This window comes from Chlorocebus sabaeus, chromosome X, assembly GCF_047675955.1.
Source record: "Chlorocebus sabaeus isolate Y175 chromosome X, mChlSab1.0.hap1, whole genome shotgun sequence".
Lineage (NCBI taxonomy): Eukaryota > Metazoa > Chordata > Mammalia > Primates > Cercopithecidae > Chlorocebus > Chlorocebus sabaeus.
Window position 1 is genome coordinate 7,934,143 of NC_132933.1, and position 60,948 is coordinate 7,995,090.

The 60,948-nt window shown below is 38.5% G+C and overlaps 1 protein-coding gene across 1 annotated transcript; it reads right to left on the bottom strand.

The window, feature by feature from the left end:
- Positions 1–579: 579 nt before the first annotated feature.
- Positions 580–43,563, bottom strand: FMR1NB (FMR1 neighbor). The gene is made up of 7 exons (XM_037988876.1): positions 43,307–43,563; positions 37,470–37,482; positions 26,130–26,136; positions 21,169–21,285; positions 17,637–17,777; positions 15,750–15,846; positions 580–785 (listed from the first exon to the last, which is right to left on the bottom strand). Exons 1-7 carry the CDS (start codon positions 43,561–43,563, stop codon positions 650–652), a joined length of 768 nt encoding a protein of 255 aa, XP_037844804.1. The 3' UTR covers positions 580–649.
- Between the last annotated feature and the right edge of the window lie 17,385 nt (positions 43,564–60,948).

The following is a 60,948-nucleotide window of genomic DNA, read 5'->3' on the forward strand; positions in this document are numbered from 1 at the left end:
TCCCTGAGATACAGCTTTGTTTCTCACCAACCATTTTATTCTTACTTGGTCCTTCACAGTTATTTTGGGAGGAGGAGATCCAAGTCAAGGCTAGGGGTCTATAAGCCTGTACAAGTGTAACTTGTACAAAGTAGTCCCTAGTATATGATTCTGGGATCCCTCTCTCAACCTCTTCTAACACTACATCATGCAGGTTTGAAGAACAGGTAGCTGAGACTAACAGGTAAGATCCAGGATTCAATCTCAGCTCTGTTAGACTCCTAAGGCCATGCTCCTTCCACTGGATATGTGATGTGGTCACATATGAGGACTGTGGCCTTCATTATTTACCAAGGGTGTCTATCAGGGAGCCATAGAGTCAGAGTGGGCAGGTTCAACTTCTTTTCTCCCTCTGAAAAGCTGACCTGTGTATACCATATAATGTGGCACTCAAAACAATTTGGCACATTTCTTATCCATTTTCCTACCATCTCAATATCTCTAGTGATAAATATTTGTTCAGAAGCTGCCCCTCCTGTGATCCAAACATTTGTGTGGTTAAAAAAATGTTTCAGTCAAACCAAGATGATGGTAGAAATATAAGGCTAACAAGAATCAGAGATGAGCACTTCAACTTTAAATCCTATTGTCAATTACCTTTGGTCTCTTGCTACTCTTCACCATGTTCCCCATCTCCTCTTGCTGCTCTCTGTAACATTTTAGACTTCCTCTTTCGTTTCCTTCTTTGTTTCTTCAAACCCGTTACAACTCTGCTGACCTTCCTTCGTAAATAATTGGCCCATTTGCTGTAATATAAGAAGTTCAAGTGAAACCCTATTTCTCGTTAGTGACAGAATAATAATGGGAGGTTATAAGGAAAAAAATATTTGCCCAGATAACTATACTCTCCCACTTGATATTTTTAACTCACCAGATTTAATAAATCTGACAGAAATTATTCCACTTGGCTTGCTCCTATTGATCATCATAACCATCACTATTATTCTCTATACAGTCATTTTGATTATGTGACCTTTTGTAACAGAAATGCTCTCCCACTTCCCTGTGCTGACATCAATGTTACCCACTCTTTAACAGTAAGCATAGATATTATCTTGTCTAGGAAGCCTTCTCTTCCACTCCTAGTTTAGAGGGATTCCTTCCTCCTATGAACTTCAAATCTACGTAGTAATGGCTCACATTATATTAGCATTGACAATTTTCAAAGCACTTTCACTTACTCCTGTTGTCATTGGGTATACAATCTCGTACCTCCTTGTATTTGTGTGGACAGTTGGTAAAGGGGCACTTGAGAGGCTACCACATGCCAAGAACTTCACTAAGTGCTTTACATACTTTCTCATTAAGTCCTCCAACAGCCCTAGAATGTGGATAGTGTGTTTCCTATTTTGCAAATGATTAAACTGGGGCTTAAAGAGGTAAGATAATTCACCCAAGGTCACAGATAACTAGTAATGGAGATGCCAGAATTTAAAGGTAGGTCTGTTTGACTCTAAAGTACAAGCTTTTTCCATTAGACCACTTTGCAGTGTTCGTGAATAATGGCTAGTAGCAGGTATGATAAACTTCCTATGTGCCAAGGCCTGTATATAAGCATGTCATGTGCATGATCTCATTTAATCTTCATAACGACTTGATGAGGCAGGTATTATTTCTATCATTCCCATTTTTCATATGGGGAAACTGAGGCACCAAGAGGGAAAGTAACTTGTCGAGGTCACCAAACTACTCAGTAGTAGAAGCAGGATTCAAATCCAGATCTACCTAAATCTAAAGTACAATCTCTCTCCTACTACACTAACCTGTCTCATTCTCTCCTCAAAGTTTGTAAATTCCTTCAGACTGGAACCTTACCTTATCACTTTTTATATCCCACAGAGGAAATGGAAATGTTTGTTGATTTTTATCAAGAAATGTTTGTTGATTTTTATGCTTATAGGGCTTTTACTTTCTAAAGAACTAAACATAAGCCAAGAAGAAAAAAAATAGTAATGTTCATGGCAGAGTTAAGCAAAGAGAAAAATCCAAAGATAGAAAAAAAGAGAGAAAGATTTGCACACAATATGATGAAGAGGTAATGACAGATAAATAATCCTATCCTCAGCTCAAGCTAGGTAGCATACAGAAGAAGATACAAGGACATTGTAAGTGCTACTTAGCTGTACAGAAAAACAAGGTTCTGAGCATGTGGGTCCCAGAGATACATAAGTCTGTCTTTGAAATTATGACTTTGAAGATAATACTAACTTTTCTACCCTAAAACTGTATTACTGGGTTGACACTGAGCTCCACTAGGTTAGACAAATGTGGAGCAAAGAAATTCTTTCCCAATTTATCATAAAAATGTCTCCTGGCATAAACGAAATGGTGAGTGAAGGCAAAAAATATATTTATATGATTTATCTATGGCCTGTTTATGTTGCCATATTGTTACCTGCAGTCTAAAAAAATAATAACTGAAAGAACTACACAGTTCTCAGTCCCTTGGGGCCAGATGTGTTTGAGAATGCAGATTATTTTGGATTTTAGAAAGGTAATATGACATCATATATTGAATATTACATGGCATTCCCATGGGGTCTGGGGTAGTATCTCATAATCAAACACAGTAACATTTCTGCAACAAAATATATGAATATTCACTCTAAGAATTAAATAATGACTAGAAGGAATCTCAGTCCAGATTTGTCACAAAATGAATAAAACAAAATTTTTAGGTTTGCAGAAATGTTTGAATTTCAGGATTTTAGAGAAGAAACTGAGAACCTATGCTTTTTTCTAATGCTGTGATGTCAATATATCCTATTTTATATAATTAAAATGACTATGTTTTCTTTATCCACAGATTTATTTTAAATTTGGTCATGTACATTTCACCTTAATTATCAACATAAAAGCAACACGGCCTTATTATTTCAAAACCGGCCTAGGTTTCAGAGAACTTGGTTTTTGTTCAGCCTCATCACTAACTGGCTATATGACTAACATTTACTACTGAGATCCAAGGTTAGCTATTCTACCTAACACCCAGTGAAAATGCCCAAGGGAGAGAGTAGGAGTGAAATGATTTTTCAGTGTACTAGAGGTGATTTTCTTCTTTTCATATGAAGTGTTATATATCATGGCCAGCATACTCACACTGAAAAGGTCAATTTCTTGCACACTCATTCACTCACTGATATATTTGCTCATTTATTAAATAAACATTATTCTAAGTACTAGAGACATAAACATGAATAAGATATGGTACCTGTCCTTGAGGAGCTTAAAATTTAGAAGGGAAAGTAGATATACAAACAATATTACATTGAGATAAGTTCAAGTAGAGGTAATCAGAGAGTGGTAGAAGGCAGACAAGAAGAAGCCTGACCCAATGTGTGCAGGAGGTTTGGAGTAAGCTTCCTAGAAGAGGTGACATCTAAGATGAGACCTGCAGCCTGAGTAGAGAGAGCCAGATAAAGAAAAGTGGAGGTAGGGAGATGCATAAGAGATTTCAGTTAGCAGACACACTTTATGAGAATCAGAGTGGCAAGATGGCATGTTGTTTGTAAACATCAAGTAGAGTAGCATGGCTGGAAATGTTAAGTGAGCTCACTGGAAATTTCTAATGACACAGATCCACATAGTTGTGGGACATTTTTTTCTTCTAAAAATTCCCAGGAGCCTAGATCTAAGAGCAGAGAAGTGGTATGGATTCAGTTTCAATGAAACAAGGGGACCGGAAACAAGAATGGATTAAAGTAATAGACAACGGGATCCAGGCTGGATTTTTAAAAAAAGCAGATGATGTTAGGAAGATGGCAGACCAGGAGAAAAAGGAGAGTTAAAGAGGCTGGAGGCCTCAACGAGTTAAATAACAGGTCCAGCAAAAATAAAGCAGAGAAAAAGTTAGAGAACAAGGAACCTATGGTCAAAGAGTAGGATTTTGAACTTTAAGATTTCAGAGACTCAGAGGTTCAATTTTTAGTGAATAACAATGTTCAAGATGTGGGCATGAAACTGGGTGGCCAACGATGAGTAAAGGGGCAATTCCTCAGAATTGAGTACATCAGGGAACTCTGATGCTAGGGGCTCAAAGAAACAAAAACATACATCACTGAAGAAATTTGTTGGGTGTTTTGGAACCTCAAGAGTTTAACATAACTAATCAGAAAGAAAGAAATGGCCTGAGGACAGAGCAAGACGGCAGAATAGAAGACTCTAACAATTATCCCCATCCTACCCCACCATAGGAACACCAAATTTAACAACTATCTACACAGAAAAAAAAAAAAGCACCTTCATAAGAATCAAAAATCAGGGGAGCACTCAGAGTACTTGCTTTTACCTTCATATAGCTGAAAGAAGTACTAACGAAAGTACGAAAGACTGTCTTGAATTGCCATGCCACCTCTCCCCTACCCCCAGCAGTGGCTGCATGGCACAGAAAAAGAATCTGTGCACTTGGGAGAGAAAGAGTGCAGCAATTGTGAGACATTACATTGAACTCAGAGCTGCCCTGTCAAAGCAGAAAGCAAAACCAGGCTGAACTCAGCTGATGCCCACTCACAGGGGGACTATTTAAACCAGACCTAGCCAGAGAGGAACCACCCATCCCAGTGGTCAGGATTGAATCTGGCAAGCCTTGCCACTGTGGGCCAAAAGTTCACTGCAGCCCTCAATAATCTTGAAAGGCAGTCTAGGCCACAAGGACTGCAATTCTTAGGTGAGTCCTAGTGCTGAATTGGGCTAAGAATCAGTGGATTTAGGAGGCACACAACCTACTGATACACTAGCCAGGGTGCCTAAGGGAATGCTGGTGCCACCCCTCCCCTAACTCCAGGCTGCAAAACTCACAGCTCCAAAAGAGACTCCTTCCATCTGTTTCAGAAGAGGAAGGGGAAGAGTGAAGATGACTTTGTCTTACATCTTGGATATCAGCTCAGCCACAGTAGGAAAGGGCACCAGTCAGAGTCGAGAGGTCCCCTTTTCATGCCCTAGCTCACGGATGACAGTTTTAGATATACCCTGAACCAGGAGAGAATCTACTGCCTTAAAGGGAAGGATCCAGTCCTGGCAGGACCTGCTGACTGAAAAGCCCTTGGGCCCTGAATAACAAGCAGTGATACCTAGGTAATATGCTGTGAGCCTTGGGTAAGACTTTGAGACTTGCTGAATGCAGGTGTGACTCAGCACATCCTCAGCTGTTGTGGCTACAGGGAGAGACTCCTGCTTGAGAAAAGCAGTGGGAAAAGTAAAGGGAACTTTGTCTTGAACCTTAATTACCAGCTTAGTCACAGGGGAGTAGAGCACCAAGTGGGCTTTTAGGGTACCCAATCCTGGGCCTTGGCTGTTAGATGGCATTTCTGGACCTGCCCTGGGCCAGAGGGGAGCCCACTGTCCTGAAGGGTGGTGAGTTCCAGGCCAGGTAACATTCACCACAAGCAGACAGAAGAGCCCTTGGGCTTTAAGAGAACATTGGCAGTACTCTCAGTGGGCCTGCAGTGGTGGTTGCCACAAGGTAGGGCTTTTCCACCTGTAGAAAGGGGAAGAAACAGTGGGAAGAACTGCATCTTGTGGTGAGTGCCAGATCACCGGCAGTACAACAGAATACTAGGTATATTTCTAAGATTTTGACTCTAGTTCTTGGCTCCTGGAAAGTACCGCTGGACATGCCTGGGGCCTGCAAGAACTCACCACCCTGAAGGAAAGGATACAAGTCTGGCTGGCTTTGCCACCTGCTGTTTGTAGAGTCCCAGTGCCTTGAGCGAACATAGCCAGGTAGTGATTACAGTGAGCCTTGGACAAGACCTAGTGCTGTGCTGGCTTAAGGTCTGACCTAGTGCTGTCCCAGTGGTGGTGGCCTCAATGGTGTTTGGGTCACCTCACCCCAAAGCTCCAGGCAGCTCAGCCCAGAGAGAGAGATTCCATTTGATTGGGGAAAAGGAAAGGATGAGAACTAGAGCCTCTGATGGTAATCCAGGGAATTATTCTGTTTTTTATCCAAGACCATTAAGGCAATACCTCTACAAGTCTGCAAGAGCCACAGTGTCACTGGATTTGGTATGCCTCCTAATGCAAATACAGCTTAGATAACAACACTCAAGTCCCTTAGAACACCTGGAAATCTGTCCGAAGAAAGATAGGTACAAACAAGCCCAGATAGTGAACAGTACAATGAATACCTAACTCTTCAATGCCCAGACACAGACGAACATTCACAAGCATCAAGACCATCCAGGAAAATGTGAAATCACCAAATGAATTAAATAAGGCACCAGAGAATAATCCTGGAGAAACAGAGACATAGTACCTTTCAGACAAAGAATTCAAAATGGCTGTTTCGAGGAAACACAAAGAAATTCAACAGAACCCAGAAAAGGAATGCAGAATTATATCAGATAAATTGAACAAAGAGGTTGAAATAATTAAAAATAATCAGGCAGAAATTCTGGAGTTAAAAATGCAACTGACATACTGAAGAATGCATCAGTTTTTAAATAGCAGATTGATCAAGTAGAATAAACAATTAGTGACCTTGAAGATAGGCTATTTTAAAATACATTAAATAGCATTTAAAATGGTCAGAGGAGACAAAAGAAAAAAGAATAAAGAAAACAATGAAACATGCCTACAACATCTAGAAAATAGTCTCAAAAGGGCAAATCTAAGAGTTAGTGGCCTTATAAAGGAGGTAGAGAAGGTGATAGAGGTAAAAGTTTGTTCAAAGCAATAATAACAGAGGATGTCCCAAATCTAGACAAAGATATCAATATACAAGTACAAGAAGGTTATAGAATACCAGGCAGATTTAACCAAAAGAAGATGACCTCAAGGCATTTAATAATCAAACTCCCAAAGGTCAAGGATGAACAACGGATCCTAAAAGCACTAAGCGATAAGAAACAAATAACACACAACGGAGCCCCAGTCAGTCTGGCAGCAGAGTTACCAGCAGAAGCCTTATGGCCAGGAGAGAGTGGCATGATACATATAAGGTGCTGAAGGAAAAATAAGACATACTACTCCTTCACCCTAGAATAGTATGTCCAACGAAAATATCCTTCAAACATGAAGAAAAATAAAGACTTTCCCAGACAAACAAAAGCTGGGGGATTTCATCAATACTAGATATGTCCTACACAAAATGCTAAATTGAATACTTTGACGAGAAAGAAAAGGATGTTAATGACCAATAATAAATCATCTGAAGGCACAAAACTCACCGGTAACAATAAGTATATAGAAAACCACAAAATATTATAACAATGTAACTTTTTTGTATAAACCATTCTTAAGTGGAAAGACTGAAAGATGAACCAATCAAAAATATTAACTGCAACAACTCTTCAAAACATAGACTACTATAAGATATAAACAGAAACAACAAAAAGTTTAGAAGTTGGGGGATGAAGCTATGATGTAAAGTTTTTATTAGTTTCCTTTTTGCTTGTTTGTTTATGCAAACAATGTTATGTTGTTATCAGCTTAAAATAATAGGTTATTAGATAGTATTTGCAAGCCTCATGGTAACGTCTAATCAAAAAACATACAATGGATTCACAGAAAATAAAAAGCAAGAAACTAAATCATATCACCAGAGAAAATCACCTTCACTAGAGGAAGACAGGAAGGAAGGAAAGTAGAAGGAGAAGACCACAAGGCCACCAGAAAACAAATAACAAAATGGCAGAAGTAAGTCATTACTTACCAATAATAACACTGAATATAAATGGACTATACTCTCTGATCAAAAGACATAGAATGGCTGAATAGATATAAAGATGAGACCCAATCATCAGTTGCCTACAAGAAACACCCTTCACCTAAAAAGACACATATGGATTGAAAATAAAGGAATGAAAAAAATATATTCCATACCAATGGAAACCAAGACAGAGCAGGAGTAGCTATACTTACATCAGAAAAAAATATATTTCAAAACAAAACTATATGAAGAAACACAGTTCACCCATAAAGACACATATAGACTGAAAATAAAGGAATGAAAAAAGACATTCCATACCAATGAAATCATCAGTTGCCTACAAGAAACACATTTCACCTAGAAAGATACATATAGATTGAAAATAAAAGAATGAAAAAAAGACATTCCATACCAATGGGAACCAAGACAGAGCAGGAGTAGCTATACTTACATCAGAAAAAATACATTTCAAAACAAAACTGTATGAAGAAACAAAGACAGTCACCAAATAATGACAGAGGTCAACTCAGCAATGGAATATAGCAATTGTAAATATATGTGCACCCAACACTGGAGCACCCAGATACATAAAGCAAATAGTATTAGAGCTAAAGATAGAGATAGACCCCAGTACAATAATAGCTAGTGACTTCAATACCCTACTGTCAGCACTGGACAGATCTTCCAGACAGAAAATGAACAAAGTAACATCAGACTTAATCTGCACTGTACACCAAATAGACCTAATAGATATTTAGAGAAAACTTCATACAATGGCTACAGAATACACCTTCTTTCCCCAGCACATGAATTATCCTCAAGGATAGACTGTGTGTTAGGTCACAAAGCAAGCCTTAAAACATTGAAAAAAATTAAAACAATAACAAGCATCTTCTCTCACCACAATGGAATAAAACTAGAAATCAATAACAAGAGGAAATTTGGAAACTATACAAATATACAGAAATTAAACAATATGTTCCTGAATAGCCAATGAATCAATGAAATGATTAAGAAGGAAATTAAAACACTTCTTGAAACAACTGATAATGGACACATGATATACCAAAACCTGGGATACAACAGAAGCAGTACTCAGAGGGAAGATTATAGCTATAAGTACCTATATTAAAAAGAGGAAAAACTTTATATAAACAGCCTAATGATACATCTTAAATAACCAGAAAAGCAAAATCAAACCAAACCCACAATTAGGAGAACAAAATAATAAAGATGAGAGCAGAAATAAATAAATTTGAAATGAAGAAAATACAAAAGATTAATGAAACAAAAAGTTGTTTTTTAAGAAAGATGAATAAAACTCACAGACCTTTTGCCAGACTAAGCAAACAAGAGAGAATACCCAAATAAGTAAAATCAGAGATAAAAAAGAAGGCATTGTAACTGATACCATAGAAATTCAAAGGTCAATAGTGGCTACTCTGAACAACTATATGCCAATAAATTGGAAAATCTAGAAGAAATGGAAAAATGTCTAGACACATACAACCTAACAAAATTGAACCAGGAAGAAATCCAAAACCTGAGCAGACCAATAACAAGTAATGAGAGCAAAGCTATAATAAAACTCTCCCAGTAAAGAAAAGCCCAGGACCCATGGGCTGGGCACGTTGGCTTCTGTGTGTAATTCCAGCACTTTAGGAGGCCAAGGCAGGTGGATTCCTTGAGCTTAGGAGTTTGAGACCAGCCTGGGCAACATGGTGAAACTTTGTCTCTACCAAATATACAAAAATTAGTTGGGTGTGGTGGCACACGCCTGTGGTCCTGGGTACTGAGGAGACTGAGGTGGGAGGATTGCTGGAGCCCAGGAAGTCGAGACTGCAGTGAGCTATGATTGTGCCACTGCACTCCAGCCTGGGTTACAGAGCGAGAACTTGTCTTTAAAAAAAAAAAAAAAAAAAAAATCCCCAAGTTTACTTCCATAGAAGCCACTACATGCTAACTTTTTACCTGTACCTCTTTTATGGACAATGATTTTCTACCTTAGATACTTGTATATGTCCCTTATTAGATAAACTATGTGTTCCCTGGGAGCACAGAGCATAATCTGATTTGCTTCTTTGTCCTTCACAGCACCTAACACAAGGCCTGGAACACAGATATTACTGAAAGCATTAGAAGTTCTTGAATGATATAATGAAATGAAATAGAGATATTTCAGGAAGATGAGTCTGGCAAGACATTGCAGGATGGATTAGAGGGGGAGTAGCTTAGGAGTCCAGGTGTATGTCCAAACTGGTTTGGCAGGTATCCTTAATTCCTCTTCACCTAAGGCCAATGCCATACATTCCTATTTAAGTACCAAGAAACTTCTCTGGAACCCACCTCCTAGCCATCCTCCAAGCCCCACCTGCAGCCCCATCTCAGATAGTGTCTCTCTTCTAAGAATCTCTTGGATTAGATATATAATTATGACCTCTCAGCTCTGAAACTTGCCTTTGCTCTTTAGATGCCACCCTTAGTCCCCTTTTGCCCCTCTCCTGAAGCCACTTGCCTAGAACAGGAAAAAGCACTCAAGGCTGGGACTAAATTACAACAATAAAATGGGAGAAGGGACAAATTCCAGACTCATTCCAAAGAAGAACAAAACAACAACAACAAAAAAAATTACAAGAAGAGTAAGTGAAAAAATTATATATTGAGGATAAATGAGAAGAAATAGTCACCAATGACTCTAAGGTTCTAGCTTGGGAAACTAAAGAAATCACTGACAGGAATGGAGAAGTGTTAAGGGGAGATGCTTTAGGAGAAAAAGAAAATGAGTTCACTTTTTCACATGTTGCATTTGAGGTGCTGATAAAACATCTAATTCACGAGCATGACTGGAAATATGGAACAGACAGAGGTGAGGATTTTAGGATTTGGATTTAAGAGTAATTTACCCAGAGACTCTTGGAATACTATGATCAGAAAATACCATAGAAATTATCTAACTCAAGTCTCTACTATAATTTTGTTAGAAAATCAATACTCAAAGAATTTAAACACATCCATGAAACAAGGCAAAAGCAGAATTGGAACACAGATCTTTTAAAATGTCTTCCTCCTATATATTTCTAACATTCTCTGATAAATGAGAGTAAGGCTTTGGGAAACAACCACATTTGGGAGAACAAAGAAAAGCAGACTGAGATGGATCAAAATTTTAAGAGGAACAATGAAATCCAAGAGGGGAAAATTTCAAGAAGGAAGCAGTCAACAGTGTACTCTGTGACAAAAACATCTAATTGAATGGGAATTGAGAAAAGGTCACTTCATTTTGCAATGAAGTTATTAGTTACTTGGCAACAGATTGTTCTTTTTAATAGTACCTACTACGCCAGAGTTCTCTAAAATGCTGTCCTTGGAGTCCTTGCAATGGGAACACCTCAGACATATGATCCGCATATAATGAGGTTCTCTTATTATTTCAGTAATTAAATTACTCTGAACAGCGTCCAAGAAGAACCAGCTTTATACAAATTTCAAACTTATAGTGACTCATGTTAGAACAGAGTTCTAGTTTGCTCACATTCTCATCTGACATATTTTATCAAAGTTCTTAGAGGCTAGTCATACTTTTCAAAATTTATAGATGTTATTTCCTTCCTCTGAATCCAGATGTATATAATCCTAGGAACTTCAAACTTTCCAGTAGTTCACTAATTACTGCATAAAGTTTTTCAAAATAACATTACTAATTATATTGTACAGTATAATGAGACATGCAAACATGGGAAATTGAAAATGTAAATGCCTATTTTTTAAATTCAATGGGTGATGATTTTAAGGCAGTTTTTGACACATTTATTCCCAGTTCTTTACCTCTCATTGTAAGAAAATAAGTGGCACTAAGACTATTGGCATAATGAAAACCAAATTATAATACAGGGAATCATGCAGCAGGATTTGTCTAAATGTAGAAATTTCAGTAACAGCCATCTGGCAAGTAGCAACATTGAAAGTGTATGGGGGATGTGCTTTTTACATCATCTGTGTATCAGATGATCTGCAATCTTTAAAAAAAATAGACATTTTATTAGTTGAAAGAAAATACAGTTTTGTCATTTTCAGACTAAGTTCTGAATTCTGTCTTAATTCAAAGTTACAAATTCAATCTGATAGGAAGAAAAAGAACATGAAAATGCACTTCATCTGAATGTAACAGGTATGGTATTATAATGTTTAAATTTTCCACCTTACCAAAGCTACAGACACACTCAAGTATCATATCACTACATAATCCACAGATGTTTAAATGGCATATACACACAGATTTAAACTTCATCTAAAAGCAGATAAAGATTAGAAACCGAATTAGAAACTGCACTTGAGACTACTGTCACTGGCTACAGTAATAGCTGTTATAAGAACAATTCAGCCACCTCCCTTTTTCTCCTCCCCTTAGAATCCGTCTTCCCTGCTTCGTTTTGTCACTATCCACTTGATCTTTTCCTTCCTTCTCCTCTAAGCGAAGGCTTAAGCCTACTAGTGGCACTTATACCTAATGAAGCTTCTGATCCCTATTAATTAGGATAAAAATAGATCTTACATAACCTTGAGGATGCAATAAATTTCAAAACACATCTTATATGTTAGTTTAATATAGTTATTAGTAAATTCTTAGAAAGTTTTTCACTAAGGCTCTCTGCTTCCTTTTGTATGTGCACCCAGTTCAAGCCGGCTTGAGTCCTCTGTATACCGGGTTCATATCACACTAGAACTCAAGTCAACTAGAAGTAAACTAGAGATTCATTTATAGATTATTCCAGTGGAAAAATTAAGCCGTATCTGCTCAGAAGTGAAATCGGTTAAGGTGTCTATAGAGAGAAGACCACCATCTGAATGTAATTAATTCTGTGAAAAGGACCCCCTCCATCTACTCTAAATCTGTCCCCGTTCAAAATCGACCTCAAATGGCACCTCTACCATGAAGCCTGACCTGCCCTCTCCCACTTAACCTATTCTCCACTGCTTCAAAACTTTTGTAAGTTATTGCTACCATCCATTTTAGTCCTTAATTATTTTCATCTTATATTGTAATTTAAATGTGTCATACTTGGGATTTGTTTTAAGGTGGATTTAAGCTCCTTAAAATTAGGGCCTATGTCTTAAAAATTCTGTATCCTCCATTATACCTGGCACACGCAAACATTGAATGAATATGGTCAATAGTGGAAAAAATGACTTAGGTGCCAGAAACTGAAGTACATATGGCTCTGGTGCGTAATTACCCTTTTCACCTACACTGCTTTTACTTCTCCCACCAACTCAAATTGCTTCACATTTTTGTTTTTTTGTTTTTGTTTTTTTTTTTTTTTTGAGATGGAGTCTCACTCTGTCGCCCAGGCTGGAGTGCAGTGGCGTGATCTTGGCTCACTGTAACCTCCGCCTCCCGGGTTCAAGCGATTCTCCTGCCTCAGCCTCCTGAGTAGCTGGGATTACAGGTATGTGTCACCACGGCTGGCTAATTTTTATATTTTTAGTAGAGACGGGGTTTCACCATGTTGTTCAGGCTGGTCTCGAACTCCTGACCTCGTGATCTGCCTGCCTCGGTCTCCCAAAGTACTTCTCATTTTTTAAGCTCTCCAACTTTTGCCAGTTGTTGGCTCCTTAGGTGATCCTTAAAAAAAGGCACTGTCCAAATTGCAGAGGTTGGGGAATACCAAAACATTGTTTGTTTTGGCTTGCAACTGAAGGACAAGAGAAGAGCTCCGACAGTTCTTTCTTAAAGGAATGCTCAGTTATTTAATGTTTAGACAGGATTTAGCAGGAGGAGGAGCTTAAGGGTATCTTCCAATGATGAAAGAACAAAAAAAGGTCTTCCAAAAGAGGCCCAAATCACATTACTGCAGATAGTCATAATAGCTTTTGGTACCTCTGATTTAGACAAACAACTGTGTTTGGCTTCTTTCTTTTCCTTTTTAAGCCATCACATATTGATTTTACTGCTGTGTCTATTTCTCTTTTATGGGTTATTTTACCTACTCTAATATTTTATCTATCTCTTTATTCTTTGAAATGGAGAACAGAAAGTGAGTTAAGGAAATCATTCAAAGGAGATATCTTGCCCTGCAAAAGCAGACTTTGGCCTGCACTTGGCTCCTTGTTTGGTATCAGGGATGGGATTTCCCCATTCTTACACAATTATTCCCCTTGCCTCTAAAATCAGCCTACCATAATAGGCTCAAAGTGCCCATCCACTCTCAATCATTGTTCCTGGAAATTCAGCTAAGCAGCAAGATGAATCTGCTGCCTGCTCCAAGGGTCATGATAGTCAGCTCAAGATGACAGAAGGAGCATACTGCTCTTGCACAAAATAGTAAAATAAATAAACATAGTAAACCAAAACGTATAGTATCCAATATATACACTTACTCACATTGTTCAAGTTTCTCAAGCAGTCTGTATTATGCAGAAAGAAGGAAATATATTAGCATCCAGAGAATAATCCTTTGGATTTCACTTTAGAGAAAAAAAAAATCCAGAGAACCTGAACACCCCCATAAAATTCCTTTGCAGAGGCATAACACAGGGACCATAACGAAGTTATCATACCAAACTTATTATCCTAGAATCTCTCTAAATTTCATGGTATATTCCTAGCCACCAATTTCTAGCAAATGTTACTTTATTGTTTATTCATGGTTTTTTTTTTTTAATAAAAAATCAACCTTTGAAGAGAAGAAGGAAGGGTCAAAAATTCCACTCCTACTGCCAATCACCTTGATGATCTTTATCCAAAGTAAGGTAGTGTATACAGTCGAATTATTCTTGCAAAATCTAAACCATATTCTGGTAACTCAACTACTACTTCCCCATTAACTTCAATAAAATATCAAAGATGCTTAACCTTCAACAGGCACCTTCTCTTTATCAGAGAATTTAAGGAGGTACTTATTCTCAGGGTAGTGACAACACTGACCTTGCACCGCACAAACCTTAGCGTAAGGGCTTCCCTTAACTTTGTGCTCTAAGTGCCTCACTCACCTCACTCTAGTCCTGACTGTGCTCTATATCTGTATACCCACTCTGTCCCCATAGGTGGGGAGCTATATATATATATATATATATAAATATATATATTCTTAAAAAAAAACTGGGAAGCATCATGCTGGTAGTCCATTGGCATTTTGTATAAGATGCTACGAAGAAATCTGTTTACCAATTGGCTTGAAGACAGATGAAGGCTTTATGACCCAACGGTAGATGATCATTAAAGAGCAATGGCAGATGACTCAATGGAAGCTAACACTTCCAGGAACTGTTCTGATTTACAGTTAATAGCCACCCCCACTGCACACACACCAAGCTTGCTACTTTATTTTTCTTTCAAACTGTGGATTTGTTTGATGAGGGAATGTACAGATACTATGCAGGAAGAAAATCTATGGAAAAATAAAATAATGCACATTTTATTTTTGAGATGGATTTTCACTCTTGTTGCTGAGACTGGAGTGCAGTGGCGTGTTCTTGGCTCACTACAACCTCTGCCTCCCAGGTTCAAGCAATTATCCTGCCTAAGCCTCCCAAGTAGCTGGGATTACAGGTGTGCACCACCATGCTTGGCTAATTTTGTATTTTTTAAATAGAGATGGGGTTTCGCCATGTTGGCCAGGCTGGTCTCGAATTCCTGACCTCAACTGATCCACCCGCCTCGGCCTCCCAGGTTCAAGCAATTCTCCTGCCTAAGTCTCCCAAGTAGCTGGGATTACAGGCATGTGCCACTATGCCCGGCTAATTTTGTATTTTTTTAAATAGAGATGGGGTTTCGCCATGTTGGTTAGGCTGGTCTCAAACTCCTGACCTCAAGTGATCCACCCGCCTCAGCCTCCCAAAGTGCTGGGATTACAGGCATGAGCCACCACGCCTGGCTGATAACATGTATTTTAAAAACATATTATGGCAACTCTAGTTTTAGGTTTTTCCCAAGTTACCATATTTTCAACATAAAGAACCCAAACATAATCCCTATATTTCTGAAGTATATTAATAAATATGTCTATACACAAATACTCATGTATACTTAGCAACCAGCAAATAAAAGTTTACGTTTGCCTACCTCCTCCAGAAAAGAGAGCAGCAATAAATGGGCAGATATCCCAGGATGATCAGGCTGATTGCACCAAGCCCAAACATTCGCATCATCTGTTTAGGCTCTGTTGGTTTAATTATATCCTGTTACTTTCATGACTTAAGCAAGAGAAGTAAATCCAAGTTCTTTCATAAAGTCTTTATAAAGAAACTATCAGTTAATAAAGTGAAATGAGGAGGTATTCTTATGTGACAGGTAAATATCCTTGCTACTTTACAAAGAACAGGAGTTCATGAAATGTTCTTGAAACACACTGAAGGCTACACTTTCAATATGTATCCCTTAATGAAGCCTTAACAAAATGATCCTACTCTTTTTGTACAATCATTGATTATTATGATGCATATGATATATTTCTTCCTCTGGCCCTAAATAGGTTTTTTTCTCTTGACCATATGTTGTACATCCTAGAGCACTTGGGGAGCACATTAATCTATGAACCATCAACTTGGTAAATAAGTAGCTTCTTAATCTATGGTCACACCACCCTGAATATGCCCCATCTCATCTGATCTTGTGAGCTAAGCAGGGTCTAGCCTGGTTAGTACTTGGATGGGAGACTGTCTGGGAATAACCAGGTGCTGCAGGTTTACTTCCAAATTACAAAATATTAAATTAAACAAGGAATCAAGAATGCGCAGGTGAAATAAGCATATTTTAGTCTTATATTCATTGGAAAATGCATTCTAATGTGATTGGGGAATTGTAAGTCATGGTTAAATTTTTTCCTCTGCAAGAACCAAATGTTGCTTCATACATAATATAAAGACCGAACTGATAAATGAATTACAAATAACATGTGACAGTGTTAAAATTGTAGTAATATATTCATGATCAGCTTTTAGTTTCCAGTATTAACACTACGTGTTCAACAGAAAGCCATAAATTGAATAGGGACTATATTAACTTAAGATATTATTTTGCATGCATCCTTTTTGTAGTATTTGTTAGTATTTCATCATATCAAATCCATGCATCATGAGAGCAACTGGAAATACATCCCCACTATCCAAATGAAGGTAACAAAAACAGATGGTGTAGTTCTCAAAACTTTGTAAAGAAAAAAGTATTCAGAAGAACCTAATTCACAAACTATAGAACGAGACTAGGTGTGGTGGCTCACACCTATAAATTCCAGCACTTTGCGAGGTCGAGGCGGGAGAACTGCTGGAGCCCAAGAGTTTGAGACCAGCCTAGGAAGCCTAGGGAGATCCTGTCTCTACAAAAAAAATTAAAAATTAGTCGGGTATGCTGGCGCACGCCTGTAGTCCCAACGACTCAGGAAGCTGAGGCAGGTGGATCACTTGAGCCCTGGATGGTGAGGCTGCAGTCAGCTGTGACCACGTCACCACTGCACTCCAGCCTGGGTGACAGAGTGAGACGCTATCTCAAAAAATACCCAATAAAGAAAAACTAATAAGCAGGCCTTAAAAGAAACATCTAAGTCCACTGCTACATACTGAGATGTCGAAGACAAGACAAATGGGAAGAATTCTACCTAGAAGGAAAAGCTGGGCAAGGAAAAGCAAGCTAAGGCATGCCCAACCGGTATCTTCTCTCAGCCACTGAGGGTTCCATACAGCCTGGAAACTTTAGGACAACACACAGAGAGTGACAAAAGCAAAAGAAAATGTGAGACTAATTTTTGAATTACCAAAGTCACCATCTAAAGACTAAGCAAAAACTGCTCCTGACTAGAGTCGTGACCACCTCAGGACTTTCTAAGGAGCATTGCTCTAGAATTGGGAGTCCCATTTAAGTATTAAGCTGGGAAATCCAAATGTGAACTTATGCCATTGTGATCTGCTTATTTAATATTAAAAAATAGAAATAAATGAAAGAGGAAGAACTTACCATCTCTTAATGGAGCAAAACATTTGAAGCTCATGGTCTCCAATGATGAAAAACAACATTTGTAGCTCAAACATTCAGTCTCATTAAGATCTTCCAGCTCATTACAAGGCTTTACCACCTGATTTTCGCTCATAATGCAAGCTTTTAGAAACAGAAATTTAAGAAACAGAATTCAGCATGGTTAATTAGCACTTTCCCTAATTAAATAATTATTGCAAGACAAAGAAGAAAAGCAAGCATTGAATGGCATATAGAGCTAGTGATGGGTGCTAAAAGAAAATAAAACCAGCTAAAAGTTACCACTAAGTTATTTAATATCACATTTTCAAATCTAGGTGAACTGCAGAAAATTACAAGTTGTTAAAAAATCATTGGTAAGATAGTTTAAAAGGACAATAAATCATGAGTGCTGGTGATGCAAATATAACACAGAAGGAACTAAATAACAACAGGTCAAATGCTTTTAAAACTAACCCCTTGTTAAAATGATCCCACATATATCCTCTGACTTAACGTTACTAAGCTACAGAAACTCACTGAATGCATCAATGAGAATGAATGTAAGTAAAAATTACATAGTTCGCTGCTAGTGACTAAAGTGATACACTGGTATTGACCTACTTTGTGTGAACACTTACCATATTGGCACTACAATATATTTTAAGATTCTTTGTTTCACCCTTAAATTATGACTATAATTTTAAACAGGCAATGATTTATGGCATTAACACCAAGATTCACATGCAACTGCAATAAATTCGTACATATCTGAATCTAAAAGACTTGCAAGCTCAAATAGTTTATTTTCTATAATACCCTGCTTTATAAGAGAAACAAATACAAACTAAAAAGCACGATATCAGATTTTCATTCAAAAAGAAAAACCTCCACAGTATGTCTATGTGTTAAGGCCAGAATAGATTCGGTTCAATCTCTTATACTATCAACGATTACAAACTTAAAAGTAGTAACTGATATTTTATAATCACTAAAGCACTTCAACATCAACAAAGAACAATATAATTGTTTTATGCAAATTTAAATCTCAGTATACTTTACTACATTCCTCTTTTTTAAAGATTGGCAATTGCTGAAGCCAAGGTAAAAATAATAATATCTACCATTCTTTAGGCAACTGTTTGGGCCAGGAACCTTGCTTTACACACTTTATTACTAATCTTTGCAACAAACTCCCAAACTGAGTTTTACAACCTCTGTTTTAAAAATAATAAAGGATCAAAGTAACTTATGCAAGATAAAAAATGTAACGCACTACCAAGTGGCCTAGATACTCATTTTCCAAACATTTTAGACAGGAGAGTTTATCCTACTTGTTGTTCTATATTCTAAGTAATCTGCTCTTCAATTCTGCTAGGCCCAGAGTGGCTCCTCTCCCCTAGGTTGGATTGCATCAAGTGTTCAGTTCTGGGTGTCAAATACCCAGAAAACGGTGAAAATAGTCAGGACTACTCAACGATGGGATGGACTCCTTGCATGCTGAGTTTCTCACCATGGGTACTGTTCAAACACCACTTTCCAGAAATGCTAAAGAGAGGGTTACCGTTAGGGTTAAATCATAGAAGAGACTAGATTATATGATCTCTAAGATCAGCTGATAATTTATACGTTAAGTGCATCTGATGGATTTTATGCCAGATATTAAAATTAACACGGGCCAGGCCTGATGGCTCACGCCTATAATCCCAGTACTTTGGGAGCCCGAGGCGGGCGGATCACAAGGTCAAGAGATCAAGACCATCCTGGCCAACATGGTGAAAACCTGTCTCTAATAAAAATACAAAAATTAGCTAGGTGTGGTGGCGCTTGCCTGTAGTCCCAGCTACTCGGGAGGCTGAGGTAGGAGAATTGCTTGAACCTGGGAAGAAGAGGTTGCAGTGAGCTGGGATCATGCCGCTGCACTCCAGCCTGGCAACAGAGCCAGACTGCCTCAAAAAAAGAAAAACAAATTAACTTTCAGGCTCAAATTACTAAGAGGCATTGCTAATTTTAAAGAATCAAAAAGGTAGAACAATTTTTTGTCAGGTTTAAGTATATAATTTTGTCCAAAAGGAGAAAGATCAGGTGATCTCTCAAGCTTTCCTGCCAGTGTGTGTCAAGGTTATCATTTTAATCTGCAAGAGATATTTTATGAATAATAGCCTAATGACAAAACAATGAACATTTTTTTCATGCTTAAGTGGTAAGAACGTTTATTTTCAATTAAGTGGGGGAGGAAATAAATTGGTTAAAAATATTTCACGCTTTATGAAACTGTAGTTATTGTCTTCAAAGAAGACAGTATGTACATTTTATAAATATTTAATCATTGTTTGAATCAACCTAGGTCAGACGTTTCTATTAAAATGGAACAACTTTATTTTGTTGGATAAAATTGTTACTTCATATAATTGATTTTGACTCACTTTCCTGCACCAGGTTGGAGAAATATTTGGGAAATGCACATATCTTTTTCGGACCATTTTTACAGGTGGTTTCAGTGTCTGTACAATGTAGTTATTAAAAGTAAGTATACGACCGTTTGCATCTGTTGTTTTCATACGCTTTAAAGCTTAAATCATCATTAGTTGTTGTTTGCGACTAATTTTGGCACTCAAATCATTCTTTCGGCCTATACAACATAACACCTCAGATTTCTTTTTTATTTACTCAGTTTGACCATGGCAGTATTTTGAGTTTATTTAAGGAACTTCTTTATTTTGCTATTCTCATTGGTAGATGCCTATTTTAAACTTAATGAAACAAGTACAAAGAAACACAAAGAGATTTTTTCAAGTTCACTAAAGAATTCAGTAGTAAAGCCTGGAATTGAAAAACAGATATAATTTTGTGCTTATAGAGTATATCAAATTTTGTTAGAATAAATTCTGCATGATTTTTCATAAGAGCTTTATCTTTGTACTTCACATATTCCAATTTATACGAAACTTCTCCTTGAAAGGGCACCACATGCTATACAAAATGAAACATGTTTATTTGTGGTTAATAATTCTCAGGGGTCATAATGTGCTTGATAAACACATTATATACAGAATCACAAAAAGACGGTGGGACTTGAAGCCTGGGATTTCTATCATTAAAACAGATGGGGAAACATCTGGCATATTCCATAACATCAGTCACACAGTACCCTCACTAATGCCACAGAAGACATCAATTTCACAATACTGCGTCAGTGACTAAATTTCAGGCAATGTCATTCAGGTAAATTGTGAAAGATTTAGATATTTGCAAAGGAAAAGTATTTTATAAACAGTAATATACATTTATGAAATGCCTTACAAATATTATCTCAGTTCGTCCTCATAATTCTTAGTGGTAAATATCTTCATTTCAAAGATGAGGGCACTGAGGTTCAGAGAGATTGTCTTGTCTAAGCCAAAGAGCAGAGTCAGGATTCAAACTCAGCTCTGTCCCACTCCAGCGCCAATATACCACACTGCTTCCTAAACATTTAACTACTCTTTTCAAAACAAGAACATTAGAGGGGGAAAAAAATCAAACAAGAACTTACTTGTTGGAAAGAAAAAATTCAGCAGAGCTTCCGATGCGTAATCTTCCAGAGATTGGCCATTAGTGTTTTCACTGTTTTGCAGGATATACCCACTTGGAAGCACAAAATATGAGGGCCCTGAAGAAGAAGTAAAATTATTAATCCCAACATATAAAGCATATATCACTTTCAATGACCCTTTAATAGTAATTACCTTTGCTTAAATTAATTATAGAAAGTCAAATAGCTAACAGATATACTTTCATCTCCTAACAACTTATTATTAATAATCAGAATGCAATTTTGTTGTGAAACTGAAAAAGTGTTAAATTTACAAATGCTTAAGCTATAGGCTGACACATCCCATTGTTGTAAACTGATGTACAATAGTAAACTTGCCTCTGACAAACAGTATTAAGAGGCCTAATCAATTGATGAGCTGAAAACAGTATGTATTCCAACTAAATCAGATCCCATCACAGAAAACCTTAGAAAATATGTTGGCTTACATATATATTGATAAAAATCAAGGCCTTACATACAGTAAAACCTTCCTTATCCTTCTTTCTCATTATTTTAAAGAACTGGTTTTCAGTCTTATTTACACAATTCCCTCCTACATAAGAGAAGAGGATAACACAGATTTGTCCATAGCATTAAATATTTCCCAAAACTATCTTTAATAATGTCACAGAATTCTATTATATGGCTCTATTATAATTGAGTTAGCAATTTCTCCATAGGAAGACATTCAAGTTGTTTACAATTTATTGATGTTATAAAGAATACTGCAATGATTATCATTACATTATCATTAGCTTGCAATGATTATCGTTGAAGCTTTATATAGTTGCAAATATTCATGAAAAATTACTTAAGATAAATTCTTAAAGCATGGTGCTTGAATATGTTCAAATTACCCTCCAGCATAGTTACCCCAAAATACACTTCTACCAGTAGTACAGGCAAGTGCTAGTTTTCTCAAACCTCTCTGTTTTTTATTATTTGCCAATTTGATGGCCAAAATGAAACAAAATATCCTTTGTTTTAATCTGCAACTTTCATAATCAGTGAGCTTACATCTTTCGCATTGTGTTGCATAGTAGAGAACTTAACTCTTAATCTGCCTCATATTTAAAATATTTTTTTCAAGGTAATTGGTTATCCTTACATTTTTTATGGTGTTTGGGAAGCTCAGAAACTTAAAATTTTATATGTAATTAAATCTACCAATCTCTTCCTTTATTATTTTTACCTCTATAAAGGCATTCTATACTCTAATACTAACAACATTTTCATGGTTGTACTTTTTAAATTTAAATATTTAATACACCTGGAGTATATTTTTTGCAGTGTGTTACGGAATAGGGATACAATTTTTCCAGCAGTCCTAAGGCCCTTTATTAAATCCATCCTTTTCTATTATACTTATGATAACGTCATCATATTCTAAATCCTTACATAATCATAGATCTGCTTCTTGACTTTCTATTCTGTTCCACAAATCTATCTATTCATGTGCCAATACTAATGTTATTGTTTATTTTATCTTTTCTTATTTTTTTTTTTTTTTTGAAACAGAGTCTCGCTCTGTTGCCCAAGACGGAGTGCAATGGTGCAACCTCAGCTCACTGCAACCTCCGCCTCCCTAGTTCAAGTGATTCTTGTGCCTCGGTCTCCCAAGTAGCTGAGATTACAGGCATGCGCCATCATGCTCAACTAATTTTTGTATTTTTAGTAGAGACAGGATTTCACCATGTTTCCCAGGCTGGTATCAAACTCCTGATCCCAGGTGATCCACCTATCTTGGCCTCCATAAGCCACAGCACCCGGCCTATCTTATGTCATTATGTTTTAATAACTAATCTGGTAATCTTTTGATTGTCTCTATTATCAAATTTTATTTTCAGCTCTGAGAATTTTTTAGATGAACCTTAAAATCATTTTGTCAAGCCAAAAAAAATTTCTAAATTTTATGGTAATTATGTTCACTTATTTATCATTCATTCAAAAATCATTTATTGTGTGTCCCGTGTGCTAGGCATGAATTCAATTAAATGTGGACTCATTTGGAGAGAACTGATAATGTTACAAAATTTTTTCACAGAGTAGTTTTGTTTCTCCATTCAAGTCTCTTTTTATGTCCCTGAATAAGGTTTATCATTGTATTCAGATAGGCTCTGCACTTTTCTTAGTACATTTATTCCCAGGCATCATATATATTTTGTTGTTTTGTGAATATAATCCATTTCACCACATTTTCTAGTGGATTGATGGTATGTAAGAGAGCTATTGATTTTTATACATGTATTTTCTTACTACCTTAGTTAACTCTCATTAGTTCTCATTGTTCTTCAGTGTTATTGCAGATAGACAATCATATTATCACTAAATATAGATGACTTTGTCTCCTTTCTGTACAATATTAACAGCTGAATTATTTTTCTTCTTTCACTGCGTTGCCTAGAAATGTTTAAACAATGTTGATTAATAACCATAACAATGGACGTTCTTGAAACTTTCCTGACTTTAATGGGAATGTGCTCGTATTTCATAATTAAGTATAATGTTGGCTGCTGGTGTAAGATAGATACCCTTTATTAAATTAAGGATGTATTTCTCTAGTTGTAGTTTTCTACAAATTTTCTGTTATAATTTTGTTTCATTTTGAATCAGGGATAGAACTGGGGTTCTATCAAATCCTTTTAATATTTACTGCCATGATGATCTTTCCCCCTGCCTATTAATTATTGAATACTATTAATATATTTGCCAATATTAAAATATTCTTGCATTCCTGAGCAAAGTCCACAAGTGCTAATGTTTTATATAGGATTCAAGATTCAACATTCCTACATTCCTAAGTGAAGTGTGTCTGTAGTTTTCTTTTGTGTGCTACATTTGTAAATTTTAGCATGAGAGTTATACCTGCTTCTTAAAATAACCTAGGAAGTTTCCTGTTGTTTTTTCTAGACTAAAACAGATGAAACAATGTAGGAATGATTTGATCCATTAAAGGTTTGGGAAAACTCATCCAGAAAAAGTCTGAGTCTTTATTTTTTGGAGAGGGGTAGTTCTTTATCTTTTACTTCATGGTCACAGTTAATTTTGTTATTTTTATTTTGCTAGGAAATCATCTATTTACAAAGCAATTATTAGTATGGAATTTATCCATTTCTTCTAGATTTTCTAGTTTATTTGCATAGAGGTGTTTACAGTATTCTCTGATGGCAGTTTGTATTTCTCTGAGGTCGGTGGTAATACCTCCTTTATCATTTTTTATTACATCTATTTGATTCTTCTCTCTTTTCTTCTTTATTAGTCTTGCTAGCAGTCTATCAATTTTGTTGATCTTCTCAAAAAAACAGCTCCTGGATTCACTGATTTTTTGAAGGGTTTTTTGTGTTTCTATCTCCTTCAGTTCTGCTCTGATCTTAGTTATTTCTTGCCTTCTGCTAGCTTTTGAATGTGTTTGCTCTTGCTTCTCTAGTTCTTTGGATTGTGATGCTAGGGTGTCAATTTTAGATCTTTCCTGCTTTCTCTTGTGGGCATTTAGTGCTATAAATTTCCCTCTACACACTGCTTTAAATGTGTCCCAGAGATTCTGGTATGTTGTATCTTTGTTCTCATTGGTTTCAAATAACATCTTGATTTCTGCCTTCATTTCGTTATGTACCCAGTAGTCATTCAGGAGCAGGTTGTTCAGTTTCCATGTAGTTCAGCGATTTTGACTGAGTTTCTTAGTCCTGAGATCTAGTTTGATTGCACTGTGATCTGAGAGTTTGTTATAATTTCTGTTCTTTTACATTTGCTGAGGAGTGCTTTACTTCCAACTATGTAGTCAATTTTGGAATAATTGCGATGTGGTGCTGAGAAGAATGTATATTCTGCTGCTTTTGGGTGGAGAGTTCTGTAGATGTCTATTAGGTCTTCTTGGTGCAGAGTTGAGTTCAATTCCTAGATATCCTTGTTAACTTTCTGTCTCATTCATCTGTCTAATGTTGACAGCGGGGTGTTAAAGTCTCTCATTATTATTGTATGGGAGTCTAAGTCTCTTTGTAAGTCTCTAAGGACTTGCTCTATGAATCTGGGTGCTCCTGTATTGGGTGCATATATATTTAGGGTAGTTAGCTCTTCTTGTTGAATTGATCCCTTTACCATTATGTAATGGCCTTCTTTGTCTCTTTTGATCTCTGTTGGTTTAAAGTCTGTTTTATCAGAGACTAGGATTGCAACCCCTGCCTGTTTTTGTTTTCCATTTGCTTGGTAGATCTTCCTCCATCCTTTTATTTTGAGCCTTTGTGTCTCTCTGTATGTGAGATGGGTCTCCTGAATACAGCACACTGATGGGTCTTGACTCTTTATCCAATTTGCCAGTCTGTGTCTTTTAATTGGACCATTTAGTCCATTTACATTTAAGGTTAATATTGTTATGTATGAACTTGATCCTGTCATTGTGATATTAGCTGGCTATTTTGCTCGTTAGTTGATGCAGTTTCTTCCTAGCATCGATGGTCTTTACATTTTGGCATGTTTTTGCAATGGCTGGTACCGGTTTTTCCTTTCCATGTTTAGTGCTTCCTTCAGGATCTCTTGTAGGGCAGGCCTGGTGGTGACAAAATCTCTAAGCATTTGCTTGTCTGTAAAGGATTTTATTTCTCCTTCACTTACGAAACTTAGTTTGGCTGGATATGAAATTCTGGGTTGAATATTCTTATCTTTAAGAATGTTGAATATTGGGCCGGGCGCGGTGGCTCAAGCCTGTAATCCCAGCACTTTGGGAGGCCGAGACGGGCGGATCACAAGGTCGGGAGATCGAGACCATCCTGGCTAACACGGTGAAACCCCGTCTCTACTAAAAAATACAAAAAAAACTAGCCGGGAGTGGTGGCGGGCACCTGTAGTCCCAGCTACTCGGGAGGCTGAGGCAGGAGAATGGCGTAAACCCGGGAAGTGGAGCTTGCAGTGAGCCAAGATCCGACCACTGCACTCCAGCCTGGGTGACAGCGCGAGACTTCATCTCGGAAAAAAAAAAAAAAAAAGAATGTTGAATATTGGCCCCCATTCTCTTCTGGCTTGTAGAGTTTCTGCCGAGAGATCTACTGTTAGTCTGATGGGCTTCCTTTTGTGGGTAACCCGACCTTTCTCTCTGGCTGCCCTTAAGACTACTCACTTGTAATATTTAAAACTCCTTTATATCAATGATAATATCTTTTTTCTCATTTTAATGAGAGCAACTTCCATACACACACATTTGAATATGTACTCTCACAATGAACTCTATTATAACTGTTAAATCAAGCTAAATTATATTATACAAATGCTTTGTATTTTTATTTTTTCTGTCAAGGACTAAAAGATAAATATTAAAGTATCTCACCATGACTGTGGTTTTGATGATTTCTACTTAAATTTCTAAAACTATTTATTTCATATACTCCGACAATGCATATTCAATCATGACAATTTTATCTTCACTATGTATTATACCTTGGCAATATTAAAAATAATCCATTTTTTCCTGCTTGTTTTCTACTAATGCTTACTCATTACTGAACACCTACTATATTCTATGCTTTGAGGATATATCAGTAAACAAGTCAGACAAGATCCCTGCCTTCATGGAGCTTACTACAATGCAGTGGAGAAGACAGACAAAAAGTAAGTCAACTAACAAATTAAATAATTACAAATTGTAATCAGTGCTATGTAGAAAGTGGATACTGATACAGAATAAAGGAGAGGGCTACTTTAAATGGGAGCCAGTCTCTCTGAGTAGATGATAATTAAGTGGGGAAAAAAAAAAAAGGCTAGAAGTAGCTGGCTGAACAAAGGGCCTGGGAGAGTGCTTCCAGCACAAGGACAAGAAATGAGATTAATATTGTTAGGCACACTTTGCCAGATCAGAGAACCCTGTCCCACATGACATGAGAAGGGAGCTACAGATGGAAGAGACCTTGACAAGACCTTTGTTCCATATTTCTGTTTGTTTGCTCAGTGTCCCCCTTCGTCAATTTGCTGTCCTTGTTGCCACTTGATTCAGCACACCATCCGAAGTAAGTGTTGGCTGACAGTAGCACACCGAGGCCCGAGTCTCCATTCAAAGTTATATTCAGCAAGTTATGCGCTCTCTGGAGTTCCTCTAGAATATTGATCCCTCAGCTTAGAGTCCCCAACTCAGAGTGCCCTAGCCCCCAGTCCCTGCTAGACAGGCTTGCCGTTGGCTTCACATGAAACACAAGTTGCTGTGATTTCTCTCCATCATGTTTTTATCTTTCAGAGAACCCTCCAAGTTTCTGGCATATAGATGACAGATGGAACCTTTCTAGGTTCTCCAGGTTTTCACCCTTTATAGCTCTTTCGGTCATTACAATGGGCATTTGAAATGAAAGTGACAATTAAACATCTTAACTCAGATAAGCAACATCAGTGGCAGTCTCAACCATAAGTCCAGAATATATTATACCCTGCCTTCCACCTCTGATTTCTTCCATACTCTGAAAGACAATTATTTTTAAACTAACTTGAGCAGTATGTCTCAAAGCGTAGTCTATCACTAGTAGTACATAAGAATTTTAGGTAGAACATAGATGAATATTTATGAATATATTAATGTTTGCCATGAGTTTATTTGAAAGTGTAGAAGAAAAAAATATGAGTAAAATATCAAACCTACCACGACATCAAACACGACTGACATGACTTGTCATATGGCAAATCTTTATAAACTTTGTTTTTTTTAATACTTTGAGTTCTGGGATACATGTGCAGAATGTGCAGGTTTGTTACATAGATATACACGGGCCATGGTGGTTTGCTGCACCCATCAACCCATCATCTACATTAGGTAATTCTCCTAATGCTATCCCTCCTCTAGCCCCCGATCTCCTGACATCACACGCTCTCGTGTGTGATGTTCCTCTCTCTGTATCCATATGTTCTCATTGTTCGACTCCTACTTATGAGTGAGAACATGCAGTGTTTAGTTTTCTGTTCCTGTGTTAGTTTACTGAGAATGATGGTTTCCAGCCTCATCCATGTCCCTGAAAAGGACATGAACTCATTCTTTTTTATGGCTGCATAGTATTCCGTGGTGTATATATGCCACATTTTCTTTATCCAGTCTATCATTGATGGGCATTTGGGTTGGTTCCAAGTCTTTGCTATTGTAAATAGTGCTGCAATAAACATACATGTGCATGTGTCCTTATAGTAGAATGATTTATAATCCTTTGGGTATATACCCAGTAATGAGATTGCTGGGTCAAATGGTATTTCTGGTTCTAGATCCTTGAGGAATTGCCACACTGTCTTCCACAATGGTTGAACTAGTTTACAGTCCCACCAACAGTGTAAAAGCGTTCTTATTTCTCCACATCCTCTCCAGCATCTGTTGTTTCCATACATTTTAATGATTGCCATTCTAACTGGCGTGAGATGGTATCTCATTGTGGTTTTTATTTGCATTTCTCTAATGACCAGTGATGATGAGCTTTTATTCATATGTTTGTTGGCCACATACGTGTCTCCTTTTGAGAAGTGTCTGTTCATATCCTTTGCCCACTTTTTGATGGGTTTTTTTTTCTTGTAAATTTGTTTAAGTTCTTTGTAGATTCTGGATAGTAACCTTTTGTCAGATGGATAGATTGCAAAAATTTTCTCCCATTTTATAGGTTGCCTGTTCACTCTGATGAGAGTTTCTTTTGCTGAGCAGAAGCTCTTTAGTGTAATTAGATCCCATTTGTCAATTTTGGCTTTTGTTGTCATTGCTTTTGGTGTTTTAGTCATGAAGTCTCTGCTCATGCCTATGTCCTGAATGGAACTGTCTAGGTTTTCTTCTAGGGTTTGTATGGTTTTAGGTCTTACATTTAAGTCTTTAATCCATCTTGAGTTAATTTTTGTATAAGGTGTAAGGAAAGTGTCCAGTTTCTGTTTCCTGCATATGGCTAGCCAGTTTTTCCAACACTATTTATTAAATAGGGAATCCTTTCTCCATTGCTTGTTTTTGACAGGTTTGTCAAAGATCAGATGGTTGTAGATGTGTGGCATTATTTCTGAGGCCTCTGCTCTGTTCCATTGGTCTATATGTCTGTTTTGGTACCAGTACCATGCTGTTTTGGTTACTGGAGCCTTGTAGTATAGTTTGAAGTCAGGTAGTGTGATGCCTCCAGCTTTATTCTTTTTGCTTAGGCTTTATAAACTTTCATCCCTGTTCTTTCTTCCCTGGGACGATTGTCTCCTTTTCCTCTTTAACTCTCTCCAAAGTCTCCCATCAGCCAGCACACAAGCCTTTTTCTCAGGTCTTCCTCTCTACCCAAACAGCCTCCGGCCTTTTTCCCCTCCTCCATTTTTTTTTCATATGAAGAATAATTTCATCCTCTTGGCCTCTAATTTGCATCTTTACACTCATTAGCATGTTCAGCAAATAAAAGATTAGGAGTCAGCCTTTTAAATTGGTAGTAGAAAATAGTAAAGAACCAATTACGTTTCCTTGTCACAAAGAATTTTTATTTTTAAATTTCCCTGTTACAAATGAAAGACTAAAAATCTAACTACATTTCAACAGAAAAGAAACACCAGACTCAGTGCAGACAGAGAGTTTCATCTATATGTGACTTGTGCAGTCAAACAGGGCCCCACACTTGGGGAGCTCCATGCTTGGTTTAATGTTTTGCTATCACCATTTTGAAATCCATAAATTTTGAATGAGAGATCTTGTATTTTCATTTTACAAATTATGTTGCCCCCTCCTGCCCCACCCGCCCACTCTGGTGTGAGGTCTAATAGATGAGAAACTGAATGACAAGGGGGGGGAGACAGAAAGAGCAGTGGCTAACTGTATCAGTATCTAAAGGATTTTACTGGGGCTTCAAGTTCAGAGTCTACCTATGCCACTGTCTTTCTGGGTGTTGGCCTCAAACAGACCTGAGTTTGCATCCTGGCTCTGCCACATACTAGCTGGTGAACTTGAGCATGTCAGTAAACTTCTCGTTGCCTCAGTTTACTCATCTGCAAAATGGTGATATTTATTTTGAAGTGTTATAAGGATTAAATGATGTCACATGTGAAGTGCTTAATACAATGCAAAAAAAATAGTTTGTTACGTGACTTTCATTGTTTATTTTTATTGCTTACAATTTTAAATTTAATATCATTACTTTGTTTTAAGGATATTTATTTTTATTAATAATGTTATTAATAGCAAATATGGTCAACTTTCCATTTATAACTATGGTACAGTTCCCTTTTTAAATAAATATATTAATGTAAAAAAGTAAGGTAGCCTAAAGGGAATTATGAATGACTGGTATCATCAAGATAACCAAGCATTCTGACTGAACAGGAGAAATGCCCACTTAGTGAAATTTCTTCATTTTTTCGACAAGATAACTGAAGCCTAAAGAGGTAAAATGACTCATCAAAGGTCCACAGCAAGTTAGTGTGAACAATCAGGGCAACCTAGATCTCCTAATTCCTAGCTTAGGGCTCCTAGCTTGAAAGGAGTGAACAGAAGAAATGCTTACCTAGTGAAATTTCTTCATTTTTTCAACAAGATAGCTACAGCCTGAAGAAGTAAAATGACTCATCAAAGGTCACACAGCAAGTTAATGTGAACAATCAGGGCAACCTAGATCTCCTGATTCCTAGCTTAGGGCTCCTCCGACTACACCACATGTACACAGGGTTAAAGCAAAAGCTAGCCTTGTGCTCAGTTAGGTATATGGCAGGCAGCCAGACTTTCTATGTGTAATGCCTCATTCACTCCGCAAGGATATTAGATAAATAAGGTATTCTAATAAAATGATACAGAAACTAGTTACTGGGATTTGTCCATGGAGCTAAGGCAATTTGAAAATATTACCTACTGGTCCATCTTTATTTCTTGTTTTTTAAATTTCCCTAAAAAGGATGAGCAGTTAGGACTGACTGAATAGGTTACAGATAATTGGTGGGATCAAACTCCCAGTCCCCAATTTGCTTCTCTCCTCATCCTGTATGCCACTGGTCTGTATGTCTTTTGCATAAATATAACCGGAAAGGCAATGTGGCTTGGGAATGCAAATGACAATACAAACTGGAGGGATATCCTAGAGTTACCTCAGGTCACTCAACTTCGATTCCTCTCAGTAGCATTAAATGTAAGAGAACTCAGTGGGGTCTGTCTAGAAATGAAAAAGGGAATTTTAATGTCAGAACCATATGTTTTGCTTTCGCCATAATTCTACAGGACCATGGACAATTATTTTACCTTCTGATGTATATTAGTTTTCTAGGGCTGTTGTAACAACATACCATAAACTGGGTGACTTAAAACAGAAATTTATTGTTTCACACCTCTGGAGGCTAGAAGTCCAAAATCAAGGTGTTAGTAGGGCTGTTTACTTCTGAGGATTGTGAGGAAAGTCCTCTCCTTGGCTTGCAGATTGAAATAGTCTTTCCTGTATAGGTGTCTGTCTCTGTGTCCAAGTTTCCCCTTTTTTATAACGACACCATTCATAGTGAATTAAAATACACACCAGATGACCTCATTTTAACTTGATTATCTCTATGAAGACCTTATCTCCAAATAAGATCACAAATAAGGTATTGGGGTAAAAATTGCAACTGTTTTTGGTGAGGGGACACGATTCACCCCATAACACAGTGCATTTTGTTATGTTAATTAAGTGAAATAATTTTAAATGCAAATTAAATTTAATTCATACAGTCACATATTACCTCCTGAGAATCTGGGAAATCTAACAATATAAAGAATGAATCATGGATTATTTTAGGAGAAAACATGTTAGACCTATAATGGAAAAAGTACTCCTGGAAATAAAGAAATCACACTGAATTAGACAGTATTCTTTTTTGTTGTGGGAGTTCTACTCAAAATAGAAATAGAAAATGAAGAACTCACTGACTAAGAAAAAATATACAATTTATAGTTTTGTTTTTCAGCTTACTTTTTTAGAGGATAAGAAGACTTTTAGTATTGTACTATTACAAATTCAGTAATTCAGAATTACTTTGGTGTTTTAGATAAATAGAAATAAACCTGAATAATTTGTAGTAATACTATGATTTGTAAATGATCATTAAAAATATCTTAACATTTTTTCAAAGAACAGAAATCATATTTTCTAACTTATTTCAAATAATTGATAAAACACAGCATATATTTTATTTAACTTCAAATTTCATTCCTCACAAAAACCTATAAACCCATGTAGTTGTGACATAGTGTATAGAAGTTTCCATTCTTTTTAGCTGTGATGCCATTGCCCAATCTTTACCTCCCTCTTTGACTGTGGGTGGACCTTGGTTGAGAAGATGGAAAACCTCTAGGGAGAGCACGGAGAAAGAAGCCACTGAGATTAGATGTGGGGATGCTGAAGTCTTTGGGCTTGGGTCTGGAGCTCAAAGGCAGGAGACTGTGGGAAATCTAAGGCCTTTGTGCAGATGAGAACATGAAATACATTTGTGAGGGGGTTGGGAGAAAAGGCATGCTATTGTGGGTAATACAGAGAAAGCTGTTTTGAGAAAACCATCTGAGACTTAGGAAGGTTATGGAAGGAAAGAAGGGTGTAGGAAAAGGAAAAGCAGTTTAAGTTGGGAGAACTGGAGGAGGAGGGAAAGATTTTGAGAGAGGCACATGAGGCAGAAAGATCATTAAGTAGAAGGAAGAAAAGGAGGCTTTGGGGGAAGAATTGGAAAGTACCTTTGGATGGTAAAGGAAGGAAAACCTGAGTGAGGAGAAGAACTTTTGGAGAGCTGAAAGTAGGCTTCTGAGGGGGAGTGAGTAAAGGTCTGAAGGAGGGTAAATAAAGAGATAGGGGAAGGAATTTGAGGGAGAGAGGCAAGGCCTTAGTGAAGGTAGCTTAGAGAGGGAGAGGATGATATAAGGTAAAAGAAGGGAAGTAAGGGACTGAAGACTTTAAGAGAGAGGAGAAAAGGGCTCTGTGAGATAAGGAATGAAAAGCTTTTGAGAGAAGACCTGTGAAGTGAGCAAAGGAAAGTCATTGTGGGGAGGTGAGAAATGAAAGGACCTTGACTGAAGGACAAGAAAAACTTTTGGAATGGTGATGAAGGAGGTAAGGCATTTGTGAGGGTAAAAAAGGGAAGGCCTTTGTGATAAGTGAAGGAGGGAAGATTTTTGGGAAAGGAGATGAGGAAGTTAGGGTTTTGTGAGGGGACTTGAGGGAAGAAGGCCTTTGAGCAGGGAGGGAAGTCAACTGTGAGGGTAAAGAAAGCAGGAAAGGCAGCCATAAAAGAAGGTAAGGTCTTCGTGAGGAGAGGCGAAAGAGGTTAGAATTTTGTTAGGGGAGAACATGGAAAGAAGATTTTGGTAGAGGAGAAGGAGGGTATACCTTTGTGAGGAGAGATAAGGGAGGTTAGAACTATATAAGCAAAGGTGAGACAGGGAATGTATTGGTGAGAGAAGAAAGGACTATGAAGAAGAGATGAAGGGGGTTATAATTTCATGAGGGAGGTGAGAGAAGAAAAGCCCTTGTGAGAAGAGATGAGGGAGGAAGGTCTTTGTGAAGGAAGACAAGGAATTTTAGTGGAGAGTTGAGGAATTAAAGGCCTTCATGACTGAGGTGAGAAAAGGAAGCACTTTGTCAGAAGAAGTGTGATAAGAAGCCTTTAGAGGGAGATAAAGGAAGGCATTTGTGAGTGAACATGCGGGAGGGTAGGACTCTGTGATGGAAGGTGAGTAAAGGAAGGCTTTCGTGAGGGGAAATGAGCAAGGAAAGACTTTTGTGAAGGGAAGTGACTGAGGAAATTTGTGTAGTGAAGTACGGGAGGTTAGCAAGTGAGGTTAGGGGTAGAAAAGTTTTAAGAGAGGAGATGATGGAGGTTAGTACTTTGAGTGGTGCGGTGAAGAAGGTTAGTCCCATGTGATGGAGATACTGAAAAGAAGACCTTGGGAGAGATGAGGGAGGAAAGCCATCTATGAGAGAAAGTCATTTCTGAAAAAAGGGAACGAAAAGGTAGTACTTTGTGAAGGGAGGTTAAGGAGGGAAGACTTTTCAAAGAATACTTATAAAAAGTAAAGAGATTGAAACACCAAACGAAATCTCCCTTGCAATAGAGAAATTATAGTTAACAATAATTTGTTTTATATTTCAAAGTAGCTAGAAGAAAAGAATTGGAATGTTCCCAACACAAAGATAAATTTTTGAGGTAATGGATATCTCAATTACCTGGATTTGATAACTACACATTGTGTATACATATTAAAATATCACGTGTACTCCAAAAATACATACAACTATGATATATCAATATAAAAATACAAAAACAGGGGCATCTGCTGGCAAGATGGCTGAAAAGGAACAGCTCTGGTCTGCAGCTCCCAGCAAGACCAATGCAGAAGGTGGGTGATTTCTGCATTTCCAATTGAGGTACACTGTTCATCTCATTGGGACTGGTTAGGCAGTGGGTGAAGCCCATGGAGGGTGAGTAGAAGCAGGGTGGGGTGTTGCCTTACCTGGGAAGTGCAAGGAGCGGAGGCCTCCCTTTTCCAGCCAAGTGAAGCTATGACGGACTGTGCTATCTGGCCCAGATACTATGCTTTTCCTATGGTTTTTGCAGTCCGCAGACCAGGAGATTCCCTCATGTGCCTACACCACCAGGGTCCTGGGTTCCAAGCACAAAACTGGCAGCTGTTCAGACAGACATGGAGCTAGCTGCAGGAGTTTTGTTTTTTTTTTTTTCTTAGCCCAGTGGCACTTGGAACCCCAGTGAGACAGAACCTTTCACTCCCCTGGAAAGGGGACTAAAGCCAGGGAGCCAAGCCAGTGGGTCCAACTCCCACAGAACCCAGCAAGCTAAGAAAGACTGACTTGAAATTCTCCCTGCCAGCACAGCAGTCTGAAATCAACCTGGGAGGATTGAGCTTGGTGTGGGGAGGGGCATCCACCATTACTGAGGCTTGAGTAGGCAGCTTTCCCCTGACTGTGCTAAGGACTGGGTGGAACTCAAAATAGTGCAGCAAAGCAGCTGTGGCCAGACAGCCTCTCTAGATTGCTCTTCGCTGAGCAGGGCATCTCTGCAAGAAAGGCAGCAACCCCAGTCAGGGGCTTATAGATACAACTCCCATCTCACTGGGACAGAGCACCCGAGGAAAGGGGCAGCTGTTGGCGCAGCTTCAGCAGACTTAAACGTTCCTACCTGCCGCCTCTGAAGAGAGCAGTGGACCCTGACAAGGAGGATTCTACAAGCACAGCACTCGAGCTCTGCTAAGGGACAGACTGCATCCTCAAGTGGGTCCCTGATCCCTGTGGCTCCCGACTGGGAGAGACCTCCCAACAGGGGTTGAGAGGTGCCTCACATAGGAGAGAGCTCTGGCTGGCATCAGGCTGGTGCCCCTCTGAGACAAAGCTTCCAGAGGAAGGAGCAGAAAGCAATCTTTGCTGTTCTGCAGCCTCCACAGGTGATACCCAGGAAAACAGGGTCTGGGGTGAACCTTCAGCAAACTACAGCAGACCTGCAGCAGTGGAGCCTGACTGTTAGAAGAAAAACTAACAAACAGGAAGCAGTAACATCAACATCAGCAAAAAGAACACCCACACAGAAATCCCATCCAAAGGTCTTCAGTCTCAAAGATCAAAGGTAGATAAATCCACAAAGATGAGAAAAAAAACAGTGCAAAAATGCTGAAAATTCCAAAAATCAGAATGCCTCTTCACCTCCAAATGATCACAACTCCTCTCTGGCAAGGGCACAAAACTGGACAGAGAATGAGTTTGATGAATTGACAGAAGTAGGCTTCAGAAGGTGGGTAATAACAAACTCCTCTGAGCTAAAGGAGCATGTTCTAACCTAATGCAAGGAAGCTAAGAACCTTGACAAAAGGTTACAGGAACTGCTAACTAGAATAAACAGTTTAGAGAAGAACATAAATGAACTGATGGAGCTCAAAAACACAACACGAGAACTTCGTGAAGCATACACAAGTATCAATAGCCAAATCAATCAAGAAGAAGAAAGGATATCAGAGATTGAAGATCAACTTAATGAAATATGGCATGAAGACAAGATTAGAGAAAAAAGATTGAAAAGGAATGAACAAAGCCTCCAAGAAATATGGGACTATGTGAAAAAACGAAACCTACGTTTGATTGGGATCCTTGAAAGTGACAGGGAGAATGGAACAAAGTTGGAAAACACTTCAGGATATTATCCAGGAGAACTTTCCCCAACCTAGCAAGACAGGCCAACATTCAAATTCAGAAAATAGAGGGAACACCACAAAGATACTCCTCGAGAAGAGCAACCCCAAGACACATAATCATCAGATTCACCAAGGTTAAAATGAAGGAAAAAATGTAAAAAATGTTAAGGGCAGCAAGACAGAAAGGTCAGGTTACCTACAAAGGGAAGCCCATCAGACTAACAGCAGGTCTCTCTGCAGAAACCCTAGAAGCAGAATAGAGTGGGGGCCAATATTTAACATTCTTAAAGAGAAGAATTTTCAACCTAGAATTTCATATCCAGCCAAACTAAGCTTCATAAGCGAAGGAGAAATAAAATACTTACAGACATGCAAATGCTAAGGGATTTTTGTCACCACCAGGCCTGCCTTACAAGAGTACCTGAAGGAAGCACTAAATATGGAAAAGAAAAACCAGTACCAGCCACTGCAAAAACACGCCAAAATATAAAGACCAATTACACTATGAAGAAACTGCATCAACTAATGTGCAAAAGAAACAGCTAGCATCATGATGACAGGATCAAATTCACACATAACAATATTAACCTTAAATGTAAATGGGCTAAATGTCCCAATTAAAATACACAGACTGGCAAATTGGACGAAGCCAAGATCCACTGATGTCCTGTATTCGGGAGACCCATCTCACATGCAAAGACATACACAGTCTCAAAATAAAGGGATGGAGAAATTTTACCAAGCAAATGGAAAGCAAAAAAATAAATAAATAAATAAATAAATAAAAAAACAGGGGTTGGAATCCTAGTCTCTGATAAAACAAATATAAACAAAAAAGACAAAGAAGGGCATTACATAATGGTAAAGGGGATCAATCAACGCAAAAAGAAGAGCTAACTTTCCTAAATACATATGCACCCAATACAGGAGCACCCAGATTCATAAAACAAATTCTTAGAGACCTACAAAAAGACAGATTCTCACACAATAATAGTGGGAGACTTTAATAACTCACTGTCAATATTAGACAGAACAATGAGACAGAAAATTAACAAGGATATTCAAGACTTGAACTCAGCTCTGGACCAAGCAGACCTAACAGGCATCTATAGAAGACTCTACCCCAAATCAACAGAATATACATTCTTCTCAGCACCACAAAATAATAAGAGCTATTTATGACAAACCCATAGCCAACATCATACTGAATGGACAATAGCTGGAAGCATTCCCTTTGAAAACCGGCACAAGACAAGAATGCCATTTCTCGCCACTCCTATTCAACATAGTATTGGAAGTTCTGGCCAAAGCAATCATGCCAGAGAAAGAAATAAAGGGTATTCAAATAGGAAGAGAGGAAGTCAAATTGTCTCTGTTTGCAGACCACATGATTGTATATATTTAGAAAACCCCATCATCTCAGCCCCAAAACTCCTTAAGCTGATAAACAACTTCAGCAAAGTCTCAGGATACAAAATCAATGAGCAAAAATAACATGCATTCCTATACACCAATAATAAACAAGCAGAGAGCCAAATCATGAGTGAACTCTAATTCACAACTGCTGCAAAGAAAATAAAATACTTAGGAATACAACTAACAAGGAACATGAAGGACCTCTTCAAGGAGAACTACAAACCATTGCTCAAGGAAGTAAGAGATGACAGAAACAAATGGAAAAAGAAATTCCACGCTCATGGATAGGAAGAATCAGTATCGTGAAAATGGCCATACTGCCCAAAGTAGTTTATAGATTCAATGGTACTCCCATCAAGATACCATTGGCTTTCTTCACAGAACTAGAAAATACTACTTTAAATTTCATGTGGAACCAAAAAAGAGCCTGTGTAGCCAAGACAATCCTAAGCAAAAAGAACAAAGCTGGAGGCATCACACTACCTGACTTCAAACTATACTACAAGACTACAGTAACCAAAACAGCATAGTACTGGTACCAAAACAGATATATAGACCAATGGAACAGAGTAGAGGCCTCAGAAATAACACCCCACATCTACAACCATCTGATCATTGACAAACAAGCAATGGGGAAAGGATTCTCCATTTAATAAATGGTGTTGGGAAAACTGGCTAGCCATATGCAGGAAACAGAAACTGGACCCCTTCCTTACACCTTATACAAAAGTTAACTCAAGATGGATTAAAGACTTAAAACCATCAAAACCCTAGAAGAAAACCTAGGTAATACTATTCAGGACATAGGCATGGGCAAAGACTTCATGACGAAAACACCAAAAGCAATGGCAACAAAAGCCAAAGTTGAGAAATGGGATCTAATTAAAGTAAAGAGCTTCTGCTCAGCAAAAGAAACTATCATCAGAGTGAACAGGCAACCCACAGAATGGGATAAAATTTTTGCAATCTATCCATCTGACAAAGGTCTAATAACCAGAATCTACAAGGAGGTTAAACAAATTTATAAGAAATAAATAAACAACCCCACTAAATGTGGGTGAAGGACATGAACAGACACTTCTCAAAAGAAGACATTTATGAGGCCAACAAATATATGAAAAAAAAGCTCAACACCACTGGTCACTAGAGAATGCAAATAAAAACCACAATGAGATACCATCTCACGCCAGTTAGAATGGCAATCATTAAAAAGTATGGAAACAACAGATGCTGGTGAGGATGTGAAGAAATAGAAACACTTTTACACTGTTGGTGGGAGTATAAATTAGTCCAACCATTGTGGAAGACAGTGTGGCAATTCCTCAAGGATCTAGAACCAGAAATACCATTTGACCCAGCAATCTCATTACTGGGTATATACCCAAAGGATTAGAAGTCATTCTACTATGAAGACACATGCACATGTATGCTTATTGCAGCACTATTTACAATAGCAAAGACTTGGAACCAACCCAAATGCCCATCAATGATAGACTGGATAAAGAAAATGTGGCACATATACACCATGGAATACTATGCAACCATAAAAAAGAATGAGTTCATGTCCTTTTCAGGGACATGGATGAGGTTGGGAACTATCATCCTCAGCAAACTAACACAGGGACAGAAAACTAAACACCGCATGTCCTCACTCTTAAGTAGGAGTTGAACAATGAGAAGACATGGACACAGGGAGGGGAGCATCACACACCAGTGCCTGTCGGGGGGTGGGGGGAAAGGGGACGGAGAGCGTTCTGACAAATACCGCTTAAAACCTAGTTGACAGGTTGATAGTTGCAGCAAACCACCATGGCACATGTATGTCTATGTAACAAACCTGCACATTCTGCACATGTATCCCAGAACTTTTTTAAAGTAAAAAATAAAAAAATAAAACAATAAAAATAAAATGTTTCAACAAAAAAAGGTCTAGGAACAGATGGTTTCACTGGTAATTTCTACCAAATTTTTAAAGAAGAATTAACATCAATCTTTCTCAAAATCTTCAGCAACAATACTTCTTAACTCATTCTAGGAGTTCAGTAGTAACCTGATCCCAAGGGCAAAAAAAGACACCACAAGAAAACTGCAGACCAATATCGCTTATGAATATAGATACAAAATTATCCTGCAAAATACTAGCAAACCAAATGCAACAGCATATTACAAGGATTATACGCAATGACTGTAAAGTGGAGTTCATCCCACTAATCTAAAGATGGTTCAACGTAAGAAAATCAGTCAACATAACACACAAAGGGAAACAATTTCATATCTCAATTGATACAAAAAACGCATCTGACAAAATCTAAAACCCTGTCATAATAAAATCACTCAGCAATCGAGGAACAGAATGAATCTTACTTAACATGATGAAGAGCTGATGAACAGCTAACATTATAACCAATGTTGAAAAACCGAAAGCTTCCTCTAAAACATGGATGCCTGCTTTCATCACTGCTATTCAATATTGTGCTGGAAGTTTTAGCAAGAGCAATTAAGCAATTAGAAGAAATAAATGGCATGAAAATCGGAAAGTAAAAAGTAAAACTCTCTCTATTTACAGATAACATGATTCTATATCCAGAATATCCAAAAAGTCCACAAAAAACTTACTAGAGCTAATAAATGAATTTCATAACTTTACAGGTACGAGACAAACAGGTAAAAATCAGCCGTGTTTCTATACACCACCAATGTACAAGTTGAAAAGAAAAAGGAAACCATTCCATTTGCAATAGCATACAAAAGAATAAAATATCTAAAAATAAATTTAATCAAGGAAGTTAAAGACTTGTAAACTGAAAACTACAAAACATTACCGAAATAAATTAAAGAAGGCATTAATAAATGTAAAGACATTTTGTGGTCACAGATTGGAATACTTAATATTGCTAAGATGGCAGTACTTTCAAAGTGATCTACAGATTCAATGCCAACTCTATCAACATTCCAATGGCCTTTTCGCAGAAATGGAAAAGCTGACTCTCAAATTTATATAGAGTTGTTAGTGGCCATGAATACACAAAACAATATGGATAAAGAAGTACGAAAATGATGGACTCACACATTCCAATTTCTAAACTTGCTATAAAGCTACAGTAATCAAAAGAATGTGGTACCAGCATAGAGATAGATATATAGACCAGAATAAAATAGAGAGTCCAGAACTAAATCTATAAATCCATAATCAACTGATTTTTGAGAAAGCTGCCAAGAGCACTCAATTGAGGAAAAAATCATCTCTTCAACAAGTGGTGCTGGGACAAGTGGTTATCCACATGCAAAAGAATGAAGTTGGACCCTTAACATACACCATATGCAAAAATCAACTCAAAATGGATCAACAATCTGAATATAAGAGTTAAAATCATAAAAGTCTTAAAAGTAAACATGGGAGTAAACGTCATGACCTTGGATTTGGCAATGGATTATTAGATATGACTCCAAAACACAAGCAACCAAAGACAAAATAGATAAACTGAGCTTTCTCAAAATTAAAAACATTTTTACATCAAAGGACATTATCAAGAAAGTGAAAAGACTACCCACAGAATGGGAGGAAACATTTGCAAATCAGGTATCTGATAAGGATTCAGTATCCAGAATATATAAAGAATTATTAAAGCTCAACAGCAAAACCACAAACAATCCAATTAAAAATGGTCAAATAATTTGAAAAGACATTTCTCCAAAGATGTACAAAAGGCCAGCAGGCATATAAAAACATGTTCAAAGTCATTAGGCATTAGGAAAATATAAATCAAAACCATAATGAGATACTATTTCACTCCCACTATGATGGCTATAATTTATAACAAGCGGGACAGATAACATATATTGGTGAAATTGAAGCCTTCAAACATTGTTAATGGAGATGTAAAACGGTTCACCCACTTTGTAAAACAGTGTGGGACTTCCTCAAAAAGATCAACGGAGTTCCCATACGATCCAGCAATTCTACTCCTAGAGAACTCAAAACACGTCTACACAAGAACTTGTACACAAATGCTCATAGCAGTATTGCTCATAATAGGCCCAAAGTGGAAACAACCCAAATTCGGTAAATTTCAAAAACTAGATAAAAATATAGTATACCCCTACAATGGAATACTAATCAGCCATAAAAAGGAAGGAAGTAGCCTTATGGATTGGGGAATTGGAAGTAACTGGTTCATGGGTGTGGGTTTTAATTTGGGGTGGTTAAAATATTTTGGAACTACATGGGGTGATGGTTGCACAACATTTAAATGAACTCAATTCCTTTAATTTTCACTATAAAGTAGTTAATTTTATGTTATGTGAATTTCACCTCAATTTTATTATTATTACTATTTTTTTTGAGATGGAGTCTTGCTCTGTCACCCAGGCTGGAGTGCAGTGGTGTGATCTCGGCTCACTGCAAGCTCCGCCTCCCAGGTCCATGCCATTCTCCTGCCTCAGCCTCCGGAGTAGCTGGGACTACAGGCGCCTGCCACCACACCTGGCTAATTTTTTTGTATTTTTAGTACGGACGGGGTTTCACAGTGTTAACCAGGATGGTCTCAATCTCCTGACCTTGTGATCCGCCCCCCTCGGCCTCCCAACGTGCTGGGATTACAGGCATGAGCCATGGCACCTGGCCTTTTTCTTTTCTTTTTTTTTTTTTTTTTTTTTTTTTTTTTTTTTTTTTTTTGGAGACTGAGTATCTGTCACCAAGGCTGGAGTGCAGTGGTGCAATCTCAGCTCACTGCAACCTCGGCCTCCCAGGTTCAAGCAATTCTCCTGTCTCAGCCTCCCAAGCAGCTGCAACTACAGGTGCATGCCACCAAGACCAGGTAATTTTTTTTGCATTTTAGTAGAGACGGGGCTTCACCTTGTTGCCCAGGCTGGTCTTGAACTCCTGAGCTCAGGCAATCCGCCCGCCTCGGCCTCCCAAAATGTTGGGATTACAGGCGCGAGTCACTGTGCCCGGCCCTGTTTTTTTTTTTAGAGGGAGTCTAGCTCTCTCACCAGGCTGGAGTGCAGTGGCACCATGTCGGCTCATTGCAACCTCCGCCTCCCGAATTCAAGCGATTCTCCTGCCTCAGCCTCCCGAGTAGCTGGGATTACAGGCGTGTGCCACCATGCCCGGCTAATTTTTTTATTTTTAGTAGAGATGGCGGTTTCACCATGTTGGCCAGGCTGCTCTTGGACTCCTGACCTCAAGTGATGCGCCTGCCTCGGCCTCCTGAAGTGCTGGGATTACAGGTATGAGCCACCGCGCCTGGTCCTCAACTTTTAAAAAGCAGTGACAAAGAAGGTTACTATTTTGTGGTGGGAAGTGTGAGGAAGGAAAAGCTTTTGTTAGGGGAAGTCAGGGAGGGAAAGTCTTTTAGAAGTGAGTTTAGGCGGGAAAGACTTCCTGCGGCCAGGTGAGAGAGGGCAGGACTTTGTAAGGACTGCTGAAGATGGGGCCATAAAGGCCTTGGGGAGGAGAGAGGACAGGAAGGGGCAGGAAGGCCTACAGTTGGTGCCGGCGCGTCGCCACACCCTGCCCCCTCTTCCTACCCCTCCCCCAGCATTTCCCTGCCTGGCCTGAGCCAGCACTCACCAGAGCACAGGTAGTAGCACACCAACAGCAGGATCCAGATGGAGAGTATGAGCATCCCGCAGGGTTTGCTGACCCACATCTTTAGAGATTCCCGCCATCCTGGCTGAGGCCTGTCAGCCATGGTGGCCTCGTACCCGGGATGGCTGCTCTCGGGATTCGACCCAGTTGCCGCCACCTCATAAGTTGCCAGCTGTAAGTGAGCCACAGGCATGGCATGGCGACTTGACCTATTCCTCCCCTTCGCTTGCCTCCTATCTGAAGGCATGGCTCCGGGTGCCGCCTCGCTGAGACGCTGCCTCACTGCCCAGCTGTCCGTGACCCAGAAGCTTCCGGGGCAGTCCCTGACCCAGAAGCTTCCGGGGCAGTCCGTGACACAAAAGCTTCCGGGGCAGTCCGTGACTCAGAAGCCAATGGGGCAGTGACTCTCGCGTGGCATGTGCCAACTCTCGCGGGGCTGAAACTGATTCCTTCACGATGACGTCTTCTGCTTCATTCCACAGGCCCAGACCCTTACAACCACATGACCAGTGGTTGGTGCACCCTCACACTCCCACTCAAAGCCTGGCACATAGGTGCTTGCTAAATGCTTGTGGAACAAGTGAACGGGGCTTCAGGCCTGCACCAGTGGCATGACTGCTTGTCATAGATCAACAGAAAGGAATAACTCGGATTCTGACTCCATTCTTCCTCATTCCTAGAGTGCACATTGTAGTGTCCGGTCACTACAGTTCGTCATTACAGTGCTCACGACAGCAGCTGCTAGCCAAATGTGGCTATTTAAGTGCAAGTTTCAATTACTTAAAATTAAATGAAATTAAGAAAAGAGTTCCTCAATCACAGTAGTCACATTAACAAGTGCTCAATAGCCGCATGTGGCTCATGGCTGCCATCCTGGACACTGGCAATATGATTTTTTTTTTCTTTTTTTTTTTGAGACGTAGTCTTGCTGTTTCCTAGGCTGGAGTACAGTGGGGCGATCTCAGCTCACTGCAAGCTCCACCTTCCTGGTTCACGCCATTCTCCTCCCTCAGCTTCTCAAATAGCTGGGATTACAGGAGTGCGCCACCATGCCTGGTCAATTTTTGTATTTTTAGTAGAGATAAGGTTTCACCATGTTGGCCAGGCTGGTCTCGAACTCCTAACCTCTGGTCATCTGCCCACCTCAGCCTCCCAAAGTGCTGGGATTACAGGCATTAGTCACCGTGCCCAGCTGGAGGGTTTTCATCATGGCAAAAAGTTGTTTTGGGCAGTGCTGGATGTGAAGAGTGACTAGTGAATATCATAGATATTCAATAGATTATTACACTTTAGTAGAAGCTTTGAGTGTTAGACAAAATGCTATGTGCCTTATGAAACCTTAAAACTGAGTTACAAATAAATAAAACAATACAACAACATGAGAACAAATAATGTATGAGGAACACTGAAAAGTTACTAAAATCATTTACGCTTTATTGCCAAAATTACCACCCATGAACTGGGTGGCTCTAAGTAAATGCCTTCCTCCAACTAGGCCTTGGTGCCTCATGTGTAAAATGGAAGGGTTGGACATTGTTTCTAGACCCCCTTTTGGCTCTAAAATCTGACCCTTGGGCAAACTCCCATTACCTTCCTTGGTTTGGGCACACCTGCAAAAGGACTGTGTAGGTACTGCTTCCATAACTGTTAGCTTACCACATTCTAGTTTACAAAGGATATGAAAACCACCCCAACTGCATTTCCATCCTTATTCGTAATTATACGCACTTTCCGTTTCTACTAATTGTATTCTATTGTTATTTCCAGTGTTCCTAAGCATCCCACAGAGGAAGGGAGAAGCAAGGCTTCCTATTCCAATAATTCTTGAAACTTGGCACACTCCATCCATCCCTGCCCCATGCCCAAGAGCCATTCATAATGCCGTTTAGTTTATCAAAGAGTCTAACAGGAAAAGAACCCACTTTCCTTCTATATTTTTTTAAATCCTTTTTTTGGCTTCAGCTTTTCCAAAACTAATTTGATGAGAGGATTGTTATCACACAAAACATTTATTAATAGCTTCTGAAACTACTGCTTGCAACTGTGAGGAACCGTGAAGTATCTGAGATTTTACTCTTCTTTCAAGTAGCAAGGTAACTAGTTGCAGTTTTATAGATGCTGGCAGAAGATGCAAGACAACTGAGTCAGAGACAAAGGACAAAAGCTCTCCTGAGACATTCAGAAACTCAACAAATCCATGGAAAATTGCCTCCCAACAGCAGCCTTGCTCATATCATAGCACAGGTGGAAAATTATCATATGACCAGACACTGCATAGCCACCCTGAGGTCTCAGATCAAGCTAGAGCACGCAATTGAGAACTCAGCTCTTTGCCGTCTCACAGGTTGAGCTCTCTTTGCCTTAGTTTCCCCCTTTTACCAATTATGGGCTGTGGATAGCACGATTGTGAAGATACCATTCAGCTCTGGCATGCTATGACTCATACTTGACTGTAACATTTGAGGTTGCTGCAAACCCGTGAGGCATGGCAGTTCTACTACAACGCAATCCACGTTATACCATTAGAAACCCAAATTACTAACAGGAACTCAAAGGATAAAATCCCTAAGATTACATCTCAGCACTTCCTGGCTTACACAACACTAATTCGAGATTGAGGCCACACACACACACACGAACACATGCAAAGCCATGTGAAGTGTCCATTTTACAGATTATCAGATGTAAATTTAAAGTCCTGCACTGACTCTTTTGTCCTATACCCTCAAGGGAGCTAAATTGGATACTAAACAACCCAGACCTAATTAGAGATAAAAATGTGTTGCATGGGGCATGAATACAAGAATTGCTTCATGAGGTAGTGCATATCACTGGTCAGAATGTAACTACTGTTCTTGTGGAAAACAGAATTGACACTATTTTTTTTTCAAATATCACCACAGATAGACATGAAAAGATACCTGACCTCAGGTAATCATGGTTAAATAAGTTACAAATAGCTCATAAGTTACAAATAACTCATAAGTTAAATCAATAATGAGATATTTCACACTTACATTAGCAAAACTCAATAAATATCCACACGAATATATAGAAATAGGACTTTGATCATTGTAGGTGGGGTTACAAATGGGTACAACCACTTTGGTGATTTTTTTTGTTTTTTTTTGAGAGACAGAGTCTCGCTCTGTTGCCCAGGCTGGAGTGCAGTGCACGATCTCACCTCACTGCAACATCTGCCCCTGGGTACAAGCGATTCTCCTGCCTCAGCATCCCAAGTAGCTGGGACTACAGGCATGTGCCACTACGCCAGGCTAACTTTGTATTTTTTAGTAGAGAAGGAGTTTCACTATATGTTGGCCAGGCTGGTCTCAAACTCCTGACCTCAGGTAATCTGCCTGTCTCGGCCTCCCAAAGTGCTGGTATTACAGGCATGAGCCACTGTGCCTGGCCCACTTTGGTGAGTTTTTGACAACAAATTGTAAAGTTAAATATTCACATATTCTGTGACCTAGGAATTCCACTTTTAGGTATCTACCCTTTCACTCATGTGTACAAGCGGACATGTACAACGATGTTCATTGTTATAGTGGAAATAACATAAATGATGTCCCAGTAGGGTAATAAAAGCAAACTAGCTCATTCCTACAGTGTATAACATTTAACGATAATCAGGATAAATTGCCTTAGCCAAGGTCGTAATTTTTTTTTTCTTTTTTTTTTTTTTTTTTTTGCTGGTTTGCCTACCAGCATACGGTGGCAGTCCCAGCTTCTAATTGAGGGGAATCATTGTTGTGTTCCCTGAAAGAAATATTGAATAATAATCTTCTAATTCTAAAATAGCCGAAACCAAAGTTGTGAGAATAGAAAGCAAAACACAAAACTTTTTGTAAGTGGATCATGAGGTATCAATCTTGCCATCATCCCTTGGTTCTCAGCCCCATGTGTTCTGGTTATGGAGGAAACAACACCATATGTTGATCACTAGTCCTGGTTTAGAATGCACAGCACATTCCTGCAAGATGGTCCCCCAAACTCACAGGGTGTTTTTTGCTAGGCGGTGTCATAAGTAGATCTATAAGAGGTGATTTCATTGTTTTATTGGCTGATTTCTTCTAGGTGAGTTGGCATGAACAGGTTTCAGTTCATTGCTGTACTTAGATCAGGGTGATGTGAGTTCCTTTGATAGGAGCAATGTTTTGTGAGATAAAATAGTGCTCTGTAAGGTATTCAGTAAATCTACAGATGGTAGGGCTAGCCGAGGTATGGTAAACAGGAAAACAAATCCAATTTGGAGTTACAATCTATTTAAGGTAAGAAAAAAGTCACTGTCCAGTTTGTAATAAAAGGAGTCCAAAGCAATCAAACTATCTCAAGATGGCTGATTGGTACCCATAGGATATTATACCGTATCAGGGGCCCAGGGCTAATGGCTGCTACTGGTAAATTTGACATCCAAGCAGTAGTAATAGTAAGTTTTGGTGAGAAGAAATTCATATTATTGAGTCCATGCATATTTTCATCTTTGTCCCCAAGGCCACTTTGTATATGAGCTCATCAATCAAGTACTGGAGTGGTAGAGAGTCTGACTGATATCCAATGAATGGGCATTAAGCCCATCTGACTATTTAGCACCTCTCCTACGAAGAGAACCTTGTGATAAATATTCATATGCAAGACATACATTCTAGATCAATTCACATACTTCTTTCTCAAATTTCCTTGCTCTAAACTTGCTCCAAACTTGCAATCCTCCAAACTTGCTCCTTCCAAGACCATCCAGCCGGAACATTAGTCTCTGCCATGATTCAGCATAGATCCTTGCCACAGCCTTTTGTTTCTTCCTGGCAAATAAGACAAGTTCCAGACGAAGGGGACAACCAAATACACGACTCAAAGTTCTGCCCAGCAGGTTCCCTTCCCCGCCATCCTACAGATCACCTGTGGGTGGGGCCATAATGACACAGTAATCTACTTACTACTAAGAGAGAACCATTCTGTTCTCTTTCTCTGATCGTTGTTGTTTCTGGATGAGCTGAAGCCATCTTGCTGCCAGTACAAGGATGAAGTCAATATGGAAGATGGCAGAAGAGAAGGGCAGGAAGAACCTGAATACCTAATGATATCATTGAGCTACCCCAAAACTTGACCCATTGTGGAACTTCCAGTTTGTGAGATAGTATATTTCCTAATAGTTTTAATCACTTTGAGTTAGTGTTTCTGTTTCTGAGAGCCAAACGCTTTCTAACTAATATAGTTGTCCAATCCATCTCTCTTGTGCACGACTTGATCGCCTAGTCAAAATTCAATGCTCTCAGGAGAAAATACCCCAAATTTGAATAACACATGGGCATAGCTATATATACAGAGAGATGCATGAAAGTGTTGAGTGAATGGATGGATAAAGGAATAAATGTTTTTAAAAGCCATCGCTCTAAGCAAAATCCTTTGTTCCTTGCCTACTATCTGTATCAGTCAAGGTTTAGTTGCAGATTACTAGAATAGTTAGTTAGAATACATAACTAGATAGTTTAAGCAAAGAGGGATTTTCATATAGGGAATTTGTTGATTATAAAATTGTAGGAAGGACTGGAGGAGGAGGGTCAGCTGGGCTTCCAGGAAAAATTTGTAGAACAACACAGTAGGAAACCAGTGACATATCAAGGCCAGGGCAATGGGAGCATTGCCTTGGTTGCAAGCAATGAGGAAGTGCACTGTCTCTAGAGAAGGAAGAAGAAGAAGAAAACCAATTATAATTTGGTCTGCTTTGTTATTATCACCATGTCAACAATTCTAAATCATGTCAGTGGGAACACGCTCTTCTCTGAATACCAAATCATCTGTTGAGCTATATTCCAAAAAAATTGCTGAGACTACTGTTGAGTTGCAATAATAGATAAGTGTACTTCAAATCAGCACTTTTAAATTACATCTCTTTTCATCAACATTGTATTTGAAATGGAAGTTAATTTGGAGAACCTCCAGTTATACATGCAATCCCCAGGCTTCCTGGACCCAACTATACATTTCTGTTTTGAGAGCAAGTTCATCGCAGTTTAAAATCAATTCAAGCTTCCTTCAGGTACAGTTACTTCATGTTTCTAACACTTGTGATGCTAAACATTCCTGTGTTTAAACAATAGCACAGTTATTGTAAATATGAAGACAAAAAACCTGAGTTTCTTCAGTTCTGTCATTCTATAATACCACTTGGAGTTTTTATTTGTGTTTAAAATTTACGGTGAAATAGTGTGACGACTGTGAGGTATAGTGCAAATGCTATTATACTGTAATTTTATTGCTATTATTCGTTAGGGCAACAGAACAATATGCGGATGTTTGTTCCCCTTTTAGTTAAAATTTATAATGTAATTAAATATTAACCAGTTGCTTTCTTAAGACTTAATATTGTTTGCTTCTTTGTATATTCTTACACCTTTTTGTTGAGGTAAAATATACATATAAAATTTGCCACCTTTACATCTTTAAGTGTACAGTTTAGTGGTAATAAATGTATTTATATTCTTTTTTTTTCCTTTCATCTCCCTCTCCCCTCAACCTTCCTGGCTGTTCTAGTCTATCTTCGTGAGATTCACTTTTATAATTTCCACGCGAGTAAGAACATGTGATATGTGTTGCTTTTTACTTGGTTTATTTCACTTAACATAATGACTTCCAATTCCATTCATGTTGTTGCATATGACCAGATTTCATCCTATTTTATGACTGAATAATATTCTTTCCTGTATATATGCCACATTTTCTTTATCCATTCATCCTTTGTTAGGGAATTAGGTTGATTCCATATTTTGGCTGTTGTGAATACTGCTGCAATAAACATGGGAGTGCAGGTATCCCTTCAGTATATTGATTTCCTTTTTTTTTTCCTTTTTTGGATACATGCCAAGTAGTAGAATGGCTGGATCACATGGTATTCTATGTTTAGTTTTTTTGAGGAATCTCCATACTGTTAGTGGCTATATTAATTTACATTCCTACCAATAGTGTGTGAGGGATTCACCTTTCTTCACATCCTCACCAACATCTGTTAGTGCCTGTCTTTTTGACACAGGCCATTTTAAATGTGATGAGATGATAGTTCACTGTGGGTTTTATTTGCATTTCTCTAATGATTTGCATTTCTCTAATCATTGGTAATGTTGAACATTTTTTCGTATACCTGTTGGCCATTTTTATGTATTATTTTGAGAAATGTCTATATAGATCTTTTGCCTTTTTTTTTTTTTAGATGGAGTTTCATTCTTGTTTCCCAGGCTGGAGTGCAATGGCGCAATCTCGGCTCACCGCAACCTCCGCTTCCCAGGTTCAAGTGATTCTCCGGCCTCAGCCTCCCGAGTAGCTGGGATTATAGGCATGTGCCACCACCCCAACTAATTTTGTATTTTTGGTAGAGACAGGGTTTCTCCATGTTGGTCAATCTGGTCTCAAACTCCTGACCTCAGGTGATCCGCCCGCCTCGACCTTCCAAAGTGCTGGGATTACAAGCCTGAGCCACCGCGCCCGGCTCTTTTGCCCATTTTAAAATCAGATTATTTGGGGCTTTTTTGCTATTGAGTATTTTGAACTCCTTATGTATTCTGGTTTTCAATCCCTTATTGGATGGACAGTTTGCAAATATTTTCTTCCATCTGTGGCTTGTCTCTTTAATTTGTTGATTGGTTTTCTTTACTGTGCAGAAGCTTTTTAACCTGATGTAATCCCATTTGTCTACATTTACTTTTGTTGCCTGTGCTCTTGAGGTCTTACGCAAAAAAATCTTTGCCCACACCAATGTCATGGAACATTTCCCCAATGTTTCCTTCCAGTAGTTTCATAGTTCGAGGTCTTAGATTCAAGTCTGTAATCCACTTTGATTTTATTTTTGTGTAGGGTGAGAGATAGGGGTATAGATTCATTCTTCTGCATATGGTTATCCAGCCTGTCTAGCACCACTTATTGAAAAGACTGTCCTTTCCCCACTGGATGTCCTTCATGCTTTTGTTGAAGATGAGTTGGCCATAAATGAATGGATTTATATCTGGGTTCTCTATTTTTTTTGTTTTATTGTACTTTAAGTTATAGGGTACATGTGCACAACATGCAGGTTTGTTAAATATGTATACATGTGCCATGTTGGTTTGCTGTACCCATTAACTCATCATTTATATTAGGTATTTCTCCTAATGCTATCCCTCCCCCATCCCCCCACCTCACAACAGGCCCCAGTGTATGATGTTCCCCATGCTGTGCCCAAGTGTTCTCATTGTTCAATTCCCACCTATGAGTGAGAACATGTGGTCTTTGGTTTTCTGTCCTTGCGATAGTTTGTTCTGAATGATGATTTCCACCTTCATCCATGTCCCTGCAAAGGACATGAACTCATTCCTTTTTATGGCTGCATAGTATTCCATGGTGTATATATGCCACATTTTCTTTATCCAGTCTATCATTGATGGACATTTGGGTTGGTTCCAAGTCTTTGCTGTTGTGAATAGTGCCTCAGTAAATATACATGTGCATGTGTCTTTATAGTAGCAGGATTTATAATCCTTTGGGTATGTACCCAGTAATGAGATGGCTGGATCAAATGGTATTTCTAATTCTAGATTCTTGAGTAATCGCCACACTGTCTTCCACAATGGTTGAACTAGTTTACAATATCAACCACAGTGTAAAAGCATTCCTGTTTCTCCACATCCTCTCCAGCACCTGTTGTTTCCTGCCTTTTTAATGATCATCATTCTAACTGGTGTGAGATGGTATCTCATTGTGGTTTTGATTTGCATTTCTCTGATGACCAGTGATGATGAGCATTTTTTCGTGTGTCTGTTGGCTGCATAAATGTCTTCTTTTGAAAAGTGTCTGTTCATATCCTTTGCCCACTTTTTCATGGGGTTGTTTGATTTTTTCTTGTAAATTTGTTTAAGTTCTTTGTAGATTATGGATATTAGCCCTTTGACAGATGGGTAGATTGCAAAACTTTTCTCCCATTCTGTAGATTGCCTGTTCACTCTGATGGTAGTTTCTTTTGCTGGGCAGAAGGTCTTTAGTTTAATTAGATCCCTTTTGTCTATTTTGGCTTTTGTTGTCATTGCTTTTGGTGTTTTAGACATGAAGTCCTTGCCCATGCCTATGTCCTGAATGGTATTGCCTACATTTTCTTCTACGGTTTTTATGGTTTTAGGTCTAACATTTAAGTCTTTAATACATCTTGAATTAATTTTTGTATAAGGTGTAAGGAAGGGATCCAGTTTCAGCTTTCTACATATGGCTAGCCAGTTTTCCCAGCACCATTTATTATTTAAATTTATTAAATTTATTAAATAAATAGGATTTATTAAATCCTTTCCCCATTTCTTGTTTTTGTCAGGTTTGTCAAAGATCAGATGGCTGTAGATGTGTGGTGTTATTTCTGAGGCCTCTGTTCTGTTCCATTGGTCTATATATCTGTTTTGGTAATAGTACCATGCTGTTTTGATTGCTGTAGCCTTGTAGTATAGTTTGAAGTCAGGTAGCGTGATGCCTCCAGCTTTGTTCTTTTGACTTAGGATTGTCTTGGCAATGCAGGCTCTTTTTTTTTTTTTTTTTTTTGGTTCCATATGAACTTTAAAGTAATTTTTTCCAATTCTGTGAAGAAAGTCATTGGTAGCTTGATAGGCATGGCATTGAATCTATAAATTACCTTAGGCAGTATGGCCATTTTCATGATATTGATGCTTCCTATCCATGAGCATGGAATGTTCTTCCATTTGTTTGTGTCTTCTTTTATTTCATTGACCAGTGGTTTGTAGTTCTCCTTGAAGAGGTCCTTCACATCCCTTGTAAGTTGGATTCCCAGGATATTTTATTCTCTTTGTATCAATTGTGAATGTGAGTTCACTCATGATTTGGCTCTCTGTTTGTCTGTTATTGGTGTATAAGAATGCTTGTGATTTTTACTCATTGATTTTGTATCCTGAGACTTTGTTGAAGTTGCTTATCCATTTAAGGAGATTTTGGACAGAGAAGATGGGGTTTTCTAAATATACAATCATGTCATTTGCAAACAGGGACAATTTGACTTCCTCTTTTCCTAATTGAATACCCTTTATTTCTTTCTCTTGCCTGATTGCCCTGGCCAGAACTTCCAACACTATTTTGAATAAAAGTGGTGAGAGAGGGCATCCCTGTCTTGTGCCAGTTTTCAAAGGGAATGCTTCCAGTTTTTGCCCATTCAGTATGATATTGGCTGTGGGTTTGTCATAAATACCTCTTATTAATTTGATATACATTCCATCAATACCTAGTTTATTGAGAATTTTTAGCATGATGGGCTGTTGAATTTTATCGAAGGCCTTTTCTGTATCTATTGACATAATCATGTGGTTTTTGTCTTTGGTTCTATTTACGTGATGGATTACATTTATTGATTTGCATATATTGAACCAGCCTTGCATCTCAGGGATGAAGCCAACTTGATCTTGGTGGATAAGCTTTTTGATGTACTACTGGATTTGGTTTGCCAGTATTTTATTGAGGATATTCGCATCCATGTTCATCAGGGATATTCATCTAAAATTCTCTTTTTTTGTTGTTGTGTCTCTGCCAGGCTTTAGTATCAGGATGATGCTGGCCTCATAAAATGAGTTAGGGAAGATTCCCTCTTTTTCTATTGATTGGAATAGTTTCAGAAGGAATGGTACCAGCTCCTCTTTGTACCTCTGGTGGAATTCGGCTGTGAATCCGTCTGGTCCTAGACATTTTTTGGTTGGTAGGCTATGTATTATTGCTTCAATTTCAGAGTCTGTTATTGGTCTATTCAGCAATTGGTCTATTCAACTTCTTCCTGGTTTAGTCTTAGGAGGGTGTATGTGTCTAGGAATTTATCCATTTCTTCTAGATTTTCTAGTTTATTTTCATAGAGGTGTTTATGATATTCTCTGATGGTAGTTTGTATTTCTGTGGGATCAGTGGTGATATCCCCTTTATCATTTTTTATTGTATCTATTTGATTCTTCTCCCTTTTCTTCTTTTTTAGTCTTGCTAGCAGTCTATCAATTTTGTTGATCTTTTCAAAAAACCAGCTCCTGGATTCATTGATTTTTTGAAGTGGTTTTTGTGTCTCTATCTCCTTCAGTTCTGCCCTTATCTTAGTTATTTCTTGCCTTCTGTTACATTTTGAATGTGTTTGCTCTTGCTTCTCTAATTCTTTTAATTGTGATGTTAGGGTGTCAATTTTAGATCTTTCCTGCTTTCTCTTGTGGGCCTTTAGTGCTATAAATTTCCCTCTACACACTGTTTTAAATGTGTCCCAGAGATTCTGGTAGCTTGTGTCTTCATTCTCATTGGTTTCAAAGATCATCTTTATTTCTGCCTTAATTTTGCTGTTTACACAGTAGTCATTCAGGAGCAGGTTGATCAGTTTCCATGTAGTTGTGCAGTTTTGAGTGAATTTCTTAATCCTGAGTTCTAATTTGATTGCACTGTGGTCTGAGAGTCAGTTTGTTATGATTTATTTTCTTTCATATTTGCTGAGGAGTGCTTTACTTCCAACTACATGGTCAGTTTTGGAATAAGTGTGATGTGGTACTGAGAGGAATGTATATTCTGTTGATTTGGGGTGGAGAGTTCTTTAGATGTCTATTAGGTCTGCTTGGTGCAGAGCTGAGTTCAAGTCCTGGATATCCTTGTTAACCTTCTGTCTTGATCTGTCTAATATTGACAGTGGAGTTTTAAAGTCTCCCATTATTATTGTGTGGGAGTCTAAGTCTCTTTGTAGGTCTCTAAGGACTTGCTTTATGAACCTGGGTGCTCCCGTATTGGGTGCATATATATTTAGGATAGTTAGCTCTTCTTGTTGAATTGATCCCTTTACCATTATGTAATGGCCTTCTTTGTCTCTTTTGATCATTGTTGGATTAAAGTCTGTTTTATCAGAGAATAGGATTGCAATCCCTGCTTTATTTTGCTTTCCATTTGCTTGCTAGATCTTCCTCCATCCTTCTATTTTGAGCCTATATGTATCTCATCATGTGAGATGGGTCTCCTGAATACAGCACACTGATGGATCTTGACACTTTATCCAATTTGCCAGTCTGTATCTTTCAATTGGGACATTTAGCCCATTTACATTTAAGGTTAATATTGTTATATGTGAATTTGATCCTGTCATTATGATGTTAGCTGGTTATTTTGCTCATTAGTTGATGCAGTTTCTTGCTAGCATTGATGGTCTTTACAATTTGGCAGGTTTTTGCCATGGCTGGTACCTGTTGTTCCTTTCCATGTTTAGTGCTTCCTTCAGGAACTCTTGTAAGGCAGGCCTGGTGGTGACAAAATCTCTAAACATTTGCTTGTCTGTAAAAGATTTTATTTCTCCTTCACTTATGAAACTTAGTTTGGCTGGATATCAAATTCTGGCTTGAAAATTCTTTTCTTTAAGAATGTTGACTATTGGCCCCCACTCTCTTCTGGCTTGGAGAGTTTCTGCTGAGAGATCCACTGTTTGTCTAATGGGCTTCCCTTTGTGGGTAACCCGACCTTTCTCTCTGGCTGACCTTAACATTTTTTCCTTCATTTCACCTTTGGTGAATCTGACAATTATGTGTCTTGGAGTTGCTATTCTCGAGGAGTATCTTTGTGGCATTCTCTGTATTTCCTGAATTTGAATGTTGGCCTGCCTTACTAGGTTGGGGAAGTCCTCCTGGATGATATCCTGCAGAGTGTTTTTCAACTTGGTTCCATTTTCCCCCTCACTTTCAGGCACACCAATCAGACGTAGATTTGGTCTTTTCATATAATCCCGTATTTCTTGGAGGCTTTGTTCATTTCTTTTTGCTCTTTTTTCTCTACATTTCTCTTCTCACTTCATTTCATTCATTTGATCTTCAATCGCTGATACTCTTTCTTCCAGTTGATTGAGTTAGTTGCTGAAGCTTGTGCATTTTTCACATAGTTCTCATGTTATGGTTTTCATCTCTATCAGTTCTTTTAAGGACTTCTCTACATTGGTTATTCTAGTAGCCATTCATCAAATCTTTTTTCAAGGTTTTTAATTTCTTTGCGCTGGTTACATAATTTCTCCTTTACCTCTGAGAAGTTTGATCGACTGAAGCCTTCTTCTCTCAACTCATCAAAGTCATTCTCCATCCAGCTTTGTTCTGTTGCTGGTGATGAGAGCTGAGTTCCTTTGGAGGAGGAGATATGCTCTCATTTTTTTGTATTTCCAGCTTTTCTGCACTGCTTTTTCCCCATCTTTGTGGTTTTATCTGCCTTTGGTCTTTGATGATGTTGACATACTGGCTTGTAGAGTTTCTGCTGAGAGATCTGCTGTTAGTCTGATGGGCTCCCCTTTGTGGGTAACCCGACCTTTCTCTCTGGCTGCCCTTAGCATTTTTTCTTTCATTTCAATTATGGTAAATCTGACAATTATGTGTCTTGGGGTTGCTCTTCTCGAGGAGTATCTTTTTGGTGTTCTCTGTATTTCCTGAATTTGAATGTTGGTCTACCTTGCTAGGTTGGGGAAGTTCTCCTGGATGATATCCTGAAGAGTGTTTTCCAACTTGATTCCATTCTCCCCGTCAGTTTCAGGTACACCAATCAAATGTAGATTTGGTCTTTTCACATAGTCCCATATATGGGAGGCTTTGTTCATTTCCTTTTACTCCTTTTTCTCTAAACTTCTCTTCTTGCTTCATTTCATTCATTTGATCTTCAATCACTGATACCCTTTCTTCCACTTGATCAAATAGGCTACTGAAGCTTGTGCATGCGTCACGTAGTTCTCGTACCATGGTTTTCAGCTCCATCAGGTCATTTAAGATCTTCTCTACACTGTCTATTCTAGTTAGCCATTAGTCTAATTTTTTCATGATTTTTAGCTTCCTTGTGATGGGTTCAAACATCCTCCTTTAGCTCACAGTAGTTTGTTATTACCGATTTTCTGAAGCCTACTTCTGTCAGCTCGTCAAAGCCATTCTCCATCCTGCTTTGTTCCATTGCTGGTGAGGAGCTGTGATCCTTTGGAGGAGAAGGGGATCTCTGGTTTTAGAATTTTCATCTTTTCTGCTCTGGTTTCTCCTCGTCTTTGTGATTTTATCTACCTTTGATCTTTGATGATAACAACCTACAGATGGGGTTTTGGTGTGGATGTCCGTTTTGTTGATGTTGATGCTATTCCTTTCTGTTGTTAGTTTTCCTTCTAACAGTCAAGTCCCTCAGCTGTAGGTCTGTTGGAGTTTGCTGGAGGTGCACTCCAGACCCTTTTTGCTTGGGTATCACCAGCAGAGGCTGCAGAACAGCAAATATTGCAGAACAGCAAATATTACTGCCTGATCCTTCCTCTAGAAGCTTTGTCTCAGAGGGGCACTCGGCTGTATGAGATGTCAGTCAGCCCCTACTGAGAGGTGTCTCCCAGTTAAGCTACATGGCGGTCAGGGACCCACTTGAGGGGGCAGTCTGTCCGTTCTCAGAGCTCAACCACTGTGCTGGGAGAACCACTGCTCTCTTCAGAACTGTCAATCAGGGACATTTAAGTCTGCAGAAGTTTCTGCTGCCTTTTATTCAGCTATACCCTGCCCCCAGAGGTGGAGTCTACAGAGGCAGGTGGGCCTCGCTGAGTGGCAGTGGGCTCCACCCAGTTCGAGCTTCCTGGCAGCTTTGTTTACCTACTCAAGCCTCAGCAATGGCGAACACCCCTCTATATCTGGGTTCTCTATTGTGCTCCATTAGTCTATGTGTCTGTTTTTATGCTAGTACCATGCTGTCTTGGTTATTACAGCTTTGTAGTAAATTTTGAAGTCCAATAGTGTGATGCCTTTAGCTTTGTTCTTTTTGCTCAGGATTGCTTTAGGTATTTGAGTCTTTTGTGTTTCCACATAATTTCTAGGGATTTTTTTCCTATTTCTATGGAGAATATCATTGGTATTTTGATAAGGATTGCATTGAATCTATAAGTTGCTTTGGGAGGGTATTGTCATTTTAATAATATTGTGACTCATAAGCATAAAATATCTTTCCATTCTTTTGTGTCCTTTCAGTTTCTTTACCAGATTATATATTTTTAAATCAAATGTTTTTGTTATTTTTTATTTTTGTTGTTGTAATTTTAACTTTTAATTTAGATTCAGGGGATACAAGTGCAGATTTGTTACATGGGTATATTGCATGATGCTGAGATTTGGGTTATGAGAGATTCAGTCACCCACGTAGTCAGTATAGTATCCAATAGGTAGCTTTTCAGCCCTTTCCCCCTTCCCTTTACCCACTCCCAGTAGTCCCCAGTGTTTATTGCTCACATTTTTATGTCCATGTGTACCCAATGTTTAGCTCCCACTTATAACTGAGAACATGCAGTATTTGGTTTTCTGTTCCTGTGTTAATTTGCTTAGGATAATGGCCTTCAGTGTCATCCATGTTTCTGCAAAGGACATGATTTCATTCCTTTTTGTGGCTGCATAGTATTCCATGGTGTATATGTACCACATTTTCTTTATCCAATCCAATATTGATGGACACCTAGATAGATTTCATGTCTTTGCTATTGCAAATAGTGCTGTGATGAGTATATGAGTACATGTGTGTTTTTGGTAGAATTATTTATATTCCTTTGGTTATATACCCAGTAATGGAATTGCTGGATCTAATGGTAGTTTTATTTTAGTTCTCTGAGAAATCTCCAAACTACTTTCCACAGTGGCTGAACTACTTTTCATACCCACCAACAGTGTATAAGTATTCCCTTTTCTCCACAGCCCTGCCAGCATCTGTTAATTTTTGACATTTTAAATAATAGCAGTTCTGACTGATGCAACATGATATCTCACAGTGGATTTGACTTGCATTTCTCTGATGATTAGTGATGTTGGGCAGTTTTTCATATGTTTCTTGGCCACTTATATACCTTCTTTTGGGAAGTATCTGTTCATGTACTTTGCCTGGGGTTCAGTAAGTCATTTCTAGAATGGTTGGTTCTAGGAAAACCGTAGTTTGCTGAGATCTGGGGATAAGGAACCTGCTGCCAGAACTATTGGCTCCAGACCCTCACCAGCAAAATGGATGTCTTGCATGCCACTTCCTTCCCGTTTGGCTCAGTTTGGAAATCACACATAATGTAATTACAACTGATTGGTTGTACTAAAATCACGTCCAAAATCCTGTCTGCATAGGAATCTGGAAAAATGTGGCTTTTTAGCTTTCTAGCTTCTGCAGTGTAGGAAGGCATACTTGAAGAGGTTTGGATGTTGGACAAGCCACTACCATCTTTAATAGCTTCACATGCACCCAGTTTATGCCCTGAACTACTACCACTCAAGCACACTCCACTTCTTACACACTCTATTAGCTTCTTCCACTGTGCCTTTTAAAATCTCCATCCTGATGTAAAGAAGCTGCTCTAAATCTTCACATTTTTTTCTTTTCCTCTGCTTTCCTACCTCTTGAATTAGCTTCCAACTGATTAATACTCCCTGGGTTAACCACTGTGCTGGAAACTCCCTTCAGTGGATACTGCTTCTCCTTCTACTTCCAGGGGTAAAGAAGAGGTCAGTAAATTTCTTAGACCTCTTTGCTACCCCAAACCATGGTTTCAATGCTTGTGGTCAGTTTCCTCTTTTGGAGCCCACATTATCTGTTTATACCACCTGCTCCAGTTTTTGGATCTCAAGGGCCTACTACATTTTTTAAAGTCTATATTTCTTCCTTCTATACTTTTGCACCTGAATCTGCAACTTCCTTTCCTTCACAACACCCTTGGCCTTTATTCTTAGAATGAAATTGGCTACATGGTTATTTTGGCTTCCACTTTTCAAATTTGAAAGCCACTAAAGTATTTATCCTTCTCAAACACTTTGCAGCATTTGAAACACCTAACTTCCCTCTTTTTCTCAGGGAATCTGTGTGTCCTTACTGGCCTGTAAGCTCTACAAGAGAACTAGTCTGCCTCATTTGTTGCTGTGTTTTCAGGCCTAAATATTAAATAGGTCATAGTATTTCCCCAATAAATATATTTTAATGCATAATTGTCAGACAAAGCTCAATTCTCACATTCTCCTGATCCTCATCTTATTGGATAAATGTAAACACTCCCTGAAATTTGGTCCTACTGCCATCTATTACTTGTATTCTTTAGTCACTCCACAACCAGGAATGATATATTTATTTCCATTTCTTTAGAGATTACCTCTATATCAATGACACTTTAATATTCATATACCTAGCCTTGTCCCTTTCCTGAGCTCCAAGATGGAGATCAACTAAGCAAGCTCAATGTTCTTACTTCTAGAAGAACCAGACGGATTAAGGCAGAGACCCTTTGGCTCTAGGACCTCCAGTCTAGTGTAGGAAACAGGCATGTAAAATACAATTGTAGTCCAACGTGATGAATGCTCTTAAAAACAAAGTTTTGAACACAGTGCTGCAGGAACACTATGGAGGATGCAATTAATTCAGCCTGGAATCGTCAGTGAAAACTACTAAGAAGTGACATTTAACTTGGGCTTTGAAGATTGAGTAGATAATGTCCAGGCAAACAAGAAGGGAAAGATGTTTTTCATGGAGGAGTCTGAAGACAGACTTAGAAAAATGAACGGGTATGATAGATATGGCACATTTAGGAAACAGATGAATACTTTGCCACACCTAAAACTATGTCTAAACTTGACCTTCAAATATTTTCCTCCTAAGCTAATATCTC

Coding starts and splice junctions, on each gene's coding strand:
- FMR1NB (XM_037988876.1), bottom strand. CDS start 43,563: ATGCCTTCAGATAGGAGGCAAGCGAAGGGGAGGAATAGGTCAAGTCGC. Junction 15,847..17,636: donor TTTTGCTCCATTAAGAGATG/GTAAGTTCTTCC, acceptor TTAAACCAACAG/AGCCTAAACAGATGATGCGA. Junction 786..15,749: donor TGCTCTCTTTTCTGGAGGAG/GTAGGCAAACGT, acceptor CTTATATTACAG/CAAATGGGCCAATTATTTAC.